The sequence below is a fragment of the Pezoporus flaviventris genome, unplaced genomic scaffold, assembly GCF_033815535.1.
Source record: "Pezoporus flaviventris isolate CSIRO_AGI_PZ_B2104156 unplaced genomic scaffold, CSIRO_AGI_Pfla_v1 ptg000070l, whole genome shotgun sequence".
Taxonomy (NCBI): Eukaryota; Metazoa; Chordata; class Aves; order Psittaciformes; family Psittacidae; genus Pezoporus; species Pezoporus flaviventris.
Genome location: NW_026892618.1, coordinates 22,006 through 90,489, shown reverse-complemented (window position 1 = coordinate 90,489; position 68,484 = coordinate 22,006). Strand labels below are relative to the sequence as shown.

General features: G+C 38.2%; 1 long non-coding RNA gene across 1 annotated transcript; it reads left to right on the top strand.

The window, feature by feature from the left end:
- Window positions 1-9,033: 9,033 nt before the first annotated feature.
- LOC133279028 (uncharacterized) lies at window positions 9,034-48,114 on the top strand. Its single transcript, XR_009746748.1, has 3 exons — window positions 9,034-9,141; window positions 46,409-46,495; window positions 47,790-48,114. It is a non-coding gene; the product is annotated as an uncharacterized LOC133279028 (long non-coding RNA).
- Window positions 48,115-68,484: the final 20,370 nt, after the last annotated feature.

The following is a 68,484-nucleotide window of genomic DNA, read 5'->3' as shown; positions in this document are numbered from 1 at the left end:
TAATAGGAATGTTTTGAGGCCAAGGACTTGCAGGAGCCCATGCCAAGATTGTCTGTGCAGCTCTGGGACCTGGACATCTACTATACATTTGTCATGACTGCATGGGACTGATTTCAGCCCTTAGGCAGTTCCTTCCAATCCCATGTTGTAGTAAATTCACACGGGCCACAATTCTTCAAAGGCTTGTAAGTAGCCCATACTGGGTTGATTTTCATGGGGAAAGTAAAAAAAGTGTAATTCTTAACAAAGTTATTCTTTCCTGCCAATTTCAGGGCAGTGCATGACAGCAAGTGAGCTTTGCAGCGAAAATGTCTTATTTCTTTCCTCCTTTTTTTTTTCTCCACAAGTGAAACAGAATGTTTTTTCCCTACCCTCATTCTTGGAAACAGTTGTATTTTTTTTTAGCTGAAATTTTCCAACACATCTCAGCTTGAGGCACAGACATTGCATGGAAAATTTCAGCCCAAGCTTATAATGTTTGACAACATTATAAGCAACTGGGACTTAAAATGGGAAGAGCCTGGCAATCTAGGATGTGCTAACAGCCTCCTTTCTAATGAATATGCTTGTACAAAGGCTATTAATATGCTTGAAAACTAGTTTGAAAGTCAGAATAGACTGAAAACTATGTTGGTGTCCTGTCTGAACTTTCTAGTCTTTATGGAAACATACTTAGAAAAATCATTGAAAAGTAAAGTTGTATGACTAAACTGGATATAAATCTAACTATAATTTTCTGGTAGGCTTAATAGTTGAAATATTGTCTTCAGCTTCAGTGGTGATATTACCAGAATGCAGTGTAGCGCTAGAAAAGCTACAGAAAAGGAAATTGAGAATGATCCCCAGAGATAAAAGAATGTGCAAGATGGAGTAAAGTAATTTGCATAAAAAATGTTAGACTGGTGTTTAATTGAATTGTATTGGATCTTACACTTTATAGATAATGTCAGTTTGAGTTACTATTGTAAGTTATTATAGACTAATGCATTATTAAAAACAAATATATTATTGAAACAAGTTTTGACAATATGCTTACCTGGTAAAGTCACCTGCTCAAAGCACTCATGCTTTATAGTGCAGTGAAATATGATAGTACTAAATAAAACCTGTTAAATTTGTGGTTTCCATCATTCTCATTATAGGTATATCCCACAGGTGCCTAGAATATGTTTGCAGCAGATTTCAGTCTGGTGCAGCAGGCCATCTCATGTTACAGTTTGGTGGATATTGTTGATTAGTGCTATATAATTCATAGTAGAGTCAATTCTTCCCTTCCCTACCTCTCCTTGTTGTTCAGCCATTAAACTGATAGTGCCAGGTTAAAAATACCATGTTTTTAAAGTTTCTTGTATAGGCATTAGTAGCACTGTTCTGCCATGTTAAAATGGAAGAATGCTAAAGAATCTAATACATACCCCTGTGTTTATGCTGGTTTTGATTATGGAGCCCATTAACTAGGAAACTGACAATACAGTATTTGCTACAACATGGTATAGATTTGGTCTACCAAATGAAAAATACTGCCTGATGAGGCAACCTTTTACTGCATCATATCTAACCAATTGTAAAATGCTCTATTCTGGGTTCTGACTTAACTGCTGTGATGGCTGGCCTAAGCCATGATGTAGAAGTAAAAATTAATTGCCATTTTAATATGCATAATTATTTTATTTGCTTAAGCAGTTAAGCAATGTTTTGTGGTTGTTTTTTTTTTTTTTGTTTTGTTTTTAATCTAGTTGCAGTCTTTGGCATTCTGTTCTCTAAGTAGTAATTTTATAATTTCCCTAAGGAATATAATGGTGATATCCTGAAGAGCTGAAAACTGTGCTTGGGTTGGACCTGTAAAATATGAAATTAACCCAGAAATTTCAGTATTTGTGTAAGCTGTACAATTATTAGCCAGCAGTAACTATATTACTGTCCTCTTGCATTAAAAATAAACCAGCAATTTTCATGTGTAGATTTTTAATCATACTCATGCTTGGTTTTAATCTTCTGGCTCCCTTTAATTCCATGTCAGCACTGACAAAAATAATACAGATCTTTACTAATACAGCAGTTAGAAAATCTAACGCTTTTGGCATACACTTAATCTCAGTGCTCCCAAACAGCGATCCTCCTATGGTCACAATATTCTAGTCCTTCTTGTGACACACTACATTGAAATGGATCCAGTAATAATCAGTTTAGCAGTGCACTGACTGTTGTGAATCATGCTAAAAGCATAGCAGTTAATGACTGTAGCAGCCACAGAACACTGATACTTCTTGATTTTTGTTGAAGTTTTTTTGGTAACTTCTTTTTAATGTTTCTATTTACTTGTTTCTAATTAGAGGTGTTTAATTTTAAACAGAAGTTTTTCAGTTCTGGTTTGTCTCCAAAAATCTTGATAGATTGTGAGCTCAATTGAGATATTTTGCTCTGTGGCTAATCTACATAGCCAACTCAGAAGGAAGATTAAAAAGCCTGAGCATGGGGTTTATTGTAAACCTATCAAGATCTCGGATGGAGATTTTGCCATTATTTGCATTAATAGGTTTCAAAGTGATGCAAACCTTTGAGGCTGAATGGAAGCAGTGCTGCAGAATTCTATACAGTCTAGAGGTATGACCGCAGCTGTGCAGTCAGATCCACTCAGGTGGATCTCCAAAGCCTGCTGAAGCCCCTTGATATCTGTGGTTTTTCACAGAGGTATAGAAATCCACCTGCTTGGCTCAGCTTTTCAATGGCCCTAAGAGAGTAGCACATATCCATATATTTGCAGAAATTCTTATGAAAGTTAGGAAATGGTATAAACAGACTACATTCTGTTCTGCTTCATTTTGGGGATTAAGGACTGATCCTTTCAAAAAATGAATAGATGAGAATTCTCTTACTCCTGAAACAGACAGTGCATCAGGAAAAACAAAAACACAACAAAACAAGAAAAAGGCAGAAACTCAGAGAGTTTTCTGGGCCATTTTTCAGTGTCGGGTGACACCAGGTCAAGTTCCAAACAAATGTAGCACTTGCCCTGATTGCTGCTTCAGAAATTAGCAGTATTTTGCTTGTTTAGTCTCCTTGGAAACACTGACAGGTACATAGGGAATTAGGGGCTCCCTGGACCACAGATGGAAAAATCAAGACTAAGAATGACCTCATAATATGGTGTTTAAGGCACTGAGGGTCTGTATTCTAGTTGGTGGTCAGAGAGCAGCTTCTGTTTTACCATAAATGAACATATGATAAAATACTCTGCTATCTGCAGAACTGGGTTAAAAGGTGAAAGCCTCTTTCTCTTAGCTCTTTAAAAAAAAAAAAGAAAAAAAAAAAGAAATGTGTGATCTACTACACTTTCTTTTTCTCTAATGCTTTCAAGTTTAATAAAGTAAGGGTCCTAGGATATAACAATGAATATCTTAGGGTTTCAGATTGGTATGTGAGTGGTGAATAATTCTTTTATCTGTACACATAACATGCGCACGAGCATCTAATCCACAAAAGTGGACACAAAAGTTGACACAAAACATTGCTAATTTATTTATAAAGTCTGTAGAATTTCCAACATACCCATGCTTTAAAAATTTTTCAGTATATCAGTATTTCCAGTCGTAAGTGAAAGCCTCATTTATATAGTTTTTTGTATGTGCGGACACCTAAATCCACTTGAACAAATTTCCTTTGTGAATTGGGAATTAACTCTTCTCTGTACACTAAAAGAATTTACTCCTAGCATTTGATCACTCCAAATTAAGTACTGAGGGAGAAGTTGCATAAATTATATACTTACTAAATGAAATAGGAAATAATCTGTCTGAAAACAGAGACTAAAGCTTGGTTAGAGGAGGCAAGAGCTACATTTCACCTAGATCATCATAGTTTGGAAGACTGAAGATTATTTTAAGGATGCCATACCAGCAAGCTACAACTATGCCCCAATTTATAAACTATAACATCCACATTTTGCTTTTCTTCACTTTAACTTTATGTTTACGTTATGTTAAATAACTGATTTCAGAGAAGTTCTCTTAGAAGTTTAGCATATATGAAAAAATAATTGTAAAAACAAATTATTACATATATTATTATTACTATAATTTAGGAATAAATAAAAGATCTTTTTTAAAAAGAATACAGGTTTAATTACAAATATAAAGATCCTCACCTAAATTTCACCTCTTTGGGACTCTGGATGCAAATGTAAATGAGATACCCAAGAAAATAACCATCACTTGACATCTTTATGTAGCTTCGAATAAAGTAATTTGATCATTCCTTTTTATGATACATTCAGAATTGGCATAGGAAATATTTTATTGCTTTTTTCTTGTTTTAAATTCTGTGTTTCCAAGTTAGACCAGGGCACCCTGACCAAACCACTTCATTCCACATTCGCAAGGACCTGTTGCACTGCGGTTCTCTATCCCAGAGTGGCTGTCTTGGAGGTGACATAAACTCAGACCTTGTACATACCTGAAGACTGTGGGGACTGTGCTGGATTACTCAGAAGCTCAAAGTCAGGGCCATGTCTTGTAAAGTAGCCTAGGAATAAGTACACTCTTTTCCAGATGAGTTTTATTTAATATGAAATGCATTAATGAGCCTTCAGTCTCTAATCCAGCTAATTCAGCCTTGCAAAGTCATATGGATATTTAAGTATGTCTTGTTTGTGTTGAATTTCTCACTCTTCCTTTAATACCCTCTCCTTTTGTGACAAATTCTGCAAAAATTGGTGAGTTTTCTACTTGGTGGGTGCTGGCAGAGGACCATCCTTGGCAGTGTTTCCCCCATTCCTTGCAGTGTTCAAGGCCAGGTTGAATGGGGCTTTGAACAACCTGCTCTACTGGAAGGTGTCCCTGCCCATGGCAGGGGGTCGGAACTAGGTGAGCTTTAGGGTCCCTTCCAACCCAAACCATTCTGTGATTCTGTTTCTTCAGTGTGCAGCAAAATACGACACCCCACCCCACAGAAACGAGTATTGTGTTGCGGTGACTGCCTGTGCATCACCTCACAGAGTTCCTCGCTGCAAGCCGCGCCACCGCTCCTGCCGCGCTCCCGCCCGCCCTCCCTCAGCTCCCAGAGGGCTGCGGTCGCTGTGAGGGGTCCCCGCTAGCGGGAAGCCACTCCGCCGGCGTGCGAAGTTCCTTGCAGCCAAGCTCGGGCTTACGCTGAGCTGCCGCATTCAGCTCCCTCAGATGTAATTTCGCTTTCCCAAGCGCTCATCCCGCCCGCTCCCCCCCTGCACCGCCGTCGCCGCCGCGCCAGCCCAGCGACCGCTCTCCCTCCGCCGGCAGCAGCAGCAGGTGCACAGCGGCGGTGCTCGCTGTCCCCCGGCATGGAGCTGGGCCCGAGGTGAGTGGGGCTGCGGGAGCTTGGTCAGGACGCTGACACACCGGCGGGCGGGGGAGCCCCGAGCCGTAGCTGAGGAGTCCGGGTGTCCGGGATGGCGGCACTTCCCCTCAGGGGTCCGGGGCTCGGGGATGGCGGTACTTCCCTTCAGGGGTCCGGGGCTCGGGGATGGCGGTACTTCCCTTCAGGGTTCTGTCCAGGTGTCGGGGTCCCTGCCCGCTGTGGAGGGTGGGAAGGGAGGCTGGCGCAAGCAGAGGGGTGGCAGTAGCTCCCCACCCGCCCCAGGGGAGGCGGGGTGCGAACGGGCCCAGCTGAGGTGGGGAAGGTCCTTTACGTCCCGCTGGAGCTGCCTGTGGAGGTGGTGCGTGGAGGGCACAGGGTTAGAGCGATCTTGGAGAACCATCCCCAAACCCAACGATCCAGCAAAAAAAAGTACTCCCCTTCCCCATCAACGAGCCCTTGAAACACTAAAGGTATTAAGGGGAAGGTGTCTGCTCCCTAGAGAGGGGTGACTGCGACTGAAGGGAACATCTCCAGCTCAGCCTGGCTGCTCAGGAGGCCTAACAGAAGGAAGGAGCTGGTAGGAGCTGGGAACAGCAAGCAGGCTGTGGGACAGACCTGATGGATGGGGAGGGAGGCTCTGTCCTAAGGTGTCCTCTCTCCCTGCTAATGGGGGTAAAGTGACTGGGAAGAAGGGTGGGAAAAGCTTGAGGAAGGATCTCTGCTAAGGGAAGGGGAAAGGGTTCTAGAAGGTGGCTGTGTGGTGGTGAGAGGGGGTACGTGTAGGAGTGTAGGCTGGTTGACACAAGTGATGAAATAGATGCTTGTGGCATCCTTCACTAGGGCATTTGGGAAGTAACAAGGTTGAAGGGCGGTAGTTATTTTCATCTTCTGGATGGCCTGGTTACCTGCTCTGGGTAAATTAAGATTGTCATCTGCTAGTTGATCATAAGTAGGACCTTCTTTCTGAGATTTAACTTCGTCAGGTGGGGTGAAAAGGGAAAAGGAAAGAATTAATTGTCAATGACATTTAAATTTCACTTTTTTCTTAATCTCTCACTCTTCAGGAAGCCCTTATTAATAAATGTAAACACAGTTGTAAATCCCTAGTAGCTGCCAGCAGTGTAGGTGTAATTATTTTTTGATTCATTCATTATTTTAATTTTTCCTCTTTTCATTTTATATTTTTTTTTCCCCTTCAAATGCGATTTCACTTTGCATTTTGAAGTCTGTTTTTGATCTGTTTTTCCTTCTCACAAAGTAGATTCAGTAATGACAAATACTTATTTAGTTCTGCAGGGCTCATTAATGATGTCTCTCCCAAGCTATTGTTAATACCCATTACTGAACTAGCCTGAGTGTGGGCACAATATGGGTGACCAGTCTTTGTTTATTTAGTCATATGTAATGAAGAAATAAGTGCAAAATAATGACAACTTACTACTCTATGTAAAACTCTATGGACTTAGTGACATTTAATTACTTATACATTCATACGCATTACAATAGTAGTAGTGACGTATATATTACATATGTACAACATTAAAACGTTATCGCTGTAGTGCTAAATTTTTAAGGACCTTAAATATGACTCAGAATTAATCTCAAACTTTGCAGATGTTTTCTATATGTCCTGATCAAACATTCCTAGTTCAGTTAACTAGAATTCTAATTAGCACATGATCACAGGTAAACATGTTACTGTCTATAAGGCCTTTAATTTTAATTGGTTGTCCTCTGTAACCTGTAAGGTACAGCTGCTTCAACAAAGTACACATTAGCTATCCTTTCGCAAGACAGTTTTAAGGCTTACTGTACCTGCTGGAAGGTAGTTTAATGAAACCTTGCCTCCAGGTAGGATTTTATGACAAAATGACTATTATAAAACACCCCCAACTATCTGTCAGTGAAGGCAGAGGGTGGTTCTTGAGGCTGAGAGACCTGCAGTGGTTAAGGGAATGTAGCTATGGAATGCCTCCCTGTCCCATGACAGCTTGGAGGACAGGGCTGCTTGTGAGGAATGTGGGGTTACAGCCCCTGCTACATCAGTGTCCACTTTGCAGTAGTTATGTTTGTGCAATTATCCACTGGAAGCTACAATAATTATTCAGTGTGTAATAATGTAAAAAGAATAACAAAGAGCCTATTTTAATTGTGAAATTAAATAATTTTAATTTAAAAATCAATTCGGAGAAAACTTAAATTATGAAGGAGGTTTGAGTTTTATTTCTGGCACAGATGCACATTCCTATTTGAATATAGTTGTAAGTACATAGAAACAGGAAGATGTGATGTATGTGTTTTGAAATCTATAGGCTTTCCAAATGTTGAATAGGTGAAGTTGTGAAATTAAATTACCTGAAAATAACCAATGGTTTTAAAAAATAAAAATACTCAGCCATTATTCTTTTGACTAGACTTTCAGAATTTTCATACTGAGACTGTACATGGGTGATAATTTCTTTTAAATGGTCTGCTTTACATTATATAATATAAATTCAGAGAAGAACTGAAAATTGTCAGACTAATACTGTGTTTCTCTGTTCACAGGAAAAAAAACACAAACCCAACAATCAAACAAAAAACTAAGTCTAAAATCATACAGCAATGCTATACACCTTTGCCCTCTATATGATAAGAGATCCCCTGGGAAATGTCTCATTTTTTTCAGTTAAAAGAATGCATCAGAAATATATATTTTAATTAAAAAATATAAAGTCAGTCTTAAGGAACAAACATAACTTCATGATGAGTGGTCTGGTGGGCAGAGAGGAAGAAGAATCTACATTCACATAAAGTGATACCTTGGTAAATTCATAGCATAAAAATAGGACACAAAGCATTACTAGGCAGCATAAAACAGTCCACTCTTCCAAAAGTCACTTACTGCTGCATGTACTTTTATTATATTAAGGTAGTAATATTATCATTCACAAATGACAAGGATTACCCCCTACATAAAGGCACCATCTGAAAATCTGCCACTCTACGTGGTAAATCAGGCAGCGGCCAGCGCAGAATGTTTTTCCATTTTAGTGATCTAAGCCAAGTGTGGATGGAGAGCACATTTTTAGAAGCTTAATGATTTTTGTAATACTGTGACCCATGTGCCTGTAGGGAAATCTTCCAGGAATACCCTATGTCCCTACTGTGTTGTTATATTATACCACCTTCGTGATTTGGATGGTTTCTTGGAAACAGTGATGGCTTGAGGAGAGAGCCAGTATGGTTTTACTAGATCAAATGCTAAAGTAGAACAAGCTAAAGCAATAAGAACTCAAAGTCTTCTGTAGTATGTGTTTGAAGTTAGTGTTTGTATATCTGTGTTAATTCTAGCCCTGAATTACTGTATGACTCTGTTATATCTAGACGGAAAAGTTTTCTACAAACCTTGAGAAGTAACATGGTCCTAGTTTCAGGCATATTTAATTGTATTAACCAACATAGATTTTCTTCACTGATGAAATAGTGGATAAGGGTAGATGAGTTGTTTCCCAAATTTTTTGCAAATGTGAACATTGTTTGAGCTCATCTGCTTTTATGCAATCCCCAAGGAAAAATTTACTACTGTACTATAATTGCTGGCAGCAGCAAAGTTCCTCAGGGTGTTTGGGGGGAAAAAGGCATGAAAATCATCTGTAATTATCAGCTGCAGGTGTAAATACTCTCTATATTGCCTGGGAGGAACTGAGCTGTTGCCAGCATTTGAGGGGAGCTGGTAGTTCCCTAGCTAGTGTAAATATGTGCAGCTGATAATTATAGCTACTTCTGACTCCCCTGGAGGAAAAGAGCTACTTCCAGCTTTAAATCAGGGTAATTTGGTTTTATTGTTTTTCTTGTTATTTTTTATATAGCTTAATTTTTTAATTAAATTTCCCCCTACCTTTCTATGCCTCCCACCCTTTGCATCTTCCTGTTATTTTATTGAGAGTTGCAACTCAGGTATGAGAAATGCTGGTCTAGGTCATTACTTCTATTAATATTAGTAATAATAAAAAGTAACTTGTGGTCAGATGGCATCATTACCAGAAGCTCCACTGCGGCTTGTTACATTATTCTACCAAATAATAGCTTGTCTTTTGTAAAACAAATGATTCACAAGTTCAGTACTAAAAGATGAGTGCAGAGCCAAATAAGATTGGCGGTTGTGTGACTCTGTAAATAATTCTTAATGTCTGCTAATACTTCCTGATACTTCCAGTAAAATAAACCTTACAAATTTTATCCAAGGTATTTTAAAGTGAGGATGGAAGAGGGAATGCTGAAAGGTCTGACTTCTAAATTGAATTTTAAAACGCAAACAACTAAATTTACTCTCATAACTGTTTCTCTTTTTATTTCTTATCATCTGTTGGTATTTTAACATAGCACACAGAAGCTTAGGAGAAAAAAATTCAACACTGAGTGTTGTTTGGCTTGTAAATAAAAAGAATTCACCTGGCTATCGTGTATTCATGACTACAGCAAAACAGCAGTCTAACTGCGGTTAATGCCACCTGTATTTGCTGGCAGCTCTCCATCATGCTGCCTGTGACAAAACCACAGTATCTGAGTAGACTAATACAATGGAATATGCATGAAAGATCCAGCTACCGGTTTGTTAGTCTCTTTTTATTAGTCATATACCTCCTTTTCTTTAGTTCATAAAGAAAATGTTTGTATACATATTAAGAATGGAATTAAATATTTTTCTAATAAATGGAAAAATCAGACAGGTAAGTGTTGTATTTTCAGCTCAGATTTGTCACTGTCTTCCTTCAGAATATAGCCAGATATCAGTTTCTGTATTGGGACAGAAGTAAAAGGGAAGCTTCATTCACCAGGTTTCTTTTGAAATCTAAGTACATTTTCAGTACTGGAGAAGAGGAAGGATCTCCCAGTAGTAATTATCTTAGGGACGTAAGGTATGGTCAGGCATGCTCTTGGCTGCAGCTCTTTTTGGAGTTAAGTGTATATTAACTTAACTCAGTGTCAGTTGCCTTATTTTGTTCTGGTTTGGTTTGGTTTGGCTTTGTTGAAGTCTTCATCTGTTCTGCTAACATACCTTTAGGTGTAGCTGCTCTGATCTGGCTAAGTTAAAATTCTCTTTGCTAGCTTAAATGTTTAGGAAAATTTTCATAAAACAAACACCTACAGTTAATTTGCTGAGTCATACAATTATGAAGACTCAGACAGTGCCCCTTTTTTTGCAATTCTTTGATAGTGAATAGTAGTTTAATCCATGTTCTTAAGCCCAAATCCTGTCTGGGTTTTTATTTTTTTTGTGGTGTTTGTATTTTTTTTGTTTTTTTGTTTGTTTTGGTTTTTTTTTTTGGAGGGAGGGTGAGGTTGTTCATTTGTTTTTCTTGTTGTTTGTTGGAGGTTCTTTTGTCTTTTTTTTCTTTTTTTGTTTTTGTTGCTATTGTGTTTTTTTTTTCCTGAGACCAAGACGTGTTAATTTATTGCTGCTTCCTTGTGCAACAAAAAAACTAGTATCAAAGTTGGTTTTAGATATGGACATTAATGTATTGACATTTTACACAAACTAGTTCAGCAAGCATGCTTTGGCTGCCCATGTTGTTTATTCAAAACCTGTATGTGGAAATGGTGCCACATTATTATTAGCAAAGCCACTCTATGTGTAGAAACAAGCAACAAATACTTCTTGCTTTCCACACGGTACATGAGAAAAAGTTGTTCTTGCATTCCAGGGTTAAGTTATGTAAAATTCTTTTAAACTTTTCAGAATCATCACCCTCATGAGCTTAGAGTAGTTGCTTTCATTGTATAGCATGACTCTGTTAACCAGTCATTGTCCCATCCTCAGGGGAGATCAGTGCTGATAATTTCAGGTGTTTGTCTCCTCTCATTTTCTCTGCGTACCCTTAAAATAAACTAAAGCAAAAAATTCTTGCAGCAGGAATGTCATTGCTTAGTGATGAATGATTGCTTAACAATATATACTGACAAAGTTCTGCTGCAATCCAGCACTCTGTTGTCTTATTTATATAACATTTTTCACTTTTGAGAAGCATGACAGCTAATGAGGTTATGAAAACACTGCAATTGAGTAATGTGCCAAGAGTGAAGGCTGTTCTCTGCTTAAATAACTTGGACAGAAGCAGAATTATCTATACCCTACTGGCAATACTGGGAGGAAGCATACAGAGAGAGATAAAGTGGGTACATACACTCCATTCACAGGCTCCTTTTTTTTGCTGTGCAACAGTAAAAGTGTTGAAGTGTTGAAATGGTTTAGAGAAGCTGAGAGTGTATTGACTTCTTAGGAGTACATTGTGAATAGAGAAATGCAGCTTCTATATTTTTGCTCTCATTCTGTAACATTTCAGAAGCGCTAAAATAACTTTAAGATGCTGAAATAGCAGATAGCACTATTATTTATTTTGCTGGTGTATAAAGATAGAACTGTATTTCCTTTAAGTGGTCTCTAGCCATAAGTCATTAGAAAAATTAAATAGACATGCAATCCTGTGAGAGAGTGGCAGAACCTCTTCCAGGATTATATCCTGGGCACCAAATGTTGCATCAAAACTTTTACTATAGTGGGATAATGTCTATGTATAAACGTGTTTGTACACTTAGAATAGAATCATAGAATAGTTAGGGTTGGAAAGGACCTTAAGATCATCTAGTTCCAACCCCCCTGACATGAGCAGGGACACCTCACACTAAACCATGCGATTCAAGGCTCTGTCCAACCTGGCCTTGGACACCACCAGGGATGGAGCATTCACAACTTCTCTGGCCAACCCATTCCAGTGCTTCACTACCCTTACAGTAAAGAACTTCCTCCTTGTATTCAATCTAAACTTCCCCTGTTTAAGTTTTAACCCATTACCCCTTGTCCTATCACTACAGCCCCTAATGAAGAGTCCCTCCTCAGCATTCTTATAGGCCCCCTTCAGATCCTGGAAGGCTGCTATGAGGTCTCCACGCAGCCTTCTCTTCTCCAGGCTGAACAGCCCCAACTTCCTCAGCCTATCTTCATACAGGAGGTATGCCTTGCACTTGCACTAGGTACTGAATACCCATAACCATGTCCCAGCTGAGGCATTCACTCTATCACCCTCTGGGAAGGAGGTGTGTACCTTCCAATGGGGTAAGAGCTGTGGATTGTCTCGAGATGGTTTGACCATGTGATCTGATTTGCAAAAAAGCAGGTGTGGAATGTGTTCTTTGGAAGTCTTCTGCGTTCATCCAGTTGAGCTGGGTTTCCACATCTCTGACACTAGCAAGGCTCGAAGCCTCAGTCTGAAGCAGGACATGGTCCTCAACCAAATGGGTCCAAATCTTTTTGAAGTGAGCAATACCTGTTCAGTTCCCTATGAACCTGGTTTTATTTCCTCGTGCTCATTTCTAGAAATGTCTGAGCTGTTTCCCTTGGGAAAACATACTGAAACACGAGAGCCTGAGAACAACAGTTCTCTGTCAGAGAGAAGATCCATCAGGCCCAAAACTCTTGTCCCCAAAGTGGCTGACTATCAGTGTCTAAAGGAGAGCCTATGAGCAGAGCAGGTCTACTTCTGCCAGGGTTCTGGGGGTGTTCTAAGGCCTCAGCGGCTGGGACCCACCACTTCCTGCCAAGGGCCCATAAGATGTGTCTCAGCTCAGACTGTGGCCTTCAGTCCATGCCTGAGCCATGTTGTAGCTGTGCCTTTCCCTGTCTCCTGAATGGCTCTGGGACCTGCACTGCAGAGAGCTGCTCTCCTGGGTGGATGCCCTAGACCTAGGGCATCACTTGTCATGCATAATTGTAGGCATAACATAACCTGTACCAATTCTAGCATAGTGTAGTTCATTTAATTCTGTTCCATTCCGTTCCATTCCACTCTATTCCTTACTCTCACCCTGAGCTGAATAACAGTGACACTGATTTCTCTGCAATGTCAGGGATTTTCAGCTCCAAAAACGCTTTCAAGAACACAAATCACAAAGCTTTCATGTGGCAACAAGTTTTTATTTTATTATTCCATTTGATTTTGTTTGGTTCCTTATAGTTTATGTTCTTTTAGAATCATTACATTCTAGAATCATAGAATAGTTAGGTTTGGAGAGGACCTCAAGAGCACCTTGTTCCAACCACCCTGCCATTTTCAGGGACACCTCACACGAGAAACATGTCACCCAAGGCTTGGTACAGCCTGGTCTCATACCGTGCCAGGCGATGTCACCTAAGGGTCTGTACAACATGGTGGTGTTGTACATCGCCATAGGAAGGAGCACACACAGCTTCTTTAGGCAACCTGTTCCAGTGCTCAGCACCCTGACACTTCTTCCTTATATCCAACATGAAAGTTTGATGTTATTATTTAAGAGCATTGTCACTGACCACACACAAATATGCAAGAAGAAGTAGAAGAAGAAGGCACATGGTAGCATGGGGTATTTCCCAAAGCATGACACCTATTGGTGATAAGCACACAATTGACTCCCAACGCTCGCTCATTTGCTGTGATTCCTGGCCAGGGATGCATGAAAGTGCTCTCGTGCCTGCCTGGCACTGGTGTTGCACACAGGGAGAGCTGAAGAGTGGCAACTGCTGGTGGGGCAGCAAGGCTGGAACCCTTCCAAGCACAAGCTGCTGTGCAGAGCGCCCAGGGAGATGAAGCTAAGGGAAGAGCAGAGCTCATTCCCACTCCAAGCTTGCACTGAGCAATGGAGCTAAAGAGAGCCAGGGCACCTTGGAGGTGCAAGAGCAGCAGGCAAAAACCGAATTCAAAGGGGAACCCTGACAAGGGGATGCCCTCAATGTTATAGAGGGCAAGCAGCAGCTCCCACGCAATACCCTGGGAGGCCAGAAAGCTTCCTCCCCCCAGATGTGGGGCATGAGGACCCCCTGCATGGAGCACGAGCAGCAGCCTTTGGGCCACAATAGCCTAAAGGAGCCCCATGAAGGGGCTGTGCTCAGCTTTGGAGGAGGCGAAAAACCCCTGGGAACACTCTCAGGTCCTCCGTGGGGAAAAAAAGCCTCCCCCCCTGCCCCGTGCCAATTTGCCCCAGGGGAAAATTCCTTCCTGACCCCAGCGCTGGTGATTGGCTATCCCTGAGCCTGTGAGCAGAACCTGCTCCTGGTCCACAGGCTGGTCACACCTCTCAGGAAATACCCAAGGTCTGTTCTTCCTCAACCTAGAGCCACTGAGCCACCTCAGGGACTTCTGACAGAAGCACTGTGATCCCTGGCAACACCTCTGCATCCTATTACTTACAGCTGCTGCCCCTGGCTCTGTGGGAGATGAGGATGCTGAGCTCTACAGTGCTCCTCAAGAAGACATTCCTATGCTCTGGCCATGGCTATCGAGCTGAAAAGGACCGCTATCCCTCCCATGAGCTAAGAAGCTGTTCCCACCACGATCTGGCCTTGCAGGTGAGAGCCTCCAGCAGCCTCGACCAGCCACTGCTCTTTCTACCTGAGCCTCCTGTAGCTAACTCCAGAAGCTCAAGGCCTTCCTCTGGGATGTCTTAGGGCTGCCCCGTGCTACCTCTGCCAGGGGACCCAGCAGGCTGCTCCCTTTTATCCTGTCCTGGGGCATTGTGACGGCTGCATTGTCAGGTGCTGGCATGGAATGGAATGGAATGCAATGGAATGGAGCAGGTCATAATGGAATAGAGTGGAGTGGAATGAAATACAAGTCATGGAATAGAAATGGAATACCCCAATAACTCATTATGGGATTCGGGGAGAAGGGAACAGAACAGTGCAGTCAAAACTCAGATGTGTGGCTATCCCTGAACCGATTCTTCTGAAGAGCTCTCCAACTTTTTGCAAGCCCATTTGTGAGACTGATCCAAAATCAGACTCCACTGTCCACTGTCTCAAAGATTGCTATGAGAAGCTGAGATGAAATTCCACCTATCTCTTTTCTCTGAGATGGATGGGAGGAGTTAAGACTCCAATGTCCATTGCCTGGGAGAAGGGTGTGAGGAACTGAAATGGGACTCCACCCACCATTACCTGAGGGATGAGTGGGAAAGAGCTAAGACTCTTCCATCCATTATCTGGAGAAATGGTGGGAGGAATTCCTGCCCATGCATTCCTATCCCACAAATTGCTGCAGACAGGTGCAGCTGAAGAGCTGGCTGTAAGAGGGGGAAATCTGGTCCACCAGGAGCATGTAAGACGGGACATGAAGAACAGAGGTACTCCCCACAGCTCATTATAAAAGGAGCAAAAGGTAATCACAAAAAGGTAAACTAGTAAAACAAATCACATCCAGAATCCAAAAATTGGCTCATGTTTCAGTCCAAACCTGGAAAGGAAGGGAGTTTGACCCTTTTTCCTGGCTTCCAGGAGGCCTGTGGGTTAAACAAATTTGATTTTGCTTGTTATGTGGCTTTGCTATGTTTTTAGTTTTACCTTGTATTATTCCTTGTCTCGTTCAAGTAATTTGGAGTGTCGTAACAAATATGCAATTTGTAACTCCTGCCAACCTCCAAGTTCACTTCTGAGCACAATAAGAAAGGCAGAAAGTCAGAAGGACAAAAGGAAGCCCGTGGGTAACTAAATTCTGTTCCATATGGAGACAAAAACATAAGCTTTTAAAAATGCTACCTGTTACATTTCCAATAAAGACTATACTTCATTTAATTTGAAAGATGCTTCAATACTGGTTTTTATTTCCAAGTAAAATTCTTCCACCTAAGTATTTATTGATATTAATGCAGATTTAGCAACAGTAAGACATTACAGATTTAATTTTTGAAGCAACTTAGCAAATAATAACAATGACTTTGAACTTTTACAACTGAGAATAAATTTGAATATTTTCCTTCAACATTTTCTAGTCCAAATTCAGTATTTTTAATCCAAAACAATTTTAATCTGAAATGTTCACAATTAAAATGGAATGTTTTCTTCTGCAATGTACACCTTTTATCAAATATCAATCTGCATTGATATTTAATAAAATCAAGAATAAACATTTCAGCTTTACAGTATCCACATTTTTCTTCTAAATTCAAAAATATTGAATGTTTTGGGGTTCAAATTATACTTCCATATAATAATGAAGTATGCAGCACACAAGCAGCAAAACATGAGATATTTGAGTGGCACCTAAGAAATATGACACACAGTTTCATCACAAGCTGTATAGAATGCAATTCAAACAGTGGGCTATACATTTTTTAAATGTCTTTTGTAGTGTGCTTTTTCAGTGTTTGGGAAAGTGAGGGAGAGTTGAGAGAAGGTTTTTTTTCTCTTTAGTGAAAACCATGCTGAAATCCTATACTTTCTCTTTAATTCCAGACACATGATTCTTGTAAGCTGGATTTAATGGGTTTGCCTTTTGAGCTGTGTGTATTAGTCATCCCCCCGGCATCCACCCTTTCCCTAGGAAATGTTTGTATATTAGTTCTAATTTTTTGCTGCTGCAGAAGTAACGTTTGCAGTGTATTATACTTCTCTTAAAGTAAATGAATGGAAAATAATATGGCTGTTTTTCCAATTTGAATGGCATCATCTTTTATAAAAAGGAATGTGTCATACTCTCATTTGACCTATGCATTGTTCAAATTTAAATCAATCTTCTTGTTGGCCTAAGATTGGTGCTTTTTCAAAATGTTGGAGGTTGAGATGACAGAAAAAAAGAATAATGTTAGTTTTTACATAAGGAAAATTTTTGTGGGTTTTGTGGTTTTTGCTGGAACTTTGGATGATTTTATGAGATTATTAAGTATGACATTAAGTTATTTAGTTACAGTTGTTACCTGTTCTTCCAATTCACCAATTTCTGCACAGTTCTAGTTGCATATATGTTGTATGACCGAGGAGTGATGTACTAAAGTGTCCTCCAGTATGCAGGATGGCATTGAACTCTATTAGCAGGTATATAGTTAAGATGATGCTTAATTACATGTAAATCCCACAGCTAAGTAAATATGAAAAGCTGAACTGAATTCTGTAGTTCTCTGTGTCTGCAGTAATTTCTCATGCCGTCTGAGAGAGATGGTGTGGAGTAGGGTCTTGGTTTGACTGTTAAAAGGTGTAGACTGTATTCCCACTTCAGTTGTGGACTTTTTCCAGCAATTTTTTTCTATTTTCAGCTTGGGCAAACCCTGTTTCTCTTTCGTCTTTCAGTGTAGCTATTACATTGCCATCTGCTCTGATATCTTTTTTATCCTGTAGATCCACTTTTATTTGTACCACTAATCATTTTGTCCTTGTAGTTTTTCCAGACTTTAAGTGTGTAAGCATGGTGAGGAAAAGGGCACAGTAAAGAGAGGGAGAACACTACAAACAAGGTGAAAACAGGGGATACTTTCTAGGCTGTAAAATTTGAAGGATGTGGATGGTGTTGTAGATGGGAAGAAGTTCAGTATTTCTGAAAAAGAAAAGATAGCTGCATGGGTGGAATTTTGTCCTGAGATAACGGAGAAACTAACACTGTTGCTGGGTAGAGATGGCTAAAAGAGATTTTCCATTATATGGACAGTTTAGAAAGTGGGGAATATAATTAGCTGGAACCAGTTATTCTAAAGCTCTTTGGGTTGTGATGCCATGATTGAAACTACTTTGAGAGCCACTTTCTCACTATGCCATGAAAGAGAGTTTATTATGTCATAAAACAATAACCTACTTGTGAATCCCCCTTAGTACTCAGCCGCAGGTTTGGAAACACATAGATCTGCTTTATGGAACATGAAAGGCAGTTTTAGAAGTTTATGACTATGGAACCAGTGTGGTTATCTATTTTATAATTATATATAATGCATGTTAAACTGAATAGATAGTGCCTGTTGGAGCTCTGTGTGCTTCTGTAGCACAGTCAAGTAAACCTGACCATGTAAGGAGTCCTTTTGAAATTAGTCAGTGCTGTCTCACAGAACAAGATCATAGAATAGAATCATAGAATCATGAATTATCATGATTACAATCTTAAAAAGTTTAGGGAGGGGAGAAAGAAAAAAAATATTTGTACACCTAATATTTATTTTTCATAATTGTGAATAACAGATACAAAGTGCTTATGATTAATGTAGCTCTTAGCTTAATCTTAGAAATCTGTTGACCAGTATCTTGAAAGTATTTTCCAAAGGAGATAATTAATCAAAATAACTCTGAAATTACTTAAATTCAAAATGCCTGGCATGTAAGGGCTGCTTATTTCATAAAAAATGTCTAAAACCAGAAAATCTTACTTTGAAAAGTCAGTTGTTACACTGGCTTGCTTCTTAGCGTTGAATCTTGCAATATTTATATAAAAGTTTTAAAAGGAGATTTATTTATTAGATGTAGATTTTCTAGGCACCGATTTTTCTCAAGTCTAAAGCAATTTGCTTGATTCAAAGTTATTTTATTCCTCTAGCTACAAAGCAGTTTGTGGCAACTCTTCAGTTATCAGACAGTTCTTTTCAGGGTTTAGCACTTTTTCCATAAACACGTAGGTCTGGTTGCAGATTGGTACCATGGTTTCTGTCTAGGGCCACTTGTTACCTGTTAAAATAATAAAAAGGAGGCTTCTCAAAATTACACAGAAGAGTCTTGCAGGTTAAAAGACCTTAATTTAAGATTTTATTGATTTTGAAAATGGAGAGATTAATCAGTATCAACATTTATTCTTTATTTTAAATACAATCTAATTTTAATTGGCAAGGGATTAAACCAAACACTACCTTTTTACAGTTGAAACACTTTTAAACACTACTTTTAAGCTTTAGTATACAAAGTCATTGTCCAATTTCCATTACAGTCAGTTAGAGCAAGTTGTAGAATTATGGAGAGCATGGCTGAGGAAACACCTGAACTGTCTTTTATGTGTCACCCAGTGCAGGATCAGCTTCCGTAGAAAGTCTGTCAGTGTTTGTCTTGAAGCATCTGGTGGTAAAAATTCTAAGGCCTTCCAGGCAGTCAACTGCAGCGTTTAACTGTGTTTAAAAATATTAAGTCGCCCTTTCAATGAAAGCCCTTTTTCTGCAGGATTTTCTTGATTCACAGAAGAACAGGGCAGTGAGATGCAGCCAATAGTAAGGGGAAGATAGGGTGGTCCCATATTCAGAACCCATGGTGTTCTGATCTCCATTTGAGCAGGAAGGCCAATGACTGATGCAGGAAGTCCACAAGTACCTGTCATGCTTAGCTCTGAACAAGGTTAGAACAGACTGTGGTCTCATGAGATTAGTGTTTTTCTGCAAATTTTGCTTAATGGAAAACTAAAACTGGAAAAAAAGGATGGTTTGCACCTGTAAAATCTAAACCTAAGTGCTAAAATATACCAATATTAAGAAATATATTCCCTGCATGGAAATGTGCAAAAAAGGCCTCACCAGAAAAGAGTTCCCACCAAACAGAATTACAACTTTAAAATGAAAAAATGAGAACTTCAGGTTTTGATTATAAAAATAAGCTTAGTTGCTCTAGGGTCCTGGTTTCCTAGCTGGATTACATTGCAGGAAAGCGCCCAAAAGCAGATACTTTTCACAAAAAGATAGTTTTAGTGAAAACCTATTTCACTGCTGAGGAGCAGCTTCCATGGAAAAATTTTGCCTAGGTCTATATCAGACATAAGAAAACAGAAACCTATTCATGTTTATTCATGAGGCATCCAGAGTTAGGTATTTGATCTTTCTGAAATCATCAATATACATAACTTGAAAGCAGTCAATATAATAGATTTCCTGTACAGAGTCCAATCTGTATGTTAATCTTGGATCTGTTGGATAACACAAAGTGTATTTAATAATAAAGCCTGCCAATTCTGTTCCCCTCTTGGCACATTACCAGATTTACGCTTGATTTCTTGGATCTTTTTGTTAACTTTTTTTTTGCCAAAGAATTTGCTCTGATTGAACTCACTGGAAAGAAGAAAAAGCTGAAGAATGAGTTTCATGCTCCTCTTTGTCATTAACAGTTATAGTATTCCCTGCTTAAGACAGTAACAACTGTACAGTATCCCATTACTTGTACGTAACACCGACTATTCCAGAGGGGGATGCAGTGTTTCAGAGACCTGGTACGGATGACATAGGACACCAAGCTGTAGTGGGTTCCAACTACAGCAATACCTTCTCCTTACCTGCTTTTCTAGGTTAAATCCAAGTGTGATGGTAATAATTTTGTCCAAAGAGAATGTGTTATACGTTCTTTTAGGTAAAGGGTGAGATGTCTCAGTAAAAGAAAGTGCAACAAATTATGGCAGAGCCAGAGCTAATAGTGTGCTTACCATTCGGTCTTGAAGTCTTTTCTAGGCTTCCAAACATAAGTGACATTTTACATATTATTTCAAATTTTTTTTTTTTGTCCAAAAAAAGCTTGTTGAGAGGAGTAATATCTTGCAGTAGACCTGCTGATGAGACTGCCAAGTGAGATTTTGGACACACCAGGTTTTCTTCAGCTCTGAATAGAAGCGGTTGTGTGCTCAAAATGTTTCTCTTTTCGAGTTGTATCTGTTTGCCTACTAAGAGCTGTTACAGATCTCTGCAAATTTGTCTCTCCTGTGTTGTTAAACCACAGTGGTTACAGTAACCCTATTGCTGTGATGTGTGCAGTGTGGTCTCCAAGTAGGCCTGCCTGCATTGTAATTCTACAGGATGCCCTGCCCCCCCCCCCCCCCATTTGCCTTGTTGAATAGAAACCTTTTCTTGTAAACTTAACAACAACAACAACCAGCCAAAAAAGGGCTTTTAAGACAATCTGCAGGCCTGTACACTGAAGTCTTCCAGGAGGGGCTTTGCCAGCTGTGAGTTGCTCCTTTGTGTTGTCTTTAAAGCCGGGTACACATGCTCTACCAGACTTCAGGTTGGGAAGCAAAAGGATGATTTGTGTCCCTGCCTGCCTTTCCAGTGCCCAAACTAGAGTTTGCTTGTCTGTCTTTGCTATTATAAATAGGAATGGGTGAACATGTTTTGCCTGATTTCAAATCCACTTAAAGTTCATGGGTTTGAAATTAAAAGCAGAACTCAAATCTTACGAGGTTTGTGTTCTGTTAGGAGCTGGCCTTTTGCCAGTACATGTCTATTCATTTAACTTTTGTCCCTGGAATCGAATACATATCAGTTTGCTATACTAGCTTATTTGTACTTCTTTATAATCTCTTCCTTACCTTTTTTACATCTGTTCCATTGGCATGAATTTATGATTGTTAGAAAGTTGCTAGCATAAGTATTTGATCTCTCTCTCATGAGTATAAAACTTTTTCTTTGCCTCTAGATCTTGGGTTTTTTGCTCTTTCAATGTTCATAATGTGTGCCTTCCAGCCTCTTCCTCCATACATCCAAGTTAAGTAAACAAAGGATGAAGTCCACTCTGAGAAGACTGTATTTTAGATGCTATATGCTTTAAATATGGAATGAGAGAAAACACTTACAACCATGCCATGTAGTGAAATTAGTTTTATCTGTTATGGTAGTTGCTGTATGGTAGCTTCAACTGAGAGGTGAAATAATCCCAGAAGCTCTACAGAACACTGAGGAACAGGATCCTTTCATTTTTATTTTTGTTTCCTTTAAGACTTTCTTGCCTATAGTGTGGTTCTCATCTGTGCTGACTTGTGTTACGCAGGTGTGTGGAACCCCATGCAGCCCTGATACAGAACATAATAGCCTGCAAATTGACTTAGAGTCAATTAGTCTGCAGTATTATATATTACAGGTTAACTTAGTAGCAGTCTATTGATTCCATATAGGTTCACTTGCTGAATTCTTTTCCTCTTTCTTTTCCTTTCAATATTTGTACCTATTAAAAAAATTAAACCTGGAGGGGTTTAATTAAGCTCCAGGCTGAGTGTGTACAAATAACACACACATATTCATATAATTATTTGTTGTTACTGGCTTATTGTAGATTTGTGTTAGCAGGCGTTCTTAACAGGCAATGTGTGGATTCGGTAAATTATATCCATGCTTTCCTTTGGTGAGCAGAAAAGTGTTTATTTTTCAGTATTTTATACTGTGAGGTGATTATGGGGGCCTGCTGTGATCCGAGCAGTTCACTTAAATAATCTCTTTGATCAAGATTATCTGTGAATCAGATGCAATTTTCTTAAGTTTATTTGTTTTTTTACAGGCATCTGATCAAAAGCCTGTAAATAGCTCTTGGTCTGTCACTTCTGATGCTATGTGAAATGGAGATTATTTGAATTGCAGTGTGAATTTCATGATACATATATGTTCTTTGAGTCTGAGTGCAGGAAATAGGATTTTTAACATTGATGCTTGTGATTATGACCTTTGAATATGTTTTCAGTGTATATTCTGTGCTATTTACTTAGCTATTGCTGCTGGAATTAATAAGCTTGCTATAACTCACTGGCACTTTTCAGAAAATATTGCCCAGCACATACATATGAGCGCAACTTTTAAATTTAAAAGAGCTCTAATGCTGTTAACTTTTTATGCTGTATCCTCACGTTAGGCAAGAAGTCTTGTTGATACAATTCTCTGTTTTTAAAAAGGGATCATAATACACTATTTTACTTCAAACTGAGAAGGTAATGAAAGGCAATTCTGCTTTTATTTAAAAAAAATTACAAAGGGTGTTGTTATACAGTATATATTTCAGCATTAAATGTTTCATTTGAATACTTTTGTTAAAGTTTTAAGCAAAACTTTGTCAATTCTGCATACAATCACTTCAGAGCAGCATCAAAGTATGCTGAAGTTTTAAACAACAGAACTGGTCAATATTCAAATATTCATTAAGATTTCCACTGGGATTTTCAGTGGCTGCATTACAGATGAAAAATAAGTGATTGCAGATAATCTTACCTTGATTTACTTACCTTGATTTTTCTCAAATTTCAGTTCTTCAGGACAAAGAAATGGTGGTGGCAAGAGGCAGTTTTAGAAAAACTATGTTAACACTTCATTTTGGAAGGGCAGTGTATTTCTTGAGGGGGTCTGTAATCACAAATTCCACTTTAAATTTTAGAGAGGGGTTAAACTGAGTGTCAAAGTTTATTTTATTGCCTTTCCACCTCACCCCCCTCAATGCTTTAGAATTTCACCATTTTTCCTCTAGGGCTTTTGCATCACAATTTGGATATAGTTACTGAGTTTAAATAGCAGAACACTAATAAGAACTATTCATTGCTGTCCTGCCAGCTGTTCTGTACTGCCATCTGTGCAACTGATTGTAGTCAGTTGATGTTATAAATCATGTTGTTTGTCCTTTGCCAACTTTGCCCCCTTCTCAAGAAAGAAGCTGCCAGTCTGGATTTTAAAAGATCTTCTGTGGAGAGCAGAGAACTTATGGTAGCCTGAAAACAGGCTTCTTTTTCTCTTTTAGGGGTGAGGGGATCAGCAAAAAATCTATAAAGGTAGGGGGAGTGAAGAGACACTGCTGAAGTTGGAGGCTTTCAGCAGCTGCTGGTTATTTTGAAGATGGCTCTTGGTTTGATGTGCAAGTATGAGAATGATGGATATGGAACTGGGATGAAGTTCATCTCTTTTTAAATTACAATTAAGCAAGCAATTTCAATCACAAATTATGTGTCACCCTGGCTATAATCTACCCATTCACTTTACAAAATAAAGGAGGCAGCTGATTAAATTTAGCCAGCATGTTTTTTTGCCTGCTGTCTAGACAATTGGCTTGGTTCCCATTCCTCCAGCCTTAGCTTGCTTTCTTGGTTGTAGGCCCACTAGGCCACTTAACTATTCTGCTGTCATTTGAACAGTGTGTTCAGAAGGTTAATAAAGACTATGCAGGGATGGGCTTTTTTTTAACTCTTAGGTCTTTAACAGAGAATGTGGACATCATAAATAAGCCCACAGAGAGTTTCTGCTACTGCTGAATGAGTCCTGTTCATGTGAAAACATTTCGGCTCTGGATTCAGCTCTCTTTGAGGTTTCTAGAACTTGGAGGAGCCCTTTCACCTTGTATTACTGCAGAATTGGTGCATGTATTATGATATGGTTCTTTCCAGCTGTAGTTTGTATGTACATTAGAAGTCAGTGAAACAAAGGAAAAAAAGCTTGAAAATAACCCCCAAAATGACCCCCACATGAGGTTACAGAGACCTCCAAGTTCTTTGGGTGCAATTGCCTTTGCATTTACAGATACAAAAGGTATATAGACAGTTCTTATTAGACTGTATTGCAGCAATATTCTCCCACTTTAAAATAGTGTACACACCACAGTCTTATGACTAGGTTTATAGTACCCTGAAGATTCAAGCTATTTGTATTGTACTGACTACCGTTATTTCTTGTGTATTATTTCCAGGTTAGAGCTGAAGAGTAACGTTTTTATTCATGGGATAAATTGGAGTTCAGTTTTGAGTAATGTCTGGAATTTAAGCTGAAAATTTAACAAAAAAAGCACTTGAAAATTTCATATGCTCCTATATGCAGTCTTTTGTGAATGGGGTTAGCCTCTGCCTGGACATAATTGAATGCAAAACGTTTAAGATTTCACAGTATCACAGTATGCTAGAGATTGGAAGGGACCTCAGAAGATCATCTAGTCCAATCCCCCTGCCAGAGCAGGAACACCTAGATAATGTTACACAGGAATGTGTCCAGGTGGGTTTTGAATGTCTCCAGAGAAGGAGACTCCACAACCTCCCTGGGCACCCTGTTCCAGTGTTCTGTCACCCTCACTGAGAAGAAGTTTCTTCTCAAGTTTAAGTAGAACCTCTTGTGTTCCAGTTTGTACCCATTACCCCTTGTCCTATCATTGTTTACCACTAGTAGAGCCTGGCTCCATCCTCGTGACACTCCCCCTTCATATATTTATATACACTAATAAGGTCACCCCTCAGTCTCCTCCAAACTATAGAGACCCAGCTCCCTCAGTCTTTCCTCATAAGGGAGATGCTCCACTCCCTTCATCATCTTAGTTGCCCCGTGCTGGACTCTCTCCAGCAGGTCCCTGTCCTTCTTGAACTGAGGGGCCGAGAACTGGACACAATATTCCAGATGCGGTCTCACCAGGGCAGAGTAGAGGGGAAGGAAGACCTCTCTCGACCTACTAACCACCCCCCTTCTAATACACCCCAGGATGCCATTGGCCTTTTTGGCCACAAGGGCACAGTGTTGGCTCATGGTCATTCTGTCATCCAGTAGGACCCCCAGGTCCCTTTCCCCTACACTGCTCTCTAACAGGTCGTTCCCCAACCATACTGGAACCTGGGGTTGTTCCTGCCCAGATGCAGGACTCTACACTTTCCTTGTTATATTTCATCAAGTTACTCCCTGCCCAACTCTCCAGCCGGTCCAGGTCTCACTGGATGGCAGCACAGCCTTCTGGCGTGTCAGCCACTCCTCCCAGCTTAGCGTCATCAGCAAACTTGCTGATAGTACACTCAATTCCCTCATCTAAATCATTGATGAATATATTAAATAATACTGGTCCCAGTACTGACCCTTGAGGCACTCCACTAGTTACAGGCCTCCAACTAGACTCTGCCCCATAGACTACAACTCTCTGGCTTCTCTCCTTCAGCCAGTTCACAGTCCACCTCACTACCTGATCATCCAGACCACACTTCCTCAATTTAGCCATGAGGATGCTGTGGGAGACTGTGTCAGATGCGTTGCTGAAGTCAAGGAAGACCACATCCACCGCTCTGCCATCATCCATCCACCGTGTTATTTCCTCATAAAAGGCTAAGAGATTGGTCAAGCATGACTTCCCCTTGGTGAAGCCATGTTGACTGCCCCTCATAACCCTCTTACCCTTGATATGCCTTAAGATGGCACCAAGGATAAGGTGTTCCATCACTTTCCCAGGGATGGAGGTGAGGCTGACCGGTCTATAGTTACCCGGGTTCTCCTTCTTGCCCTTTTTGAAGACTGGAGTGACATTTGCTTTCCTCCAGTCCCCGGGAACCTCTCCCGTTTCCCAAGACTTGGTAAAGATGATGGAGAGTGGTCTAGCAATGACTTCCACCAGTTCCCTCAGCACCCGCGGGTGCATCCCATCTGGACCCATGGATTTATGGATGTCCAGATTGCTCAACTGGTCTCTAACCCATTCCTCATCAACTAAGGCAAACTGCTCCGTTGACCTGACTTCGTCTAAGGTCTCAGGGGTACAGGGCTCTTCAGGACTGCCTGCAGCAGAGTAGACAGAGACAAAGAAGGCATTCAGTAACTCTGCCATCTCTGTACCTTCTGTCACCAGGACGCCCATCCCGTTCATCAGTGGGCCTACATTGCTTCTGGTGTTAGTTTTGTCTGCTTCAAAACAATGCATCTTTGTCAGTGCAGCACTAAGCCTGAGCTGCATTAAGACTTGACTTGTACCCAGCCAACCTGGAGAGCAAGCAGAGCATGTGCGCATTTGCTTGCAGAAGGCTCTGTTGATACACATTTAACAACATCTCACAACTCCTGTGGCCACAGCATAGTGAATGATTGTGCTGGTTGGTGCATTTTCACAATGTACTGCTAGACATCAGCTACAGTTCATTATGGGATGTTACAGTGAAGCCAGGAAGCAGGACTTCCTTTGTAGAATTTATACATGAGAGACTTCAAATTAAATTTTCACAAGATACTATGATGACTCACATGAAGCAGAGCTTCAAAAGCCTGATTTTCCCTCTGGAAACCTAGGCATCCTAGTGGATATGTTTTACCAGCTATATCATCAGCTTCCATTGTGATCTTTCTTTTTTTAAACTTTGTTTTTCTATTGGAAGTCTACATTAGTCCAAAACACTGTATGATCTTTACACTTGTAACTTCATATGTTCTTTGAGATGGCATTAACAAGCTGCATCTCATGCAAATACTTGTGTATTGAGCATCCAAATTGATGGATGATCTAGTGTTCATCTTTTTAAAATTACAGGGATTTGTTAAATAATCTGTAGCAGCCAACTGTTTCATCCTTTCTGGGTCTACTTGCCTGATTGTCTGTGTGGTGTGTGAAGTTTTTGAGGTTTTTTGTTTTGATTGCTTTGCTGTTTGTTTTGTTTTGCATTGGTTTATTCACATGATCAACGCAAGGCTGATGCCATCTGGTTTGTATCTAAATTTACTGTACCTGCTACATTTTCCTTTCTTAACATGGCAGCCTGAAATGTCAATGTCCTGAAACTTTTCTCAGATACAGTTTTTTTCCTTTTCACCTTCCCCTCATGCCCCCCCACCTTGTTGTTTCTAGTAGGCTCCTACTAATCCTGATGGACGATTTGTATTTTCACTAGCTCAGACTAGTGTGCCATTTTGCCCCACGTGTTTCAAAATGAGTTCATATCGCAGTTCCTGTGAAAACCAGGTGTTTAAATCCTCAGTGCTTTGCTGGTATTTTCTGTGTTTTTCCTTATGGTTACCCAGGTTTCTAGCATTTGGCTTCACAAACACTTTTGCACCCTTCCCGAAGTCTACCTCTTTTCTCTAATTGAGATTTTAATTGTTTTTATGTGTCAGAGTTATTCTTTATTTTCTTCAGAAAGTTATTTTTTTTCAGTTGCAGTTTGTACTACTTAGATGAGGGAGATAGCCTCTTTTTCCATTTTTTTTGTTTCTGAGTTAGACATGCTTCTGCAGAGGTAGTTCTTTGACTCTTGTTAATAAATAGAAGGCATTGTGTGGATTCTGGATATTTTCTGCAAATTATATAGGTTCAATTTTATATGATGGAAAGGAAATACTGAACAGTTAGCTTCTAATTCCAAACAAGAATTAATGCAGCAAGGAAGACAATATCCTCTTTAAAAGCTATTTTTGTCTTTCCCTCCACTTTTGCTATACGGCTTCCAGACCTTCCCCCAGACCCATCCTGCCTGGCTTCCTGTTGCAAATGTGAGGAAACATTTGCACGTATCCTTGCAGAGGAGCTTTACTTATTTGCTGGTCACTGCACATCATTTTCACAGCACTATTTGCAGGTTAGACCTTCAAAAAAAAAAAAAAAAAAAGTTCAGTTTTGCCACAATAAAATTGTTTTTTAAAATGAATTGAGACTTTTTTTGGCTTAGAGGCGAGCACAGACTTACTTCCAGTGAAAATGTTTAAAACTGTGTATCATGAGGGAGAAGGAAAAAAAGGCTACACTTGAACTAGATTTCATATTGTGTTGTGTGAGAGATTCCACATGTTGTTATTCCATACAAATGTTTTCTCCCAAGAAGCAGAACAAAGTATGATATTCAAAAGAACATAACAATAAAACATATGGATTAGAAAAAAAAATCTGTCATCTTAAATGAGCAATATCATTCTTTAGCTCGCCTCCAGTGGGTCTGAGATGTTCCTAGGCTGTTCTAAACTATGAGAAGTTCATTTTAGGACAAAGAGAGTTTTCTGTTCTGTTTTTTACGTTTTCCTGTGTAAATCATTGGGGGGGGGGGGCGCAGGGGAGAGAAAAAAGGGTGGAATTATGCTCTGGACGCTGATGCCTTTGCATTTTTGGCATTATGCCTTCTTACTGTTTTATTGTCTATTTTGGCTGAACTTGAAGTTCCAACCATGCTCCCTGCCAAAAAGAAAAAAAGAAAAAGTTAGGTCCTTTAAGGATACTGAAAAATGAAGCCAGTTTTTGAATCCGCCACGTCCTGTAAGCAAATAAAAATGAATCTCTATGGAGCTCAAACGTTACTTCCTGTTCTCCTTTGGATTCCAAGCAGGAATGGAGCAATTTTATTCTGCATCCAAAAAAAAAAGGGGGGGGGGGGAGGGATGGTGGAATAGAGGACTTCAAAGCAACACCAAGAAATCTTTGAAAGGCTTCTATGCAGCTAACTTTTAAAATGTGTGTAAAATGTTTTACACTTTAAGTAATATACGGCTGTACTTGGAAAAATGTGCAGCAACTTCCCCTCTTCGCCCCAGCACTCATATTTTGTAAGACAGCATAATAAGGGTAGAATTTTTTTTTTTTTGTATATTTCCCTTTCTACTGGTTTTGTAAGCATTACTTACTAAGCTTGCAAATGTTTCAGTATTGATAGTATATACTAATTTTTTAAGACATGTGAAAGTGATCAAAAAGATCTTACTTGAGGTTTCCTGAGGAGACCAAAATGAGAGGAGAAGCTAAGAGGGAGAGAGAAAGATGCTTTTTCCAGACAAACTAACTAGGATTTTTATATAGTAACCTGTATATTGCGATACCTGGTTCCACAGATAAAGTAGAGATTGTAAGTTTAGGTGCTGCTACTGTCCTAACTTTTGAATGAATGAATACATTTTTCTGACATAAAAGATAAACTGCTAACACAAAATTGACTTCTGGATTTTTGCCACTGTAAAATTAGGAGTAACTCTAACCCAAGAAGACTAGCCAAGCTTGAAATTCACTGCGGACAAATGTTCTTTGCGCATAATTCTAGAGAAACTATTTTTGGTAGTGAATGAATATATGTAATCATTAACACATGACGGGGCCACTGTAAAGGCATAAGGCTGAAGCATGAATGCTTCCAGCACCCAAGAGGTGCTTTTGTATTTTACTTAATAAACTGTCTGGAATGTGCTATTACTTTTACTTTTCTGTTTTCTTATTTTAAAGTTTACGTTAATAAAGTAACTTTAAAATTATTTTTAGGAGAAAATACTTGATTTCTTTTCCTCAAAAGAGGCAAAATGATGTAGCTCAAAAAAAGTCAGTTGTTCTGTTGCAAGGAAACAGAGAAAAGAAGACGAAGAATCTACTGAGATCCTTGAACATCCTTCTATAGCAGTTTTCAGTGTGTATATTTACTTGTGCTTGTCTGGAAAGGGTGAATTACCTGAGAGGCACTTTGGATTTTTGTGTAATAGTAGAAGCTACTATTACTGGTTTTGCAGAGAGTTAAGTTGGGGTGATCACATCATGCTTCTTGACTCACTAAAAGGCTTCATTTGATTTCTTGACATACAAAGAGGCATAGAAGGCCTGTCAGCATTGTGGACCCGATTACAGCAGTTTTCTGAAAGTAGCTTTTAGCACAGCCATGTCTGTTATCTTGCTGAGCTCCTGGACTGAGTTGCAAGGAAGGTTTAGAAGTGATAAGAAAACCCAGAAATAACTGAATTGATGTCCAAAAGATTGCTAGGTGGCATGGAAAACAATCTACTGTATTGCATGAAACTGAAGGCTAGCTCCACTTGTGGGCCAGTGAAAGAATGCTGTAAGTAAATCTAAGCGCTCTCCTTTTTCTGTTACATGCACAATTGGGTAAAAGCTTTATTCTGTCCCTTTAACATCTGTGGGCTATTTACTCTATTAACAATAGGATGGTAGGTAATGCACAATGGCATAGACTAAGCATCTAAGAATGGACTATTTCCGTGGGGCAGTGGAAAGATTCAGGAGATTGTCACTCTATATCCCACACTCCCCTTCTCAGTGGTCCTGAGTCAGACTGTTAATAACCTGGATGAGATCCCAACTTCCATGGATGTCAGAGGGAATTTTACCTTACTAAAATGGATGATCTGCATACATTGATTGATGGCCTAGGCCTGTGTTCTTTTATCTCTGACAGGGAATAAGGAAGTTAATAACTTTCTAATGGATTTGGACTCTTTTTATTTATTTATTTATTTTTAAAGTCTGAACTCAGAAGGGTTATACAAACAGTAACTACTGGGAATAAGATTTATTTATAAGTGGAGTATTAAACAAGAGCTATACATCTGGAAGCTTTTATTGGATCAGACCCTATCTGGGATTGTGAGTCAACCAAGAAACATAACAGGAAACAAAGAAAATGACACTAGTAACTCAGAATATTTAATTTTTAAAAATTATTTTTTATAAAGAAAATGAATAATTATAAATTTCATTCATGTAGTTTAATATTTGTGATTTTACACAAAATGCTTATTTTTCCACATTACAGTCTTCACCTGTAATCATTTTAGCTGTTCTGTTGTCGTGAATCTTTTTGGCTAATGTTTCTTAACTGCTTTCATAAATACACAAAACCAGAGTTTTAATATGTCCCATCTTCCATGCACCACAGAATTTTTGTGGTAGTTCTGTCTCTTATTTTAAAACTCAAACCTTCAGACTATAAATTTCAGTGCTGTTGAATTGGACTCCCATCTTAGTTTTGTAATTTCAGAGGAAAACTTCTTTGAAACTAATAGTACTCCAAACTTCTATTTTAACCTGATTTTCTAAGGAGAAGAGAATTAGTCAATAGTGCCATGTCTGTCTTCCATGTACCTGTTTAAAAACCTCTGAACTGATACCAGTTTTAAGCAGGTTTGACAGAGGGGTTGCTGTTCTGGTACTGCATTTTACACAAGGCCTGCTCAATATACTAAGGCCTTGTGCAGCCCTGAAGCATCAGAAATGCAGACTGCTCTGTTTGGTCTCACTTTCAGAACAGGTACAACTGTCAGTCACTTTGCAAGCGCAGCCTTAGCAACCTTACAGCTATGACATAGACCAGCACTTGCCCAGCAAGTAGGCAAGGCAAAAATAATTGGTGGTGGTAGAAGCATAGGGATTATTGGAAGTATACGAGGAATATGGTATTGAGGGAAAGAGAAGCTTGGCCCATCACAAATAAACTGAAACACTTAAGCAAGTTTTTAACAGCAGTTTGGAAGAAGGAATGTCTGAATAAAGGAAAGAACTTGCATTGTTATCTTCATAATGTGTGAGGTCAGCCCTTATCAGACAGCAAGAAAATCTTTCTTGTGGATGTACTGTCTCTCCTGGACATTTCTTTGGTGTCTGTAAAGGGTTTTGTTCATGCTGCAGCCTCACTGCGTTGGTCAAAACCACCTACCTAGACATTGCTAAACCAAATTTTTGGAGTATCTCTTTCAGAGACAAAGTGCTGTCTGCTAAAATATGTTTGTGCCAAGTTCCATTCCAGATCACATGTGGATGGCTGGGTTCCATAACCTATGTCGCTAAGGAAACAAATTTTACTGCAATTTCTGAAATTCATACCGCCTGCATGTTACAGATTTTTGTAAGGGATTTCTGGAGTAATATTAAGAAAAAAAAAAGACATTCTAATTTCTTGAAGATATAGGCTACTCTTAACGTTAACTAAAATTAATACATTTTATGTGCTGCCACACATCGGCCTGATTTTATAATTTTTTGTTAGAAAAACTAGCTATCAATAGCAACAGAAAAGTGGTTTTAATGACAGCTCACTGACAGTGTTTGCCCTGACCCTATTTCTATTTACAGAATGGATTCTCTTCCAACCCCTGCAATTAATTTCTCTCTTCCCCCAAATTCCATATTTTAATCCAAAGTGTTAATATGATACTAGAAGTGGAGGTCACTGTAGCCTCTTCAGGGATAATACAGTTGAATTTGAATGAGTCTGCCTTCTAAGGGGTGTAGATTGTCTCTTGAAGAACAAGATTTGTCATGCATGTCAAAAGGTGCATTCTATGTGGGCCTACTCATCTTTCTAGAGACAGTACAATCTTCCTCCATAGAGTTTTCACATTGTTCTGCTCCTATGTCCATTAAGGTGATTAAATCCCATTTTGCAGTGTGAGGAAGTGTAATTGTAGTGCTGCTGTGGGGTATTGAGTCGAGAGAGAAGGGAAAAAAATAAATAAAAAATGTTGAAAGGAGAAAATGATACAGGGTCCAGGGACAGCACTAAATCCCCGCAGCAGATCCTGTGGAAAAAGATATTTTGGAAGTATCCGTTGGAAGAACTGTGTGCTTTGGCCCTACTGAGGATGGATGTTTGATGGCCAGCCGAGGGAAAGAAAAGCATGCTTTTGAGTTTGCATTCAGAAAGATTAATGATTTATGGCTTTAGTTATGTCCTACACCTTTCAACAAAAAGATCGTATTTCATTATTGGTGTCACCAGTGCAAACTCCCTGCTTTCAGTTGAAGAAGTGTGTTACATAACCAAACCAGTTCAGTAGCAGCCAAACACCCTGTACATTTGTACTGCTAATTCTGACTAGGATCTGAAAAGATAAAATCTCTACTTAAAATCATCTATATCTTTCACAAAATAAATGTTTGATGCAATCCATGAAACAAGTATTGCATAAGATCATCAAGCTTTGCTTAGATTTAACAGAGCAAGTGACTGGAATTCCAGTCCTCACAGTTGCAGACATCTGAATACTAAGCTATTTCTGTTTTCATCTTTTGGATGTAAAGGGAGTGTAGCAGTGTTGAAACAGCACTGGTACGTGGAGAGTTTATGCAGTGAATTTAGTAAGTATATTTTTGTCTGCTTTTTAGGTATTGAGTAGAGACGGTTTCATATTCTTTCTGTTCTATTCTGAGCAAGCTAAAATAACTTTTTTTTTTTCCTATAATGTCTTGCATTTGGGATTTTATGTAAAACTTGTCTGATATGGTTTTCCTTCTGCAGTTTTCCTAGTGTAACAATAGTGCAGTGCTTAACTGGATTATTATTGTTATTTTTGTGCAGATTGGCCATGCTATCTGTTCTACTGTGGCACAAATTGAAAGAAGGAAATTTTATTTCTTTACTTAGAGGCTGCAGTCAATGGCAGAAGCTTCTGTGGAGGAATACTTGAAAATATAGGATAAAGTGAACTGATAGAAGAGGCTACATTTTGCAACAGTTACGAGAGATTGCGCCTATTGCCCGGAAAGAATTTAGGTTTAGGTTCCTACTTTGGGAACAATATGTATGAGTTGGCTACATTGACTCAATGAAAGTTTGATTCCATCCTAAAATCTTAAGTGTTCCTTGTTTTGTAGAATGAAAGTCATTACTAAGGTAATTAATGCAATCTATTAATAATGGGTGATTTTTGTTACATTCAAATTTAATATCTCTTATTACATACATGATGACAAAGTGAAACAAGGAATTAATTTGTATGGGAGAGCTGTAACTCTAATATTAGAAGTGCTTTGTTGAAACAGCAAATGGGTATGTTCATGTGTGAGGTTTTTTTTTAAATGGGTAATTACAGTTTAAGATCTTGAATGGAATATTTGATGGTTTCTTTGGGAGGGGTGCCAGCTGTCATATTTAGTATGCTGTTTCTCTTGTACCCAAGTGGGAATATGATACTCTTATAAATCAGGTTAACTACATCAAGAGGTTTGGAATTAACTATGATGTCATATCATCTAAGAAGTGCTAAATTGGAACAAATCTTTATCACAGATCCTACTTAATCCTTTTTATATTGCTTGTTATAAACAGATGGGTATTGCCATAGATGCAGATTATATGTAATATTATTATATATATTCCTCTATAGGGAAGACTTAGTCAGCAAGGGATTTGGTGTGGCCTTTGCTGCAGATATTTCTAATTGCAGCTGGGTGAATATGACATGAAGAATCAGCCAACATTTGCTTAAGTAAAAACTGAGAATTTGCTTAGGTGTTCATGACCATTTATATTAGTTTTCTGAATAAATCTATAAAATCAATATTGTGATTATGAAACACATTGAAGAAGTGAAGGAATAATTTGCCTAGTATTTGAGTTGGTCTGTGTTTCTTCAAAGGTTTTTGTTTGAAGAGTTTGAGATCCCTATGAAGTCTTTACTCATGTTCAGTTGCTTTAGTTTTAAATTGAAATTTGGCATAACATCAGAGAATAGAGGCTATGGTATATCAATCATCACAAACAGTATATAAGCATAATCAAGACTGATAGTTAACAACACTCAAAACCTAGAAACCCAAGATGAAACGAGCTATCACCTTTCCTCTTTAACAAACAAGATCTTTAGTAATTTTGGATTGATAGACCAAAGTTGCCAATATATCCTTTGGGGATTTTGCCTTCCACTTCTGTACAAACCTAACTGCAATCTCTTATCAAATCATCGCTCTATTTACAGCATGCCTTTCCTACTAGCAAGTGTCTAATTGACCTTTCTGAGATGAGGGAGTTCTGCCAGCACCCTGGAATCTCTCAGTCACTGTTTCACTACTTTCTCTATGAGGTTTCTTAGGGAAAAAGATACACAATGGTTAGTATGAAATGGCTTCTTGAGATTGTATATTTTATTTTATTTCTATAAGAAATAATAGTACTAACTCCTGGTGTGCAATATTTGCTCAAACAGGAAAACCTCAGTCCATGCAATATGCATTTTTTTGAGTTAACTTATTTGCAGCTTGTGTGTGTTTTTCTCAGGCTGTGGACTATAGAGTTTAAAACCAAGTGTAGTCTACAAAATATTTAGTTTATTTTATGCAGCATAGTGCTGGAAACTACTGCAAATGATTGCAAGTTTTGTAAACTTTTGGTTTTTTCTTGTTTTTTTTTTAATTTTCAAACTATTAATTTTGAAATATTTGCCATTCTACTTAATAATTTGTATTATTTATGTTAATTTTGGTCATGTGTGTTTAATATCACCGACCCAAATACTTCTGCCTGTTGCACTCAAACTAAATGACTATCTCATTTACTGTGTCCTACATTCTTTGCTTCTGTCTTGTGTTTGGTAATGTAATTGCATATGACAGGTGTCTCATTTTTAGCTGAGATGTGGAGGGGAAGGGTATTCACGTGACCACTCAAAAATGCGGATATTGGCTCAAAAAAGTTGCATGACTGTTAGATCATCAATTGGATTTTCTTCATTCTATTTTATACACAGGCATTGCTAAGTTAGCAGTATTAACATTTGCTGCTAAGAACTGATGAAACCAGTGAGCTGTTTCATTCTTTAGTTAAAAGCACGAGTTGTTCTCTGCAAGCCTGCCAGTTTAAGATCAGAGAGCAGTATTTTGACAGATACTCTTTTGTGTTTTAGATGTCAGTAGCAGGTTTTCATGTCCCTCTTGTCCAAGAAAGCAGAAAATCATCATGGAATTCCAGTGGCTAAATTGCTTTTTGTAACTGCAGCCAAATGATTTATTTGCTTCACATTTTGTTCAGTTGCAGTCATGTTGGTGTAAATGCTGCCTTCTCCCATCCCCAATATGTTATTTTAATGATGTTGAAAATCTGTCCTTTCAAAATGCATTTATTTAAATGATACGGCATGTTGTAGAGCGACAGAAGCAGAGTCAGTTGATCCTTTAATGTTACTCTGAAATAAAAATTTCAGGTGACAATTGTCTCAGTTTTCCTAAAAATAATCTCTGAATCTCTAAAAGGCAGCAAGCAGCATCAAGGCATATGTATAATTGTAAATCAAATTTGGCTTAGGACCTCTGCTTACCTGATGTAATTTCCTGAATACCTTTCTGCATCCTTTGCAATTTCTTTTCCCTGTGTGTAACGAGATGCCTCTGTTTCTGCTTCACACAATCTTTTTCCCAGTGCCTTTGTTCACTTTTTGTCTTGCTATCTCGTTTCTTGTCCTTGTGCTTTCTGACTTTACTCCATAGAAGATTCCCAGCAACTCTATCCAGTATTTTGTTTTCTCTCAGCCTCATACTGTAATTATTCTTCATAGCTCTCAGCCACTGTGTCAATGAAGTCTTTCCTACCCTCCCCCCCGCCAGTGGTAAAGAACTCTAATACCACTTTGCCAGGTGTTTGCCATCTTTTTGTTTGCATTTCTTGAAGGCAAATTTCTTCTAGGAGTACAGATACTCCCTTCCTTTAACAGAACCCTCATTTAAGAGAGTTGTAGGTAGAGACAGGCTTTGTGCTTGTAGGCAAAGGCAGATTTTGTTTGAAAATTATAGAAATAACAGGCAAAATAAATGCATGTAGTCACTTATTGCTTCGGTAAAGAAATAATAAAGACAGCTATAAAGCATAGGACTGTTATCTTCACCCATATCTGAATCTGTATGGAACCCGAAGGACTTGTAGAAGTAAAATTCGCTTTTCTTCCCCCACCCCCCAACTTTTTATTTTTTTACAAGTGCACTTACTAAAACTCATTGAAAGAGTTGGTAAATTGCGTATTACATCCTGAATTTACCATGTCTGAAGCAATAAGGGTGGTAAATGGAGGCAGATAGGCACGAAAATTAGAAAAACTGTAATGCTTTCAGCTCTTGTTGAACATCTAGATCGCTGAGAATATAAGTCTCTATGAAATCTACTGAAGAGGGGAGGAGAAGGCTTCTAAATTGCTCTTCAGGCAGTTAAGTGTCCCTTTATGCTTTTTGAAATTAGAGCAGTATCACAGAAACATGAGACAGACTTCTATGGTGGACAGTATTCTTATGAAGGTAAATTAAAATCTTTGTTTGTTGTTGTCAGATTACACTGATGGGTAAACTCTCTGCAATATATACATGGACACTCAGAGCAAAGTTCTAGAAATACTTGCAGACTGGGTGCAGCTCATTGGTCTTCTTTTTTTGGTTTTTTAATTGAACAACTGCATTTTTTTTAAAGCATGTTTGAGCTAATTATTGTCAAGCTACATGTGTAACAGTGATTACTTTCACTGCCCTAAGTACATCTGAGAAACAAGAAGATTCTTTGGGTTCATTATGTTATTAAACTAAATGACATTTGCTTCAGACTGTGCAGTTTTCTCCCTTTTTCTTAACTAGTAGGGATGTTCTTCCTCATATAGAGAAAGAAGGTTCCATGTTTGCAGCTGATGTCATCCCAGCTCAAGGTCTTCTATAATGTGAGACTCCTGTATAGCCTGCAGATGAACTTTTAAACTGTTCGCCCAAGTCACTGAAGCTGTAGCAACCACGAAGTATCTTTTAGTTGCACTAGATGAGGTGTCTGAGGTCTGGGGAGCTGGAGCTGTCCGTCACTTTGAGCCTGCGGGCCCCCTTAAGCATGAGTTAAATGATGATACAAATTTCTTCCTGTTGTAGCTACATGTATATAAGGCATGCATTGTTAAACCCATTGAATATAACAGCACTGCAGTTCATTTTGTTAGATGGTTGTGAGCTTAGTGTCTGCTATAAGTTAACTCAATCTCTGCCCAAAGCTTGGGGGAACCCTATCTAAGGTTTTGCAGCAAACAGATTTTTACCTTAATGCAACAGCATTAAAACAAAATAATGATAATGGGGAGCTCAGTATTCTGGGTTTTGTCAAGGTTTGACATAAACCCATAATCAAATCATTTTGCTTTGAATTTTTCTGTGTTCCATGGCTAAAATGAAGTCGAATACCTACTGGATGTTGGGGATTTATGTACATATAGGGGGGTATGTATCATGTATTTTTTGTAATGGTTTGTAAGCTTTGATTAAAAAATTTTCTAATTGTGAAACCTACTTAGTATTTGGAGAATAACGATTCTTATTTTGACTTTAATGCATTCACTACTTTTAATAAAGTATTTTCAAATAACTTATTTGGTTTTCTTCCAGATTGGTATTTTGGGTCAAATTCAGGTCTAAAGTGGACAGGTGCAGCACTATTGAATTGGTGTCTGTAGGCGGTTCCCCACCTTTGAATAGCTGTCACTCTTTCATTTGGGAATGGAGTTACTATCTTCCCCCTTTATGTGTATGGAAGAATGGCATTGAAACAACACTTTATGAGTCATATTATGTAAACAGTAGTTGATAAACCTATTGGTGCTATATTTTACTACTGCATAGGAAAGCCAGGAGTATTATTTTGATCCCAAAGTGATTACATGTCCAAACATGCTGCAAGAAGTTAATATTCCTCCTAAAGACACACAGACCATACACAGTGAAAGAACAACTTTATAGCTAATTGGAGGTTAGCTGGGTTCCTTTCTAAATTGGTTTTTCTCGGTTTTGCAGCGAATGGCTTTCCTCCTTACTGCGAATGACAAGATTTGCCATTCTCTTTTTTTTCTATTCCAAGGTTATTGCCCTCTGCTTGGTGATTATGTTCTGGCCATGTATGTCTGGCCTTCTCCAATATGATACTTCTGTTGTGTCTGTAACTATAGAGTTCCCCTGCCAAAGAGGGCTAGCAATACAGATGTACATACATTACGGGAGTTTTCTGATACACGATGAATCCAGAGTGAAAACCTGTGAAAATTGTCATGAGAATTTGCTTCTGTAATTAATTCTGTAACTTGGGTTTGTTTAGGTGTTCTACTTATACTGAGGTTAGTATTTCTTAGAGTACTTTAAAACTCATAAAACCCCTTAAATAAAAAGTCAAGGAAGCAAGCAAATGCTGGCATCTGATTCTTTGTCTTTTCAATTAGTACAAAATGAAAGGAAACATGGGATTATGTTATTATTTTATGATGGAAGAAATATACTTTTTTTCTGTAGATTAATGGAATTTTATATTTATTAATGACATCATTTTGAATTTTTAGATTAAGATCACAGAAGAAAAGACTTGCCACAAAATTTGAATATAGAGGCTTGTAGCAAAGATCGTTGAAGAAACTTAATTTGCTTAACTGCATCATGACAATGGTAGTGGTTTTGGTTGGTAAACATCTTATAACTACATAACTACTTCTGGGACAGTTAGCTAGGCTGCCTGATGGGCACCCCACCCCTGTTCTCGAGGGTTCCCTGTAGAAAGAAGGGGTGGGGGGGAAGGGGAAGAGAAGGCTGGAACATCTTTAATACTTAAAAACCCAGCACTTATTAGCTGGAGGAACAGTTCCATTCCATGTGTTGATTTTTGTAAAGCTTATTTTCTTGTCACTTCCATAATAGGCCTGTTACATTTTTGGGGTCATCTTTACTTCTGTCTACAGTAGGTCCCAACATTTACTCTATTTCCAGCTGTCACTAAGGAAAAACTTTGCTTTTCATTGAGGTATTTGTTGGCTTGTTGCAGCTGGTCACTGTGTGGGTTTGGGTTTTTTTCTGGTTTTGCATTCTTTTTTTTCCCCTTCCTTCCCCTCTCCATGCTTTTGTGCAGTTTTGCAGCATGTCTGGCACCCAGATTTTGGATCCATACTTTCTTTTGTCCTCAACAGACAATATTTTTTCATGTGTGAAAGAACACTTCTGGTACTTACGATGCATGTATGTAATTTGTTGCAGCTTTCTTGTGTATACAACAAAACCCTCTAGTTTCAAAGTTTGTCCTTAATTGAAGTCTGGCACAGCAGAATTTCTTGTTTTTCAATGGTTATTAAGCATGTTATCAAGATCTTGCAGAGACACCATCATAATCTTACCTGGCAGTATCCCTGAAGGCATTTTCCAAGCCTTCATTAGAAATTATTTTAAGAACCACAGAATCTGGAAGTGCATATGTCTGTATATCGTGTTTATACTTTCCGTTAATGTTACATTAAATGATGTTTGTCAGATGGTACTGTGAAAAGCATTGATTTGGAGTATTGATAGAATATCAGTCCTTCACTCTGTTGCTGTGTATTGTTCTTATCCATCTAAATTTACTAATGTGTTTATTTCTTCTTTCTGTCCCCTGTGTGAATAACAAAAGTTGCTGCGTGCAATCTTAAGCCCAGGTCGCCATGTGCAATCTTAAGCCCAGGTCATATATCATGTGGTTTTGCAGTTGCATATTTGAGAAATAGATACTCATTTCAGAGCTCCTTTCACAACCACTTTCTCAATGAAATGTAATGCAACTTCAGATTTGGAGGGGAGGAGGACAGAGTGAAAATAAACCTAGGTAAATGCTTGACTTACTATGCTTACATTAATGAACTTGATTGAACTGGATTGACCTCAAGGGAGCAGATTTTTTTTTGTATGAATTTTACAGGGTGCTTTTTCTGGTGGGTTTCACATGAGACTCACTACAGTGGTATATTTTTTAGTGCTTCCGTATTTAGTCTTTCAGTTACTCTGAATCTGCTTGTGGCTTCCATTCCACATCAGGAAAGAACCCTATCCAACAGTCAAAAAACTCTCATGTGTGAGGGTAGTATTTCTTTTCATCACTGTTAAAAGTAACTGATATACTTAGCTACTCATCTAAAATCAATAGAACTTTTCTTGTAACCTAATGTTTCATGTAATCATAGAATAGTTTTGTTGAAAGAGACCTTAAAGATCCAACTTCTCTGCTGTGGCAGGGACACCTTCCACTAGACCAGATTGCTCAAAGCCCCATCCAGCTTGGCCTTGTATTTGAAGATGGAATTGTTTTTTGTTTAACTTTGTTTAATTATTTTTTTTTAATAATAGCTCAGTCAATGAAATTGCTCTTCTATAAACTTTCTTTTGCTTTCAGAAGTATTTCTTTACTTTATATCATCTTAATGTCATGAAAGTGCAATAGCAGTTCCTAACTTAACTATGGATAGAGAAGTACTGGAAGAAAATCCTACTGTTCATATGCAGTCTTCTGTGGGAGAGAGTTGGGAATAGAATTTTATCTAGAAATGCTTTGGTTTTGGTAAATATGTTAAGGTATCCCTTAATACAGAGACAAGTTTTCAGGAATACAAGGTCCCTGAGACCCAATGAAAAGTATGAAGCAGCAAACTTTTCTCTTGGTGAAGAACAGTCGGGTTAGGGAACACTTGAAAAAAATCGGACATCGGTAAGTCCATGGGGCATAATGGATTGCACCCATGAGTGCTATGGGATCTGTCTGATGTTGTTGCAAGGCAACTTGACTGTCTTTGAAAGGCTGTGGTAATCCGGATGTTTCTGAGGACTGTTACCGCTGACTTCAAGAAGGGGAATTACAGGTTGGACAGCCTCAGGAGGTGAGGTGGTGTTGGAACAACTAATCCTGGAAACAGTTTCCAGAAATGTGAAGGACAAGAAGCTTATTTTAAGTATTCATTATGGTTTTATGAAGGGGAAATCATGCTTAACCAACCTGATAGTCTTCTGTAATGAGGTGACTGGTTTGATGAGTGAGAGGAGAGCAATGCATGATGTTTGCCTTATTTCAGTAAGATTTTTGATGCTATTTCTCACAATATTTTAATGAACAAGCAGGAAATATGAGTAAGCTAAGTGGACAGTGAGGTATATTGAAAACTGACTGGCTGGGCCCAGAGAGTTGCATGAATTCCAGCTGGAGGCTGATTAATTCTTCCAGGTCAAAGCTATAAGCTGTAAAAGGGCACATTCAGTAATCTATTTTTTTTTTGTTTGTTTTCCTGCATTTATGATCAGCTTCACAAAGTCCCAGAGCTGTGTGTTTTCTTATCTACAGGTGTGAAGTAAAAGAAAGAGAGAAGGTGAATTTGGTCTTTTTGCTTCTTTTGGTTTGGTTAATGAGGTGTGGATCAGCTTTGTTCTGTTAACATCCCAGGTCACATTCATCTTGAAACTGCACCAAGTGGATTTAAGGAGGTGTTACATAAGAATGGTAAATAAAGCCTACATTTGGGTCAGAATTCATCGTTACAGGTATTTATAGTTTCACTACCAATGCAGTCTTGCTACTGGAATATTTCAGGAACCCATTACCATCTAACCTAAACAAATCTGCTTTCTCTTAGCAGCATTTTGTTAACAGATGTAGCCCAGAGACTGAACTTTGCAAATTGTGCATTGGAATTGAGGCGTTTCAGCTAAATTCAATAAATGTTGACAACAGTTAACTAATTGCACAAGAAAATTATCACCAAATTGTGAGGAAATAAAGTTCTCATTTGTGATTGTGGTTTTTTTTTTTGTTTGTTTTCTCTTTCAGCCTGGAGCATCTTGGGGTTGTTGATATTTTAGAAGGGAAGGTGATACCATTTGACTTTAATTTTAGCTATTCAAATCTACAGTTCTTCTAAATCTTGCTATAAAGGGCTGCAGAAAAGGCAGCACGCATACTTGAAGACAAAAATTGTTACCAAATAGACTCACTTGCTAACTTTATTTCCTCAAAATAACAATTTTTCAAAAGTGTAGTATTTGAATGAACATTAAACAAATAGGCTAGAAAAGTTGAAACTTCATGTTAAAATTGCTCCACGCCGATGTAAATTATATATCCAGCATCTAAGTACTTAGCCTGTTCTCATTGACCTTGACAGCAATTACAGAGGTCGTATTTATCTATAGGGAGCTGGAGTCTGAACAATTTATTTACTATATTAGAAGCAAGGAGGCTTTACTTGTACATACACACAACTATGAGTTTTCCTTTTTAAAGTAAAATCTTCTGTGGATATTGCAAATACAGTTTTCATTTATACTGAGATCTTGTGAGTCTTGTGAAAGAAAATGCATAAGCCAGGATGTATGTCTTTTGTCTTTTAACTCCATGAGCATGAATCATGTTGAAGGGTGCCCTTTCGCTGTGATGTACCAAGAACAGCATTCTGTCTTGTGCCATGCACTCTTCAGTGTGCTGAGCAAAGATAAACAGCTACACAGGTAACTAGTCCTACTGGGGAATGGGAAGAGTATTCCTAGAACAGCTACCTGAGTATTTAATGGCTGTTTTTAGGCAAGTATAATTGTAGTTCAGGAAATGCTTCTTTAATATGGAATCATTAGTGGTTAGATATGGTAAAGAAAGTGTAGAACCAACCAGGATTAATTTTTTTGTATTTGAACTATGTATCCAATTTGTATTGATGAACAATGATTTTTATATACAGATTGACTTAAACTACAGGCGTTACCAATGCCCAAACTTAGTAATTAAAGAGGCCATGTAAATTGCCTTTTATTAAGCTTAGGCACTATCTTTCAGTAGTGCACTTTTGCTAATATTGAGTCTCTTTTTCTCTATTGCTCTTTCACTCTTCATTATTTCACTTTTTTTTAATTGAAAGAACTTACTTTATTCTGTCCTTTTCATACAAAAAACATGAAGAAATGGTGACATGTTTTACAGAGGCCTCTTCTAACTTATTTTTGTGTAAGTACAGTGATGGATTGTTTTGAGTGCCAAAGTACAAATTTTCATTAGGTCAGGTGAAAACAAAGACAATTCAAGTTTCCTTCATCTGTTGTAATCAGAGCATCTCCATTGCCAAAGGGGAATAGCTACCCAGTACAGTTTCCATAGCAGCAAGTTGAGCCAATAATGATTTTCAGTGTAGTGTGTCTAATTGTAGAAGGTGAAACTCAAAATGCATGAAGAGGACTTCCTTCTCTTTCTATAGGGCCCTTTGTATAGTTTCTTTCTTGAGAAGTGTCCGGACTTTTACTTCCAAATGGGTTGAAGGCTGTGGGCACTTCTCTCACTGACTCTCAGGGCATTTTTGAATATTCTATCGGAAGGGTTTCAGCTGGTATTGAACATCTTACACCAGTCCTGCACAAAGAGCAGGATTTCTCCTAGACAATATTTTTTTTTTCCTAACAATTTCTTTGCACTTTATTTTTTAATAAAACCATGAAGAAGAGATATGAGAATGTTTTCTTTTGGGAAATTAAGTCTCTACATCACTTGCAGTTCAGATAAAAAAAGAGCTTAATGTATTCAGGAAAAAAAAATTAAGTTTAAGTTATCCTTCTTTGAGATTGTAATCTGTAGGAAATACAGGAGATCAATAGTTAATTCCCACACATATGTAGTTCAGATCCTCTTTCTTTTCTCAGATTCTTCATGAAGATGCCAATTGCAGAGATTAGTTTCAGAGAGGTATCTGGTGACAGCAAGGACTCAGCTACCAACTCCATGAAAGTTTTTCACTCAAATTTATACACTTTGTGTAGCACTAGCAACTCAGAATGGATTTCTGCAGATACCCTGGAGACACAGGGATCCTAGTTTCATTAGCATTCCTATGGTTTATTCATGATACATAGATGCCTTAGTTTGTCAAGGAGTAGCAAATGGGTATCAGCTCTTTTTTGCTATTATAATTTCAGTTGGCAGGTTAAACTATAATAGCAAGTAACTTTAGGTTTTTAATTTCTTTTATGTTGACCTGCCTAGGAAGTAGCATTTATTTTCTTTGATTAAAAAGAAGTAAAATGTAAGCTAGCGCTTCCTAATTAACTTTGTGCTGAAGAATAACTGCAAGTGACGAAGAAAGATTCTTAGAGACTTTTAGGATGGTAAAAATGTATTCCACAACTGATGTTCTGTATGGTATAGCATTCAGAAGAGGTGAATTAGTCTGCTGAATTTTAGTGCCTTATACTGAAAAGAACTCACTATCCTGCAAATATTTCAGTAGTTTGTACAAAGTTAATGTAGGGCATGTATTTTTTATGACTTATAATAGTATAAATATTTATTGAGGATTTCAATTTTGTAGTATCACTTTAGTATAAACTGTTAAGCTCTTATTATACAAGATCAATATTTAAGAATTGGATTTAGATATTTAATTTTACAAGATACATAGCTTTACTAAATGTAAAAATATTCCTTTGGTGTATGTTTTTCACCTTTAAACTGAGTACAAGTTCATTGTCCCTTGGAGGAAAAAGTAACATCTTCATTTGTGATCACAGTGCTTTTCATAGGTTACAACTAAGTGCTTTTTGACAACTTAGGCATGTCTTTGGCAACCAAAACATTTTGGTTTAGAGCTTGAATTCAGTAAAATAGCAAAAACTTGAGTGAACACAGACATCTTATGTCGTCACCCTATAAACTGAATTTGAGTAGTTTTCCATTATTTTTAGTAGTGGTGAAGTATTGTTTAAATTTCCAGAAGTCTGATATCCAAGTTAAAAATAATCAGTTACCAGTACATTCAGTAGCAGAAGAAGGAAGCTGTCTATAGCAAATTGATTCTTTCACTGTCATGAGCAGATTGCCCAATCCCTAAAAGTCGTTTTTTGTTCTACTCCATTGACTGTGAACTCTAACTTTGCTTCTGGAGATTTATTGCCACAGATAAGTTTTGTGGCAATAGCCTTTTGATCTCCTAGATCAAGATTGAATTATAATGCATACCAGACTCTTTCAAGTTTTGAATTTTCAGCTTTAGAGATGATTTTCTCTTTGGATAACTATTTTCAATGTATCTTTATTTTAAAATACCTTTTGCTTTGTATAATTTGCTCTAGTCTTCAAAGATATTTTGTACAACTTCTCAATAAATATTTACTCTTAATTAATAATGTGTAACAAAGTTATTTTGGGGTTAGACGTTCATAAAACTTCAAATGTTCAGTGTTACAGAACCAAATTTTTTCTAGCTTCTTAAGCATATTTCTCTTGTTTTATTTGTATGGGATTATTTTCACATACATGACAGATGGGTATATTGGCTAGAAAATCTTTATCAAGTAGCATACAAAAATATGTGGCAATGTACAGTGCCAGGATGATAGATGGTTTGGCAAAATGCTCATGACAGTATGTTTCAATCATATGTGGACTTAATTCTTCTCTTCAGATCTCACTGTTGAATTGTATGAGCCTAAATGAGGTCTGAATGTTTTTTGCCCTTTCTGTCATGGAACAAACTAAATGATAGATAGTGCATAAAAGCAGGGTGATTGATAGCATGACATGGAAGACATCTTTGTTTTCAAACACTGCAAATGTGAATGCTGACGGAATTTTTTGCTTTTATTTCTTAGGCCTTGCATTCGGACTGGTCAATTGCCTGACTTGTATTGCCTTCTGGAACACAAACAAGCTGTGCCAAGATTTCACCATGATGGCAGGTATGTGATGTATCCTACATACCTATGAGAGAGCCAGTTCTGTTACAACTTCTTAGTGATATGCTGTTTTTAGAGATGCAGCATACCACCACAATATCTGCCAGAAAGACAGTTTTTACTATTTTCTCAATCTGGCAGTCGTAGCAGTGTTTCTAGCTGAGCAGACCTCTGTGATTTTACACAGAGGTTATCACTAAAGATTGAATGGCCTTTCTTATAGTTGCTGGGTTTATCTGGTTATATTCAGAACTTTTCTTGCTGAAACATATTAATTTCTCTTCAGAAAGATGTATTTAATTACTTAGAAGGGAATCTAGATTTTTTAAAAAGTAATATATTACAATTTAATTCAACTGATACGGGAAATAAAAAAGAGAGAGGTTCCTCAAACACTTGTTTTATTTGTACAGAAAAAGGAGTCTGCACAGACTTGAGTAAATACAAATTTGAGCTAGCTGAAGGAATGATGTAACATTCATACATTTACAGATTTTTTTTTGTTACATTATTTTCTTTTACCTTTATTTTGAAATTCATGGCTTGTTGTGCCTTTTCCTCTAATTGTGCATCAGCTATTGATGGAATAGCAATCAAGTATGAGGAGGATCTTTTTTCTTTCTTTTTTAACGTCTCATTTAACAGAAATATTTCTCATGAAGCTTAATAAAAGATTTAACGTAATATAAAAATTCTGTCTTTCATGTGGTTCAGTTCATTTGCCTTGTAAAGAAGACATAAAGCATCTTTTTTACAGACTGCATTTTTCTCAGAACATTTTTAGTCATGTTTTTCTCCCAGTTGATTTTTTTTTCTGTGAATATCCCTTTCTAAAATTATGTGCCTGAAAAGCAAACCAAATAAATTTGATTACTCTAGAATATGTGCATTTTTTTTTTCCCAGACCCTCATGTACCTTTTAGTTCTCATTTTATCTTTTTTGTGTAGTTTAAAAATTATTTTTAATGTTAAGCAGGAATAAAATATACATAAATCAGTCAATTAAATGTTACTCATATTTTGTTACAAAAAAGGAGCCAGTGTTTCCTACTCCCAGGGAGTTCTGTAAAGGGCAATAGAAGCTAGTAATAAAAATATTTTCCATATTTTTGAATATTAAGATTTTTGAAGAAAGGCTGGGAATGTCATTCGAAGAGCCAGATTTCAGAATTTAGCCACCTCAGATATCTCAGATTTGATGTAGGTTTTCACTATCTTTGCAGTCATCTAAGTAAATTAGGATACTGAGAAGCAGTCATAGTAACAGAAACCTTAGATTTGTGTTGTGTAGTTTTAGTCATCTGAAATTTTGGTACCTCCCTCTGAAGGGGGAATGGTGACCCTGAAGTAGGTGCCCTCAACAGGCAGAATGAGTTTGCCCTTGGAAAGGCTGACTACAGAAAGAGGTGGAAAGACTGCCTTGGAATAGACGCCTACCTATAAAGGAGAGTTTGTATGCCTAAGTTTTTGACTGATGCAGGTAATGAGGTGAATCCCACTTTGGCTATTTTTAGGTTCAGGCTGTGAGTTATGCTTTCATTTTTTTGTTTTAATAAGATGTTAATCTCAATGAAATTGTTTGTACTTACATCATATAATCTGAATATTGTCCCCCATTTTTTCCTATCTGAAAGCAATATTGTCCCCCATTTTTTCCTCTCTATTCTCATATTTTTCCTGATTTATACTTGTTCATTCACCGAGCTTTAAAAATACAAACTGCAGATTTACTTGTACTTGAGAACTACATATGTATGCTTATAAGATAAAGTAAATGTTTGGACATGTTTCACACATCAGGAGTGCATAGTTTCCATGGTGATGTAATTCATATTGGTTGTATATTCATCTTGGTGGTACATATTCAACTCTGAAGTGTAGTCATGTCTATTGCATTCAAAACTACTGTAAGATTTAGCTTATTTCAAAGTTACATTCATACTATGGTGTTTCATTTATGCTGCTGGTTGGCATGAAGAGTTTCTTGGAGTGGTTAGAGGATCATACACTGATTCCATCATCAAGGATAAATTATACTTATTCCAAGAGAAGACAACAAAAAAAAAATCTTACAAAAGTAGGATGAGTGCTGTCTTGGTGCACAAGTGATATCTCTGATAATAAAGCCGGTAGTATATGGTTCTTATTACTTGAACTGAGTAAATGAGGGAGCATTATGACCCCCTAAGTTCATGGGGTTTGTGCTGTTTGGGATTCTAGCTCAGTAACCAGGACATTGACAAGGGTTTAAAATACACCACACATCTGTTTGTAATTGCCTAATTTTGATGGTGTATTTCCTGAAGAGTTATGGTAATATAAAGAACTGTGAGAGGATTAAAAGGTTGTTGAAATTTCCAGCTATCTTCTCTTAGCGTATTTTCTTTTGGATTCACGCAGTCACTTGCTTTAAGGTCAGCTGGTTTTAAAGTACTTACAAGAACAGAATTTCTGAGTTACAAGTCTTCTGTATGACTCTCTATGTAAATAATCCACTTGTTTAGCATTGAATGATCAACATATACAAAGATTCCCAGGCTAGTCAACTAGCTAGAACACAGAAAAGGATTAGCTTTTGTGACTTTAGAACAAAGAACATAACACCAACACACAATTAATTACACATTTCAGCATTATAAAGTTGAAGAGATGTAGCTAATAGATTGCAGGACTGCTTGTTGATTTAATAAACATAGCAGGACTGTTGACACCTATGCACCAGTGAAGTGATAAATTGAAGATTATCTGCTTTTTCCCCAATCTCCTGTCATTTACTCAGCAATTATGGGTCTGATGCTGCTGTTACTAGGTTCTGCCTTTGTAGGAGAGGTGGTTTCCTGTTTGTTTTTTGTTTGTTTCCTTGTTTTTACAAGACAAGAGGAAGACTGGGAAGTGCTTCTGATGGCCTTTTCCAGGCTGTCAATTAAATCTGACTGTAAGTTAGGAGGATAGCAGCTATGATGTTGATCCTGCCACTTATTGAGGGATTCTCTCTCTTATCTAGTGTATGTCATACTGACTGGCTCAAAGAACTTGGAGAATTCTTTTACAGCCAATGAGAAAACATGAAAAATAAATAATAGTAGAGGGAATAAAACTTTCATATTAGTAGGAAAACTGTAAACTTACCCTAATTTCTCTTTGCTGTGCTTTTTCAGATATCTTTGTCAGTGTTTTTTGCCAGTGTGTTCCCTTGCTTCCTCCCCCTGTCCTCCCTCTTGAATAACCTTCCCCTTCCTGAGGAGCTTTGTATTTTCTTTTTAGAACATTCATAATCATTTCCTTGTCTCATTCCTGTCTCCTTGCTTACATTCTTTCCCTGCTCCTGAGACCTTTAAACTCATTCTTTTATCAAAATTAGCTCCCTACTTTTTTCCCTATTTCAAATGAACTCCAAGCCATTTGTTCTGTCCATCAGCCTGAAACTCACAGCTGTCTACTTTGTTGATGGCCAGTAGTGGTAACAGTTTGGGACAAGGGGGGAAGGGTCAGGCCCTTGCACTAGTCAAGGGAATTAGCTTCAGCTTCTTTGTTGGAGGAGAATGAATGTGGGAGAGGTCTCTTTATTGCTCTTTGTTTACTCAGGTGGCGTGGACTTCATATTTTGACATCTTTCTATCTCACCTGTGAAAAAAGTATCATGGGCTGTATTCTTGAGGGACTAGGTGAATACCTGTAAAAGAATTCAACAATTAACAAAACTACGGTATCCTGTCTTGAGACATAAGTAATACAATAAAAGAATATACCTATTAAATGATAGTGACCTCTATCTCAAAACAACTTGTAAAAAGGAACAACATGTGCAATAACATCTTTCCAGCTGTGGTGCTGCACAGCATCTAGGAAAGTAAGCTTTATGCCAGACTAACTCTTGGAAAAGCAGGAGCTGATTTTAAGCTAAGAATCTAAGGGACTATTTTTGTAATGGCAGAAGGTCCATTAAGATCTGCTGTAGCATAAATGTGTATACGTATAATATGACTCAGATTAAAGTCACTTATAATATGATGGATATTCTTGTCCAAAGAAATATACCTACATTAAAGTAATCGATGGCAAATCCAAAGGTTGTGTTCATGATTCCAGCGAGTTACCTATTTTGCCTTGTTATTGCTAAAAATTTTTAAAGGGCCTCCCTCAGCTTAAGTTAGGTAACTGACATCTCTCTCAAAGGACACTAGGAAACACCAGTGTTGGTTCCTTTACCTTTTAGTACAAACTTTTGGCTTTAGTATAATCTTTTAGATGACCAGAATTTTTAACCAAGGATTCGTTTTTGAGTGTGAGATCATGACGTTGTACTTGCTATTCTGAAAACCTTGTCCCTGGTGCTTAGGAAGTTCCAGATAATGGCATTTTTTGCCACCTGTATTTGGTTTTAACCTTTGATAAAATAGTGTGTGATTGTCACCGGACAAGGTAGACCTTTCTAATAATGCCTCCTGTCACTGTAAAGATAGTGTCTTACTGAAGCCTGTTAATGATGTTTTGTGTCCAGTTTTTCCTGCTCTTTGACATCATTCTGCGCTATTGACTCCCATTACTTTCTGTGAGAGTTTGGTTAAAAGGTTTTTGGTTTTGTTTTTTTTATTTTCAGTGTGATCCATTCAGTATATATTGTACCCCTCAATTTCATGTTTGGAGGAAGTAAATTTCTTATCTGGGGCTTTAGAGAGAAGCTTCCAAGAGCTGCATTTTGAACAAACTAGGGAAGTAAAGAGAAGAAAAGTTCAGCAGGGCTTCATACAACATTCCAGGCTCATGAGGACTGAAGAAAAAATCTGATTACCATTTCAGAGAAAGCTTATCACAGGGAGAGTTGACTGACTGCTGCTCCCTGTACTTCATTCTCATTGTAACCTTCTCTCTAAAAGAAGAAATTACACCTAGACTGAACTTGAATGACTGTTGTGAGTCCATTTGGATAAATTTTACAGGTAACAAAAAAATAAGACACTATTTTGGCATTTTTCAAAAGACAGAATCAGGTTATTGGTACCTCAGAGTGAATACTGATAATACTGCTGGCCCTGATCTAGAGTCTTGGAGAACACTGCTTTCATACATAAAGGCTATTCTAGGCTTTGCTGAGTTTTTCTCTTCCATAAAACACTCCCACCATGTAAGAGAAAGGTTGGACTCTGGAAGAATGACTGGGAGGGACCACAGTTCTAATCTGAAGCAAAAGGTCTACTTTTTTCAGTAGGCTTTTAACTCTTAAAGAAGTGGTACACATTTTGCCATGCTTTTTCTTCCTGCCTGGTTTTCTAGACAGACTGTGACTGAATTAAACCAGCATAGCTGTAGGAAAGAAAACATTCTAATAACTAAGTTAATGCATGGTATTCCTAAATAACTGCAGAGCAGCTCCAAATCTGCCACATGCCCCAAAGAAAAAGAAGTTTAGGATGGAGCCTGCAACGGCTGCCATCCTGTCTGCCTCTCTGGTAACAATTTCCTGTTTGCGCTAGCCCAGTTGCTGTCTACCACCAGCTGTCATATCTGAGAGTCAGTCTCACGGGTTTGTATGCTTGGTTTATGCTCATCTCAGCCACCAGAGAGACAGAATGGGAAATGAGAAGAACTTGGAGCTCATTCACAATCGTGAAGCTTCTTGTCTGTCTCTGGAATTACAGTGTTAGAAAGCCAAACCTCTGTTTTGGTGGTTCATTTCCTGTCTTTGATGTAAGAGCTGTAGAAAATCAGATCAGAAGGCTATTACTGACTTTTTTTTTTTTTTTTTCCATCCCATCCCACCCTGCTGCCCCCCATGTGGGACAGCCCAGACTGGCAGAATTACACTTGTTTTCATATTTAGCTGTAATTGTCTTAAATCAGTACTTATCTTCATCAAAACCCAAGAGCACTCCCTTAGAAATGTCTCTGGAACATTGATAGTGGGAGTGAGGTGCTTACACATAACCACCTGGTGACATTTTTTATGGCCTTGGGTATGTGAGACATCAGCAGAGGGCTGGCAGATACGAAACAGATTTACAAGAGGTCTGGCAGGCCATACTGGGTTTTTAAAAATGGTAATAGGCACTCATGTTTCATCACTTGAATCATGCTTCTCTTGCCACTCTGTCTGGTTCGTATTGTCTTCTCTGACACTTTTAAAAGTTAACCCACAAATCTCTGCAGACATTAGTGGCGCTGCTAATGAGGCCCCTTTTAGCTTACGGTGTGCTTGAGTTCTCTATAACAGTAACGCCCCCAACCTCACACAGCCTAGTACAGACCCTGTGTAGTTTTGGTAGCAGGGTGTCCTGGTGCCAAGCCTTTAATGCACTTGCCATCCTTTTTCCATAATGCCATTATTGTCTTGCTATTATCTGTGACCACTTTTTATAAAATGGGTGGCAGATCTAGTTGGAGCTGGACTTAACTTTGGGCTCCCAGCCTTCTCCACTGTTGTAGCAGGTCTTGTATACAAGCATAGATGGCAGTTGGCACAGGGCAGATGGGCATCTGTGTTTCAGGGTTGGCCCTTCCCCCCTCCTGTTGCTGTACAAGACTGGCAGTGGAGCAGTTGGGTCTTCATCATTTCCCCACAGCAGCATCTAGGGACTGGTAAGGGTTTTTTTGATATAGTACCAGAAAGCCATAATAAATAAATAAATAAATGGTTTGAAAACAAATATCCACTTTGCTTAGTGTGTCATTGAAGAACAAGCTCAATATGAGTGAACAGTGTGCAGCTGCAACAAAGAAAGACAACAACATGCTGGGTTACATCAATAAGGGCATCACCAGAAGAGATAAAGATGTCATTATCCCATTCTGCTCAGCACTTGTCAGGCCACACCAGGAATACTGTGCTCAGTTTTGCTCCTCACTATACAAAAATCTGTGGACAGGCTGGAGGGGGTCCACAGAAGGGCCACAAAGATGAGCAAAGGACTGGGAAGCCTGCCTATGAGGAAAGTCTGGGAGAGCTGGGTTTGTTCAGCTGGGAGAAAAGAAGGTTCAGGGGAGACCTTACCACCATGTTTCAATATTTAAAGGCTGGCTACAAAGGTGGAGTCCCTCTTTCTACAAGGAGCTGCATGGAAACGAGGAGGGGTGATGGGCACAAGTTTCTCCTGGGGAGATTCCAACTGGACTCAAGGAAAATTTTTCACAATGAGAACAACCAGCCCCTGGAATAATATCCCCAGGGAAGCAGTGGATTCCCCAGCACTGGACGTTTTTTAAGATTCAGCTGGACAGGTGCTGGGACATCTAGTCTAGGTCATGCTTTCCCTAGAAGGGTTGGACCACGTGATCCTCAAAGTCCCTTCTAACCTGGTAGTTTATGATTCTGTGACAAATCTTTTGCTTCAGTCTTCTTGTCCACCCATAAAATTTCAGTGGCTTTTTGGGTTGCAATGATTTGACACTGACCACTCTAGGTCCTCAGGGAAAAGTCAGACTTTTTCTCAAGTCTGAGACTTTGGCATCTTTTTCTTTCTTTTTTATGCTACAGGCTATTGCGTGCTGCATTTCCCATACTCCCTCCTGTTTCACCTGCACTCTGCAGCCATTCATCAGTTGAACGGTCTGTGCAACTCTCAGAAAAGGAGAGGCACCTACCTTGCTGTTATTATGCCTGCTGCACAATTTGTGATTCTGTAAGTCATGAAACAGAAAGAAGAAAGATGACAGCTCTGTGAGATATTGTGTAGATTTAGCCTGGCTTTTGTTTTTTCCTTTAGAGATGATTCTCTGCCACGTTCTGGTTGCCTTTGTTAAAGACAATTTTTATTTTTTTTTTTGGCAGTGTCAGCACTGTCAGTTCAAAAACTGACCTACCAGTAAATCAAGATGCTTTATATTTGAGTGCTCTGCTGTCTTAAAAAAAAAACAGGAAGACTTCTTTCTCTTGAAAGAAGTCTCTTCTTTCTCTAATCTTACAAAGAACATCGGTGATCTTACTGAAGTAGCTCCAGTAAAAGGAAGTAGCACCACCTTTGTGCAGACAGACTTTGGTCAAGACGATTGCCTGTTCAAAAAGCAGAGGTGCCAATCATGCTGAGCTCTGCTGATTTACAGTCTGACAGAAGGGGCATGCCAAGCAGATAACTAGTAGTGCTGGTTTTTGCTCCTGCTAGAAACAAAATATTGTCAGATAAAGGCATATAAAGCTGGCTTGTACAGCACATGGACCTGCTTTTTTTTTTTTTCTGAATTCAGGTATAGGTTGGATGCAAGATTTATGTTGTGTGATAGTAATGGATTCAGTGTTTACCCAGCAGTTTTGAGGCAAGAAGGCCAAAGTAGATATTTCCTTAGGGAAAAGAAGATTCTGTGTGTGTATATGTACACATGAGAGAGAGTGCATCTGCAGTAACTATGTACTTTGATAAGCCCTCTTCTAACAGAAAGCATAAGGCAGTTTCACTTGTTGCATTTGCCCTATTTCTTTCCCTGGTATCTTATGGGATATCTCTGTTACACACGATATTTTCTTCTGGTAGCATAAGCGGTCCAATAAATAAGAGGGCTGGGTATCTTGTCTGTGCTGTGATGTTCTTCAAGAGATGTATATGTTATGGGTTGCTGAGATGTGGCTTGAAGTATGTGATGATATGAGTTGTGGGATATGGATTTTTATGAGAATTCCAGGAACAGATACAGGAAACTCTACAAAGATGTTCCTGGTTTTTATGTCACCGGAAAGGTCTTGGCAATTAGGTTAATCCTGTAACATCTTTTAAAGCCCAGTCCAAGAACTGGCGATGATGGGATTGCAGGGGGTAGCTATTACTCTATTTGTAAGGCTGAACTAGTATGTAAGTTGCAGAGAGAAGAGCTGAATGAGTTTGGGGAAGTTGGTTCAGAGTCCTCAGGCTACAGAGCTCTGAAAATGTAAGGAGACAATGGATCTTATAGCAAAAAGTAATTAAAAGTTTCCCAGGACAACAGTAGCTTAATGGCTTGTCTTAGAGGAGAATCTTTTTTACCAGGGCTTATCTACAATAGACATTGAGCCTAACATTTGGATAATATAATAGTTCTGAAACTAGATGCTAAACATCTGCTCTACACGTCCATATGACTTAAAAGGTGAAGGATTATTTTAATTGATTAGGTGGGATTGTGAATTTCGTAAGAAGATATCTGCTTTTTTTTGTTGTTTGTTTTTTTGTTTTGTTTTATTTGTTTGTCATGGCTGTTGACATTGATTAACCAACAGCTGGTCAATCTAAAGCTGCATTTAAAAATCCTTATTCATTATTAATAGATATTGTTAAATACTCACATTCAGTATTAAATTCAGTATTAGCTTTTATTTGATACTAAAACCCAACATCGCATTTTCTTGCATATTTCAATCACTGATTTATCATGAATGAAATACAGTGTGGTTCTACATACATGCCACCAGTGGCAGCAGCTAGAGATCTTCTGAGCTGTGAGGTTATCTTGCAGAAGACAGAATGGTGACAACTCTGGCAAATATGTGGCACTAAGGAGAACTGCAAACTGAAGCCACTTTATTTCCTGTCATGTCACCTGATACAGCAGAATTATAAGTAATTACTACTTCTGTCACAAAAGAGACACAATAGTCATTCAGTCCAAGTGAAACTAGTTTAGTTACATTAAACAATTAAAAACTTTAGATATCCATTTTTTTATTTTTGGAGTGATACAAATATAGTTCTGACACAATTTATGAGCGGTGATACAGAAGAATAAATGTCAGTTTTGTAATGTTTCATTTTTATTTAGAAAGTTTATTAATGTTTCTAGGTTCATTTAAGGTTCCTAACTTCGTATAAAGACACAGTATATGAAGATCAAACAGCTAAGCCCTAAAGCTGAGAGCAAAATAAATGTAGCAGTTTACTTGTCCTAGAATGCAGCACAATGAATTAGAATTTCAAATGAAAGGAGAAACTGTAATGGGACAGAAAGAGTATATGGTTAATACATCTAAGGCCACGCAACTGAACTAACTAAATTAGGGTATTTAACATCTTGTCTTGGCATAATTCTAATGCCTGTTATGTGTTTTTGTGCAAATTGTTCATGTATATTAACTTTAAGTCTATTCTCCACTGTTGGAATATTCTGTAACTCTTCTGTTTAACCAAAGTTACATGTAAACACTAAACACAAAACTTGGAAAGACAGTTGTAATGGTATTTCTGGTGATTTAATAGACAGCACAACTATCAAATACTGATGCCCAAGGCTAGAATTTGCAACTAAATCTGCTAATTAGATTAAGAGCTAAAATACCAGTAGGTGTCTATCTGCATCTTTAGGCACATAAGTACTTTTAAAATATAGCCCCTTAGTCTCTCTTTCATTTGTAGAATGGCAATTATAATAATTCCTCACTTTGCAATTATAGTATGAAGTCAAAGATTGTGAGGTGCCTAAATACTGCTATAAAAAGGGGCCAACAAACAAGAGGATCCTTCCTAAGTCTCAATCTCTTTTATTCTTCATTAAGCCAGCCTGTCTTGCTGACATGATGGTGTTTGTACTAACAGCTCCATTACCGGTAAAAGACCACTTTTATCTTTTTTAAAGTATAATCCTTAAAGCAAGAAGTGTTGAAATTCAAACAAGGCGTACAGGGGAGTACACTGTATTCTGTGTTGCTTGTTTTTAAAACAGGATTTCTTACTGTCTCATAAGGCAACATTTTTAAATGAGGGGGAAAAATTTGCTCTTAAAACAGCTGTTGCTAGAAGTGGTTTTGGACTGTGCTGGTTGTCTAAGCAGATTTGGTATGGACATTCATTGGGATTTTATTGTGCTCTTAGTAATTCCACGATATCAGTGCTGGCTAGCATTGTGTTTTTTCTGCCGCATTACTTTTTCACTGTCAAGAGATATAGGTTACATACATTTAATAACTATTTGCATAAAGAAAGCTGTAAGGAATATCTCCTTTACATTTAACTCTTCTTTTGGAATGGCAGGATCTTTTCCACAGCAACTTATAAGCCTGTATGAAAGAAGTAAATAAACTAAGTGGATAAGTTCATGTAAATGTAGTAATAAGCAAAAAATGAGAGTAATCTCAAACGATGTCCTGAAGGATTTGTGTTTTCCAGTCTGTGGCTGATACTGGAGGATTGTTTTTATAAAAGAAATAAACTGCAGATTTTTATAATGACTGTATGAAATGAATGGTTTTTTTAAGGGGAAGTTAAATCAAATTCTCCTTGTTACACTGTTATAGATCTAGAATGATTAATGTAGAAGTATTGTTTCAAAGGTAGTATTTACCTCAGATTAATTCTAGCATAATTAATCTATATCTGGAAACAAAATGTGGACAGTTGTTTCCACTAGAGTAAATAATTCCACCACACACATGACGTGCCTACCCCTACCCCCCCAGTCATGGGGCATTTTCTCAAAGAAAGAAGTTATTTTCAGGATGCTACATTTTATCCTACATTTAATCAAACCATTTGAAGGTAGTCATTAGGTCCTGGCCATTTTATATACTGAAGGAACCAGTACAGACTCAGATAACTTTATGGAAGAACTAGTACTTATTTTAATTACAGCAGCTGCGTTATAAGTTACAGTAAAGAGTTAGTGCACATTCCCTTACAGATTTACGTGCCCACATCTGCATTTTAGAACATATTTCTGCAAATGAATAGTTTGGCTATTAAAGGAATAAAAAAAAAGACTCAAGATTTTAAAAGCTGATTTTAAGCTTCAAAGCAGAAGTTCTATGTTTGAAAGAAATACAAAGATTTTTAGTTTTGCAAAGTCCAAATGAAACTCTTAAGTAAAAGAATTCTCCTATGTGGAAAAGTCACCATGATGACTTTTGTCTCCTTATATGCCCAGATAGAAAACTATTTCCCAAAGTTTTGCCGGTTTGGAAACTATTTGTGTTTGACATCTTCGTTGTACACGATGAACATGAAAAGTAGGATGGATTCCTGCATGATAGGCTCTACCTTTGAAATATGAAACAAGAAATCATTAAACTAATTAGCTGGTACAGCCTGGGAAGTGAATTAAAAAGTGCAAGTAAAGAAAAAAATGCAGTCTAGAAGTTATCCAAATAGGTTCTGAACTCAAGAGGTTTGATAGAGGGGGCAGTAGGCTAAGTAGACTTTAAACAATGAGATTATTCCCAAACACTGAAAAAGGAGGCAGATATAGAGAGTTGGGGCTGAGGCAGAAATAAGAAAAAACATAATTTTTTTTCATCAGGATTTTAAAGAAACATTCTAATATTGTTCTGTATGTTATTTCATTCATCTGATATGTGGTACTCTGTTGTAGTAGTTACTTTGCCGGAAAAGCTGCCTAGAAAAAGAAAATATTCATTTTGCAAACATAAAAATTAATTGGAAGTGCAGAGAAACTCATAAGTGAAGATATATAGGAAGGAAAGATAAAGGCTACATGAGAGAGGACATAACTGAGGAGAATCATAAGAAATATAGAAAGTAGTGGTGTACAGATGGTGGACTGGGAGTTTTTTTTCACCCGTCTTTGGTATACGAAGCAACATTCATACCACAATAAAATGTTATAGACAAACTATTGGGTTTTTCCTTTTTTCCATTTAAACATAGTCTGCAGTTAAACTGATGATATTTTTGCATTTGGTGTGCAGACAGTATTGTTGAAACACAATGCAATTACAAAAATATTGGTGGTTCACTGGGGTGCAATGTTATTTCTCTGTTTTCTGCAGCTTAAGGTCTGTCTCAGTGCTTAAACATGGAATTACTTAAGAAAACAAAGGCAACTGTATAGGATGCAGGCAGTATAAAAGTTCTGTACTGTAGGATTAAATCAGATTTAAAATCTCAAAGAAAAAAAAAATCTACTAATGGTAACAGATTGTACCCTGTTTGGATATTGCTTTTTGCTCCAAAACAGTGTGTGACCAGTGTTGGAGATGACATTGGAATAGTAAGACAGTGCTACCCTTCCGCGACACAGTGCTGAGGCTGGTGACAGTTGCCTACACAGGGCTACGAAGTGTCAGGCTGTGGCCATGTCACAGGGGTGATGTGGCTGTGTAACATGCCTGCACCAGCCTGCCATGCCCCGTGGGATAATGGAGAGCAGTAGGTCACATCTGCTGCTCTGTTTGCAGCCCGCACCTTGCAGAAATAGCAGCTGCAGCTGAACGGAAGCCAGTTCCTACAGGGCAGGGTGAGCCTTTTGAATACATTTGTCTAATCATGCAGTCCATTTACTCGGGCTGTGAGCTTCTTCCCAGGATTGGATTCTGAGAGAAGTTTTGCCCTTTTGTTTTCACATGCAGTGTTTCACAGCCAATTCAGCTTTGGCTACTTCAAGGCCTCTAAAAAATCACTTGAATCTAACAATGGCCCTGGCAGAAAACCTCTCTCAGTCCACTTTTCCCCTCTGGTTCATGCAGTGTGAGGCTGCATGAGCCCTGCCTCTCAGTCTGTATTTGAGTTGGTTTTTTTGTTCTCACTAAAACGGAGGGAAGCAGGGCTTAAAATAAAAATTTCAAGAGTATATGTCAGAATCAAGATCACAGTCAGCCTTCATGGAAATTACTATAACTCCATCGATTTCAGTGAGCAAGAGGCTCTCCTGGCTTGATCCTCTCTCTTCTTTGCTATGATGTGAAGCATATTTGCTATAATCTGTCTCTTTCTCCCCAGAGAGGATTTTCCCATGCATACACACATATGCCTGTACATAAATAAAATTAGTACTGATATCTTAAGTATCAAGTGACAGTATATATCTACCCGGTTCAAGATGTAACTACTTACAGCAGTGATTAAAGGTCAGTGTTTATAAAAAGTATTACCTGACTGTAACAAAATTGTTCTGGGAGATTTGCAGGGTGATGTCTGGTGGGTGACAGATCAGTGCAGGCTTGCTATGTATTCTGAAATATGTGCTTGTTTCTGTGTGTGAATATCCTTAGAGAGAATAAAGGAACTTCCTTTGCAGGTAAAATGAAAAATAAAATAATTAAAAAAAAATCAGTTAAAAAATTCCAGAGAATTCAGGGTGGGAAGAAATTTAAATCTGTCAGCACTGGTTGTGTTTGAAGATTTAACAAGCAATCCATAAAATAATGTTCATTAAGCTAGGGAGCAGCAATATCTGGTAAAGAACTTCCAGCTTGAGCTTTTAGAACTTTCACTGCCCTGCTTTTCTTTTCAAAGCATGCTTCTTAACACTGTGGCAAAACTTGAATATTATTCTAAAAGTATTTTTCCATTCTCCCTCTGCAGAGTATAGCAAAGTAGGAATATACAGAAAGTAGGAATGAAAGAGAGACCCCCAGATGTTATGTTGGCCACTCCTTTGCCCGGAGAGAGGATAAACTGTACTTACTTCATTCCCAACAGATGCCTGTCTAACCTGTTCATAAAAACTTCTAATGAGTGAGATCCTACAATCTCCCTGGAAAATCTATGACAATGCTTCACTCTGTTAATCCTTAATTTTACTTTTTTTCCTCCCCCTGAAGTAGCCTAAATCTCCATACATCATTCGTTTTATGTGATGATCTGGAAGGCAGTGCTATTTGCTTTTAGAAAACTGTATGAGCAACTTGGCTGCTAGATAATTGTTCAGTTACTTTGGCAGTCTCATACTTCAATCCTGCAATAGGAAAATCTTGCCAGTTCTTTGTGATTTTCATGTCTGTCTCATGATTCTTGGTGTTTTTCCTGAAGCTACAGTTACTGAGTCACGGATCTTCACTTTAATTTTGGAAAAAAAAAGTTCACGTTCCTCCCACCCTCTCCCCAAATCATGGCGAAGTCTTAAAAGAAAAAAATAAAAGGGGGGAGGGGGGAAAAGGGGAAGAGGATGCAAGCAAAGGAGTTGGCGTCCAATTTTTTCAAGTTTGCTGTATAAATTTTTAGGCTTCTTTAATGCATGGGCTGCTCATTATTATAGGTTTTGATCCCACACTTACATGAAGTTCTCCTAACTTGCTTAGGTTCTGTGCAAGAGCAGAAATAAGCTCACAGAAGTGAATCCTAAACCTTTGTAATTTATAAATGCAAAAATATCTTTGTGCTGCATGCAGAACCAGCATCGAGTTGAGCACTACACTGAATACTGCACTGTCCTATACAGCCTAAGATTAAGAGTGAATAAACTGCATTTTATAAAAGTATGGGAAATGGTGTTTGCAATCAGTACCATAACAATATCAAATCATGATAGAGAGTGTAGTGTTTACTTTAAAAGGATTGAAGGTTGAAGTGGTTCAGAAAGTTTGGTAAACAGGGAAGGAAAAGGAAACAACTGAGATAAAGTGTTCAGGTGTGGCAGATCAATATGTCATTGTGTATTCACAATGTCATTGTGTATTCATTGTGTATTCATCAATATGTCAGTTTGTGTATTATTAACATATACCAGGTATCTCTTTTATAGGAGAGGTTATGAGTTGCAACCAAATTAATTATAATAAAAAACTGGAACTTTTCAAGTTAAGTGAAATACTAAATGGTCTATGTATTTTGTCTGTATATCACTTGTGGGTTGCTATGATGCTCAAAATAGGTTTGGGTGGTTTTCTTCCTTTCTCTTTTACCCTTCTCCTGCCCCAAACTAAAATACATCTGGTGTTTGTTGGCTTTCTGCAGATGATGGCAGGGCTTAGTGGCTTTGACCCTATTTCATTGTGATTAAGCTTGTTCAGATTTTATGGTTTTAGTATCTGTTTTACGACATTTTCATTACTGTGTATTTTATTAAGGTTCAAGTGGTTTGTATTTTTATGGTTGCATCTGGTCTATATAAACCCTGCTTCAGTTTAAAAAGCTACTTGTCTCAATATGGACATGAGGGAATTTTGAAGTATAGTGGGATGTGTATGTGTCGATTGTATGTTAATTCCAAGAAAACCTTCTCATGGACTAGCTCGTCATAGTCTTACTACCTAAAGTATGGAAAAGGGGCTGTATCTGTGTTGTCTTTGTGTTTGTTCATGCTTGCGTGTCTAGGTCTTATGTTTCCACTTTTATATATTTTGCAATGTTTGTCTTGAAAGCAAGAATTGTTATTCTTGAAAGGTGGTTCAGAATGCCATTGGGTAAGTTATATAGTACATATATGCTGTTGGATTAATATATGTATTTTTAACAAGTATTTAACAAGAAATCCTGTCTATATCAAAGTCAAGGACTCTAAAGTTTAGTTTCCCATGGAGATAATACATTGTTTTCCTCTTGGTAATCATATAAGTTACTGATTTGCTTTGGTATTCAACTGGCCACATGTTGTATAAGCTTCTCTTACGTACACTGATTTGATTTATGTTTAAAGGGGGGCGGGGGGGGCAGGGGGAAAGGGGGAGGTAGGGGAAGAAGATGCTCTCTTTAGTTCCACAGGTTGTATTTCCAAAAAGTAAAATAGGAGAACTACAAATGTAAATTTATATAATACTGTATTAAATAACTAGTCCCTGAGACTGTAAATGCACTTTTCCCAAGCCTGTTTTGTTTTTATTATCATATCCTTTTTCAAGTGTTCATTCTAGAGCCCTGGGAATTTGACGGCAGTCTTTCTCTTAACCAAGACCTGACTTTCTTCAGAGGTATTTGCTCTGTTAAATGTTTGCTGAAGTACTGAAATACTTCTGATGCACCAGGATGGCAGTTTGCAGAAGTACACGCACGTTGAACAATATGAAACATTCGGCATAACCTCTTTAAACTCTTTTCTCTAAAATCTTGTAGCATACCTGAGGATGCAATCAAGACTTTGCTATGAGTTCTGATGTAGGCTCCTCATTAACTCCTGTTAACCTGAATTCTGTATCCTTACTTGGCTCTACCCTGGCTGTTATCCATCAAAAATAGCCATTCTGCATTAGCTTTTCAAAAAGCAGATTGTTGAGATCTTGTTGCTGTTAAGTACTATTGAAAATTATAACTCTTGCTTTTAGCATACCTCACATCTCCACCACAGTTTTTAGTTTAGTATATCATTGCCTTTTCATTTTGCTTTTCCAGCACTAACTACCTGTCCATACAATTAGTCCTTCTCACTTTCTCCTACAAGACAAATTTTGTTAATGACTCCAGAGTAATCCAGGATGTCTTACATGTATAAACACATATGCAGGAACATATATTTTTTTGTGCATGCAGATGATCACACAAAGTTTTCACAAACTGTAAGATGGGAGCAAAATGTGTTCACTGGTGCTGATGAAATTAGACTGATAAGGATCTGGTGTTTTTTTCTTTTTATTTTATTTTTGTAGGTCAGTCAATGCAGTCAAGGTTTGGAGGTAGCCTTTATCACCAAAGTCTCTATCAGCCTCACAACTCAAAAAAGGCCCTTTGCCTTTTCTTTGTGTTTCTAGTGTTGAGGTGGCACAAACAATTCCATGCAGTCATATTGGTGTAGTTCAGCATGTATTAGGGGAAGAACTGATGGAATGGATAAATTTGAAAAAGTCACAGAATGTGTGTCTTGCTTTGGATATAGAGCTGTACAGATGCTCCATTTGTGTTAAGCTATTTTTGCATTGTTTCAGTTCTTTTGCATGAGAAGGTAAAACATAAGTAACAAAAGCTTTTGTGGATTTTAGACAGACAAAATTATACCTTAACTACTGATGTGGTCCTTGGATTATGAGAGAGCTCAGTTTCTCATGTGCTTAGACAAGTCACACTTAAAAAAGAGTAGACCGGTGCCTTGAAACTGTGAGATTATTTTCACAGTACAAAGCACGGCTGTTCATTTATGTGCACTGCCATTTGTAAAGCACAAGTTTATGTCTGCAAAGTTTAGAACTTGTTGCAGGACACACCTAACAATAAAAAACCTAAATGAAAGCTAAATGAACACATGCAGGCTCCTGGAAGAGCTCTGTCAGTGACAGATGTGCATACATTGAACTTAAGTTAGTTTATTGAAAAGGATATGGAAAAAGGGAACTACAACCCCTGTTTTCAAGAAGGGGAAAAATGGGAGACCCAAGAAACTCCAGACCAGTCAGTCTCACCTCTGTGCCTGGCAGGACCATGGAACAGATTCTCCTGGAAACCACATGAAAAACAACGAAGTGGTTGTGACAGCCAATATGGCTTTACTAAGGGCAAATCATGCCTGACCATCTTGGTGACCTCCTATGGCGGGGCTACAGAAACTGACAGACAGGGGCAAAGCAGTTGATGTCATCTGCCTGGACTTGTGCAAAGTTTTCAATACTGTCCTGCACAACATCCTTGTCTCTAAATAGGAGAGACATCAATTTGATGGATGGACCACTCAGTGGATAAGGAATTGGCTGGATGGCCGCACACAAAGAGTTGTGGTCAACAGCTCAATGTCCCACCAGAGACGTGTAAGAAATGGTATCCCTCAGTGGTCGGTGTTGGGACTGATCCTGTTCAACATCTTTGTCGGTGACATGGACAGTGGGATTGAGTGCGCCCTCAGCAAGTTTGCCGATGACACCAAGCTGTGTGGCTCGGTTGATACGCTGGAAGGAAGGAATGCCATCCAGAGGGACCTTGACACACTTGTGAGGTGGGCCAGTGCCAACCTCATGAAGTCCAGCAAAGTGAAGTGCAAGGTCCTACACCTGGATTGGGGCAATTCCAAGCACAGCTACAGGCTGGGCAGAGAAGAGATTCAGAGCAGCCCTGTGGAGAAGGGCTTGCGGACGTTGGCTGATGAGAAGATGAACATGAGCTGGCTTCAGTGTGTGCTTGCAGCCCAGAAAGCCAACCGTATCCTGGGCTGTATCAAAAGGAGTGTGACCAGCAGGTTGAAGGAGGTGATCCTGCCCCTCTACTCTGCTCTTGTAAGACTCCACATGCAGTACTCTGTGCAGTTATGGTATCCCCAACATAAGAATAAGAAGGACATGGAACTGTTGGAACAAGTCCAGAGGAGGGCCATGAGGATGATCAGGGGGCTGGAGCACCTTCCGTATGAAGACAGGCTGAGAAAGTTGGGGCTGTTCAGCCTGGAGAAGAGGAGCTGTGAAGAGACCTCATAGCAGCCTTCCAATATCTGAAGGAAGCCTACAAGGGTGCCAGAAAGGGTCTCTTCATCAGAGACTGTAGCAATGGCAAAAGGGGTAATGGGTTTAAACTTAAACAGGAGAGAGTCAGGTTAGGTATAAGGAAGAAGTTCTTTATGGTGAGGATGGTGAGGCACTGATACAGGTTGCCCAAAGAAATGGTGAATGCTCCATCCCTGGCAGTGTTCAAGGCCAGGTTGGACAGAGCCTTGGGTGACATGGTCTAGGGTGAGGTGTCCCTGCCCATGGCAGGGGGGTTGGAACTAGATGATCGTAAGGTCCTTTTCCAACCCAAACCATTCTATGATTCTATGAATATCTTGCTTTTATAGAAAAATTTAATATGTACATCTGCAGGCAAGGGGACAAAACAAAGGCTGCCTGCATAAAACTTGAAGATATTCTTTATAATTTGTTTTGGTTTGTGATTATGAATGGAACTTGGGGAAAACCAGTCATGTCATGCCTTAGACTAGTGAGCTACATACAGCTGTAACCCAGAGGCTAGCCAGTATAACTTTTTGGTTTAAGATCAGTTAATTTTTCTTCTTAGAAAGTGCTTCTCTTAGTTTTAGAATGCAATTACTGTTCCAAAGAATTTGCCTGCATACAACCATTTTCCTTTTTTTGCATTGCTTTATGCCTTACTTATTATATAAGTGTGGTATTTTATACTTCAGTGGACTGTAATGAGGCACTCATATTGCTTTCTTAAAGTAGAATGCTAATGAAAAACTAGTAAGCATAAAAGTACTGCACTTTGTGAACTTAACTTACTTTTTTTTAAAAAATTACATTATGTTGACTTTTATTTATTATGCTCTTAGGTCATGGGATAACATTTTACTGCTCTAGTGAATTTTATCAGAAAATGCACAAAAACCTCAAGAGGAAGTGGTTGCACATAAACTTCATGATACAGCATTGTACTTTGACAAGAAAGAGTAAGAGATTCAGAAAGTTTTACTAGTGCTTGAAATGTTTTTATAGTTTCAATGATCTGGAAGAAATTGTACTTTTTAAAAGGATAGAGATATTCAATGCTGTATTGTTATGGACACAATTTTAGAGGCACAATTTTTCCGGGCCGACAAAAATCATGTTGATCAGTAACTACAGGCCGTTGATGCTGAAAATTTTTGACTTGGAAGTGTAACACTACCTGATTGGCTGGCCAAGATACATGGAAAATAAGGTTCATATTGTAACGGTGGTAAATGATGCAACAGTCAAATGTAGAATAAATTCGCTGCCAGCAGATGGCAGCAGAATGGAAAAAAAAAAAAAAAAAAAAAAAAGGCACATAAATATGAGGTAGTGGACAAAAGAACTTAGATTTCTAACAGCTTACTTTCACTAGCTGATTTTGACTATGCAAGGTAAGTTAAGGTTTAATTAGAAAGGGGAAATGTCCAAGGCATGCCTACTTTTGAGATATAACCTTGGACTGCAAAGTATTGTACTGTACTTCTATAAACACTAATTTCTGGTAGAAGTTTTAAGGAAAGGTTATATCTGAATATATTTGCAGTAGTGTTTTTCTCTAAAACTTCTGATGTTTTGCCAGTCATATAATGTGAAGAATTAATTCTGATGTCCTGTTGAAAAAAAAACCTCATAGCAAAGTGGAGAAGTATTAGTTTTAACTGGGACTGTCAACTTATGTCCAGTTGAGAAAAGAAAGCCTTTAAACTGGTTCTCTCTGCATATATCTTAGTTAACATTTGATCACCCAGTGTGAGATATTACAAATAATTTGCATGCTGTGAATATGGTTGGTATTTCTTTTTCTTTGGTGATGTGTGTAGGGGGTTGTGTGTTCCCAGAAGAAGAACAAGGAGGAGTAAATGAGGTTTAATTTTCATTTTTATCTTAAAATCTGCTTTGGTACCATCTGCACTTCAGGGAGAATATGCAGCACTGTCCTTGTTCTGAGTGCTTTATGGTGTTCGCTACTACAAACTTTTATGCTTATTGAAGAAGACACAGGATTGAAACCATAAGTATGTGGCTTCTCATGGTGTGTGTATACAGTTATTTCTACTATATTTGTGATGTAAAGTGTTGCCAAGCATACCATTCTGAACTTACATTTAAGAAATGGTTTGTAAACAGGATTTGAGGCACAGACAAAAAATTAGCAGTGACCCATCAAAGGTGGAAAAGGTAAGGGGGAATGTTATTACTTCTATTTTCTTTCTGAATTTGTTTTTTTTTGAATTTGTTCTGGGCTTGTTTGGGGTTTTGGTTTGGACTTTTTTTTTTTTTTAAACAAGAAGTATGCATTTAAAATTAAAAGAACTCTGTCAAAGGTAAACTGAAGATTCAGGAATTATTTTAAACCTCAACGTCTGCATTGTGTAGTCGCCTACAAGTTAGCTGGTGATTTATGTGTATTGCTTTGTGCAAAGAAACAGAGTAGGAAATTTTATATAGCTATTTATCTATGTATATCTGTAGCTCTGTGCAAGTTGTTTATGGATATCATGATTAATATGGCACAAGTTTCTACCCTCTTGAATTTTTGCTAACTGAGAGTTTAGTTTTATGGCATTTTAGAAGCTTAGCGTAATATATTTGTGGGGTAAATAGTTTGAGGTAGATACCAAACCCACTCTGTTTTGCTCATCTTTTGCATGTGTTATATTAGCACTTGCATTGATTGTTCCACTGTTATTCTAATTATTTTAAAATGCGAGATTTTCTTTTTGACCGGTCAATTTCTATAGGACATATTTTTTCACAACTTCAGTTCTAAAGGTGTGCAATGAAGTTGCTTCATTTTGACTGACCCCAGAATCATTTTAAACAAGTTATTATCCTGTGTTTCAGACAGATTTTATTGTTTAAAGCACTTTTTAAAGGGAATAGCACTTGGTAATTAAAGACATTACTTGCAATCGTGCGTCTGTCTTACTGATGTGGTGAAGCAGTAATGGCCTACCCTTACCATAATACAGTAAGCAAGGCACAAAGGGTATCGCACTGCAGTTTACCAGCCGTGGTGTAGATG